The sequence below is a fragment of the Pongo abelii genome, chromosome 1 (assembly GCF_028885655.2).
Source record: "Pongo abelii isolate AG06213 chromosome 1, NHGRI_mPonAbe1-v2.0_pri, whole genome shotgun sequence".
NCBI lineage: Eukaryota > Metazoa > Chordata > Mammalia > Primates > Hominidae > Pongo > Pongo abelii.
This window is the reverse complement of record NC_071985.2, coordinates 126,855,746-126,927,834: the sequence shown is the minus strand read 5'-3', so window position 1 is coordinate 126,927,834 and position 72,089 is coordinate 126,855,746. Positions and strand designations below refer to the sequence as shown.

At 35.9% G+C, this 72,089-nt stretch overlaps 1 protein-coding gene, 1 long non-coding RNA gene and 1 pseudogene across 2 annotated transcripts; 1 reads left to right on the top strand and 2 right to left on the bottom strand.

The window, feature by feature from the left end:
* Positions 1 to 50,969: 50,969 nt before the first annotated feature.
* LOC100444169 (matrin-3-like) lies at positions 50,970 to 52,411 on the bottom strand (annotated as a pseudogene).
* Positions 52,412 to 52,481: 70 nt separating this feature from the next.
* Positions 52,482 to 54,481, top strand: LOC100443795 (matrin-3-like). Its single transcript, XM_054549002.2, is given in 2 exon segments — positions 52,482 to 53,193; positions 53,195 to 54,481. Coding segments are annotated over 2 exon segments (1,827 nt in total). The 5' UTR covers positions 52,482 to 52,653.
* Positions 54,482 to 59,248: 4,767 nt separating this feature from the next.
* Positions 59,249 to 65,269, bottom strand: LOC129049862 (uncharacterized). The gene is made up of 3 exons (XR_008513242.1): positions 65,144 to 65,269; positions 61,388 to 61,577; positions 59,249 to 59,380 (listed from the first exon to the last, which is right to left on the bottom strand). It is a non-coding gene; the product is annotated as an uncharacterized LOC129049862 (long non-coding RNA).
* Between the last annotated feature and the right edge of the window lie 6,820 nt (positions 65,270 to 72,089).

The following is a 72,089-nucleotide window of genomic DNA, read 5'->3' as shown; positions in this document are numbered from 1 at the left end:
ATCAGGGGTGGAGATCTCATGGAGAATTTCTGCTAGAACAGTGCAAAAGGGAAATGTGGGACTGGAGCCCCCACACATAGTACTCACTGGAGCACTGCCTATTGGAGCTGTGGGAAGTGGGCCACTGTCCTCCAGAACCCAGAATAGTAGATCTACTGACAGCTTTCCACCTGGAAAAGCCACAGACACTGAACACCAGCAGTGAAAGCAGCTGGGAGGGGCATTGTACCCTGCAAAGACACAGGGGTGGAGCTGCCCAAAGTCCTAAGGTGCTCATCTCTTACATCAGCATGATCTGGATGTGAGACACGGAGTCAAAGGAGATCATTTTGGATCTTTACAATTTTATGACTCCCCAGATGGATTTCAGAATTGCATGGGACCTGTAGCCCCTTTGTTTTGGCTAATTTCTCCCATTTGGAACAAGAACATTTACCCAATGTTTGTACCTGCATTGTGTCTTGGAAGTAACTAATTTGCTTTGGATTTTATAGGCTCCTAAGTGGAAGGGTCTTGTCTTGTCTCAGATGGGACTTTGGACTTGAACTTTGGGGTTAATGCTGGAATGAATTAAGACTTTGGGGGACAGTTGGGAAGGCAAGATTGTTTTTGAAATGTGAAAGAGACATGAGATTTGGGAGGGGCTGGGGCAGAATGGTATGAGGAGGTTTTGTGTCCCCATGAAAGTCAAATCTTGAATTATAATCCCCATAATCCCCAAGTACGAAGGAAGAGAATAAGTCGAGGTAATTGGATCATGGGGACATTTTCCCCTATTCTATTCTCATGATAGTGAGTGAATTCTCATGAGATCTGATGGTTTTATATGTTTTTTAGTTTCTCTTGCAGTCATTCTCCTTTCTGCCTTGTGAAGAAGGTGCCTTGCTTCCCCTTTGCCTTCTGCCATAATGGTAAATTTCCTGAGGCCTCCCCAGCCAGGCTAAAATATGAGTCAATTAATCTTTCCTTTATAAATTACCCAGACTCACACAGCCCTTTATAGCAGTGTGAAAATGGACTAATGCGCCATATTTGATAGTCTTTTTAAAGATTACTGTTATGTAAAACACATGTTAAGTGTTATGTGTCATCTTAACTAGACTGAGCTAAACTTTTGAGAAGTTCCTATCTTGTATGTTTCTAATTTGGACACATTGGAAGATTGTTGAGAGAAGGTTCTTGGGAGATTTGAAGGGTAAATGGAAGGTAGCAACCATTTTCTCTCTCTCTCTCTCTCTCACTCACTCTCCTTTCTCTCGTGTGTGTGTGTTCTCTGTGTAAGTCACACACATACACAGGCACACACATGCATGTTTGTTGATCTGATGATTCATTTCAATGCCATGAAGCAGTAGCTGTGTGTAAGTCACACACACACACAGACAAACACACGCATGTTTGTTAATCTGATGACTCATTTCAATGCCATGAAGCAGTAGCTGGATGTGCAGCTGCTCTACCTATTCTTGTGTTTTCGTTCAGCATTTTTGACTCCTTGGAAAGGTTCAGTTTTCTAACACAAGGCCCCTGCTTCTGCAAGATACTCTTAATACCAAAGTCAAAGGCAAGAAGAATAGCTGGTTTCAGTTTAAGGTTCCAGTTTATTCTGTCATTGCTGCCTGCCTTTGGTATTCCTCCTTCACATCTATCATCTGCTTACCCTGCAACTTCAAGATTACACATCAGATGTGGATACAAAAAGCACTATAAAGGGTTTTTAACAACCTCCTGTGATTGTATGAGGCTGATTTCCTGCAACAAAAACATGTAATATATAACCAAGTGGTTTTGCTCTTCTGGTTGAACAATGGCTGCTGGCTGATACAATAGGGAGGTTGTTTGGGCCACAATGCTTTATTATATAACAAAATATAATTTGAAACCTGGGACAAAATAGAAGACAGATGATTACTTATTATGTGTTTTTCAGGAAGAAAAAGCTGATATGCCTTTAATAATTTCCTGTTATATTTTAAGAATATTCTTTGCCATGTTTCATCCTTGTCTTTTGGTACCCAGGCCTAGGCCACATTTAGTAATAAACAATAACCCAGAACATTCACATTGCACTGGAACATCAAAATACCAAAGTGCATGACAAGATGAAGGCCACACTTTGTATAACACCCGTTATACTACTATTTTGTCATTCTTCACCTTTCTTTCAAAAATAAACTTGGTGGCCCTCTCCTAAAGACACACATATTCCCCCAGCTATCTATTCTTTTGTGCCTTCTAAAACATATCGGCAAAATATTTAAATCTGTTGAATTTAGGCAGAGAGGACATTTTTAAATTCACATCTTAAGGTCATTTTATAATACAAAGTAAGAGTAAAGAAAACACATCTAATTTTATTTCATACATCAAATACTTCAAGAATTGTGATGTTTTTCTATGAAGTGTCTTCTCAATAAAAATGATTCAACAAGTGACAAGTTACTTTTATTTTTAGAGATTCTTACAATTTATAACACATAATAAATTTATAAATGTATTAACTTTCATCTTCAAATCAGCTGGTTTGACTGTTCAAGGATAACGGAGGTACGTTTCATAGATATGTTTCCTTTGCTAGCTGACACTGTGTTAAGCCATGTTAGTACAGGGTGCTCAAGAAACACAAGAGGAGGAGGGAGATTTTTCTTCCTGAAGCCATTGTGTCTCACTTGCCATATTTCTAAGGAGTGTTCTTTTTCCAGCACTTGGCTCCTTAACCTACACAGTTTTCTCTACCTCTAGGCGCCTGCAATGCACACTTCCTACAAAACTTGGCTTATGCAAAGTGCATAGCTTCTTTTCTACTAGTTTCCTGAAGAGCACAGCTTTCTCTAGCATCTGACTTCAGCACAGTGTATTTTCTCAAGCATCCAGCCCCTGCAGATATGCCCCCACTGTCTGGTTTCTTCTGATAGCAGCAGAAAGAAACACTCATCAGCCTGCAAATTCTCCCTGTCATCTCTCTTGGAAGCTTTGCCATGGAATGCCACAGATGAGCCACCTTCACATGAACAGACTCCCCAGCATCCATACAAGGGACAGTAAAGTGAGGTTTTTTGTTTGTTTGTTTGTTTTGTTTTGTTTTGTTTTTTATACTTTAAGTTCTAGGGTACATGTGCACAACGTGCAGGTTTGTTACATATGTATACATGTGCCATGTTGGTGTGCTGCACCCATTAACTCATCATTTACATTAGGTATATCCCCCAGTGCTATCCCTCTCTCCTCCCCCCACCCCCCAACAGGCCCCAGTGTGCGATGTTCCACACCCTCTCTCCAAGTGTTCTCATTGCTCAATTCCCACCTATGAGTGAGAACATGTGGTGTTTGATTTTCTGTCCTTGCGATAGTTTACTCAGAATGATGGTTTCCAACTTCATCCATGTTCTAGTAAAGTGAGTTTTAAGGCACATCCCCTCTCCATGGATGAGTTTCTCTTACAACCTAGAAAAAAAATGTAGCAAGTTATACCACTGAGTCACCTCCGTATCTTATGTGGCATCTTGTGATTTGAGGATATGACTCCTCCAAAAAGATCTGAATTCCAGTCTTGACATAGTGAGGAAGTCTCTTTCTTAGGTCCTTTTATTCTAGCCTCATGAGCAGTAGCTAATTCCTACACCTGTTTTTTCTGTGTTTTTTAATGCTCCTTTTAACTCTTATTAGCCAATTCACCATTCTCCAATCTCCTGTCAATTATTCTTTATATTAAAGATTCTATATTCAAATTACCTCATAGATTCTCCCCACTACTTAACCTTAACAGATACAGAATTGATACCTAGATTAGTTTCAGTACATAGACTCACAAAGATGGAAATTCGTGATTGGCTTGTTTGCACCTGTAAGTGCAATGTTGGCCTTCATATCCATGGAAAATGGGATGTTAGTGATCATGTCATGTAATAACATCACAGTTCATGAAGTTATCATTTGTGGTTATATGCAATAAAATACAAACTGAAGCACACGCTTTGGATGCGCAATTGGATGCTTGCACTTGATGTTTATGGTGGTAGTATGGCTACAAACCATGTGATAATGGATGAGTTTTTTTGCATAAATTTGAGTAATTATGCAAATAGAATGACAAGAACGGGTCCATTAACTCTCAACTCTATTCACAGTCTGAGGACCAGAGAGTTTTCATGACCACCCGAAAACAATCTCTTATTTTTTGTTGGCCATAGAGCTAATACTGCTGAAAATTGAAAAGAAAAATTAATGTGCATGCTACTGATATATAAATACACAGCCTTGCCAAATTTTCACATTAAAGTTAGGCATTCCTTTCTTAATAATGTGATCCTGAAACTTGAAAGGAAGGTATGTATTTTAAAATACACATATACATGTTTGTATACCGAATCATAGATTTTAGTAATTTTCTTAGTGCAAATAGTTCTTTCAGAGCTGATTTCAAGCCACTAACGTGAAGTCACTAAAAACAGAGTTGGAATGAGTTGTGCAAAATCAGCACTCTCTGGCTGGTATGAACATCTCCTGTACATCAAGGATTCCACTCCAACAATGCGTGTTAAGAGACTCCCAGGGTTGATCTCAGTGGTACGGTTATCAAATATTTGCGTAAGTACTTGCTAAGCTCTAAGATTAAATATGTATAGCCACAAGATATTTTGTAAAATAGAAGAAAATGAAGAGAAATTCTCAATATAAAGAAAGAAAAATAGTATATATATATATCTCTTTGATAAAATACAAAAATTATAAACAAACAAATTGCTTGATAACTGACCAGAATTCTTAGATGTTTGGACCTGCTTTAATTTACATGTTGACCACAATGCTTGATATCATTTCAAGCCACAGATCAGACAGACATATAAATGAACACTGGCATATGTACAGACTGTTGGTATTGATATGAAATGTAGGATAATATAATTTGATGTAGAGATATAAAGATTTAGAGAGCTGAAATCACTCAACCCCCTAAAAGTATACCATATGTACTGAGATTTCTATTTTTAGTTCATACTCTGTGATTTGATTTAAGCAATCCATTTCTATTTTAATTACCACCAATTTTAATAACTTACAATTCAATCTAATTTCAATCTACATAGAACTATCATATATTTTACCTTAAATTAAAAGTATATTATAGCCCAAACCAAATCAATCTAAAATTCCCTTTGAAAATAGAAAGAAGTGTGCATTATTAAGAAAAAGCCAGGAAGCTTATGGTAGCAAATAAGTAAATATATCATTAAATAAAATATAATGTTCAACAGGCAATATAGGGGATATACAAAAGATGACAGCCATGCCACATCTTTGTGCAACTCCTGCTGTGAATAAATACAAATTATCCAACAGTCAGAAAATCAAACTTGTACTTGAATCATCCTTTACAAGAATATTTGTGCATTTCCAAGAAAGAAAGATTTTCTGGAAACATACAAACTAATGCCTGCAAATTAATGTTGTATGGAGTCCTGATCTCTCTCTCTGTCACAAGATTATAAAAGCTTGATTAAATAACAAATAAGGGGTTTTGCCGGGGATGAATTTAATCTGAGAACTACAAGAGAGACCACTGTCTCTTTTGAGTATATCTTTACCTCAAATAATTTCAAATTTCCTCAAAGAATTATGTTGTGTTGGCATATTTTGATGTACTAGAAGAGCTCCAAATTGAGTGTGCTTGGGAGTTTTAGGAAAAAGAAAAAAAAATCAGAAACACATGCAACAAAGGGAATTGTGAATGGAAAGCAAAGCATGACCTTTCACTGTGGCTGGTATGTCCCCTAATGCTGCACTTTGGATGGCATTCTTCAGGGCCATTTCAAGTGCTCCAGTTAAAGTAGAACAGGTCTAAATCACTGGCACATAAAGTTTCTTCTAAAAGTGAATTTTCTGGTCACTAAGCAGGCAACCTTTAAGACCAGAATAAGCAGGTTGTTTTCTTCAATATGCAGCGCACATTGAAAATGTGAAATACAAGGAAAGCAAAGCTAGGGTTTATTTATTCATGTGGAAAAGGAAAGAAGAATTCACAATAGAATTCTTATTATTTTATTTTCTTTTTATTATCTATGTTTCAAATACAGAAACCATCATTTTATTCCTAAAATCACCTTCTCTGATCTTTTTTCTCTATTCTATTATAGGGCTTTCTAATTTTTTTTGCTCTTAAACAATCATCATGGACACATACCCTAGTTCTGTCTGTTTTTTTATCTGATCTTTGGGTTTTACTGAATGCATTTTCAGATATATTTAAGAAAAGAAAAAATTAATTTGTCAACTAATTGATTTGATTAACTGTAAGCAAGATTGATGCCTGTGACCTGCTTAAATAATGAAAAACAGGCATAACCTGGAAGTCACCTTAGAGTTTAGAGTCTGGTGAAAAAGATTAATATTGCTCATATAGCTATTCAAGTTAATGTAACATTGAAAAATTAGCAAGTGCCATGAATAAGAGATAATTGGCATCATACAAGCATCTGTTAGGGTATTGATGCACTCAGGGAGGACAACAAAGTTATCCCTTTGGAAATGGGTTACTGGCCTTGGGTGTGGATATGAATATGTTAACTTGAAGAAGAAGGAAGGTAAGAAATGCAGAAGTAACCACAAGTACAAAATTTTCATAGTGAGAGGGAGCAGGAGCGAAAAGAGAAAGGAGGCTTGAGAACTTAGTGCACTCTTTTGCATAAATTTTTAAATTGTGTTTAAAGAAATATTTTTTTTCTTAAAAGAAAATGGGATACCATGAAGATCTTTTAATAAGTAAATACCAAATGATCATATGTTCATTTCAAAATTATTTATCTAGCTGCAATGAGGATGAAAAATTTAAAGAAGGGAAGAACTGATACCATTTCATCACTTAGAAATTGTCAGGTAGTCTCAAAAAAGAGTATGTCTGCATGGAGCCCATTAGATTATGGAGATGGAGGGACATGTGTGGATTTGAATAATTCCTTTCTTGTGAAACCACAAGTATTAACATTTTGTTGATGTGCAGTTAAAATGTATCTACTTATTTATTATCTGCCTACTTTAATATGTGGATATGTGTGTTCTTTTTATCTATATTATCTACACCCTCAATTAGACAACACATGACTTAATGAAAATTAAATATATATATATTTCATTTCATTCTGTTGTAAGTAAAGAAGGAGCTACAGAGCTCTGTGTGTCAGGAAGCAAGTCCATTTCCATAATATCCTCACCAATACCAACCCAATCTGCCTAAAATATCATCAGGAATATCCCCCCAGGATTACCAAATAAACTGCCTTCCCTAGACTTCCACGTATGCTAATATGTCTCCAATCCTAACATATTTCCAGACTCCCAAAGATTTCCACTATGCCCTCTGAAATTCACAGCCTGTTATCTCCTATATCCTCAACCTCTTCTATGAACTTCTTAAAACATGTCTAATTAAAACCTGGCTTTCCACTAAGCAACTCGTCCTTCAGCCATAAAGTCTTCTTTTTTTTTTTGAATTTGTAAATTGTTTTAATAACACAATTAATACAAGAATACATTCTCCTTGTCAGAAATTTAAAATAAAGTCTTCTAACTATTGGCCCTGACTTTGGAAAAGGTGTCCTCTTTGTTCCTCCAAATCATTGTTTTTCCCTTCTCTCTACAGTCCATAAGGTTTAAAGATCATGGATTCAAGTTCAATATTCAGTATTCAAACTATAAATCTTGTTATTTTAAGTATAAGTAAAATAACTTTTGAATAATCTGTCATTTTGGAAATCTGACCTCTTCTCTATTTTGGTCTTGCCCTTTATCTTACCTGTCTTTGCTTGTAACTTATGATTCCTCTTACAAATAAGAGCATTTTCTTTAATTATGATCTCTGACAAGTCCATTGAAAACTCTGTCCTTTTTCTCCCCTTTGCCCACTTGCAATTTTCAACTATTGACTTAGTTTCCAGCATTGTACAGCCCCCTTATATCCTCACTTATTTCCTCATCCAGCCTACATGAATTATCATTATATTCATCCTTATTCTCTGTTATTCTGGCCTGGAAAAACAGCAGCCTTTCTAAATCCCATTGTCTGTCTACTCTCAAACTTCTCTAGGACAGCTAAACACAGTTGGAAAAAAATGACAACCTTGATGACTGTTCTCACTTTATATTCATGACCACCAACATCAAATAGACACCAATTCCGTTTGATCCATCAATTCTAAGATATTTACAGAATATATATTTACTCTTATACAAACTCCTCTCTCTCTTTAAACTTTGATTATCTACCCTCCTTTCTTAAATCACAAGAAATAAAGGTGTTATCTATTTTCAAGGAGAAAATATATTTAATCAAGAGGCATTCCACCATCTCTCTCCAAAAATATATTACTATGTTTGCATCTGTAAACATGCCCTCTGATACCCATTTTCTTAGAAAAGATGGCAGCTGGGTTTGACTTTTTCATAAACCCCAACCCCATCTTCCTATTTTCTCCTTAAGGGTATCCCAAGAGCAATCCTTTCTTCTCTTTGTTTTATCATTAATGTTAATCTATCTACTGGATTATTTCTATCAGCATACACACAGTACATAATACCTTCCTTCTTTAGTTACAGTCTCTCTTATCTCAATATCCTTCTGTAGCTATTGCTTCAATCTATACTCCGTTATAGTTAATTGCTTTATAATTACGTTTTAAACCTATTACAACCAACTTTACTTGTCTCATTTCCTCTTGACCTCAGTTGAATCAAGGTTTTCTCATCATTCTATCAAATTGTTCTCATCAAGCTCAGCATAACTTGCCACAATAGCAAATTATTGCATAATAATGAAGAATTCCTTCACTGATTATTTTTTCTTAAATTCCCACCCACCTTAATAAAAATCAGCTTAGATATTTGATATTTGATATACATTCACAAAGAAAATCTACTGATCTCCCAAATTTTTACATCTAATTATATGGTTTCCTAATTCCTCCAGTTATATATGCAAAAACGTACAGTCATTGATATTTCCATCAGTCTCTTGTGTTTATTTTTACAACAAAATACTTAGGATTTTCTCTATGCATGTTGAGGTATACAGTGAGTAACGATTTCTTCATCATGGGGCTTATAATACTCTAATCAAGGCATATAAATTTCTATGATTTAAAGGGGAATTGCCAACTAGATTGGTCATACCTAAATATCTACCTGTTTTTCTAATTTTAAGACATATTTATTCATTAATATCTCTATATATCCTAAGTGCATAAAAGTGTTAACTGTAAATAAACCCATGAAGAACACAGGTTTATGGAAGTGCTATAAATATAAGTACACAAATTAGAGTGCACAGACAAATACATTATTAAGAATAAAAATACTAGGAGCAATTTTTTTTTTTTTTTTTTTTTTTAGACAGAGTCTCACTCTGTCACCCAGGCTGGAGTGCAGTGGCACAATCTCAACTCACTGCAACACCCCCTCCTGGGTTCAAGTGATTCTCATCCCTTAGCCTCCTAAGTAGCTGGGATTACAGGTGTGTGCCACCATGCCTGGCTACTTTTTAATTTTTAGTAGAAACGGAGTTTTGCCATGTTGCCCAGGTTGATCTTGAACTCCTGGCCTCAAGAGATCTGCCCTCCTCAACCTCCCAGAGTGCTGGGATTACAGGCATGAGCAACTTATTAATAGTTGTGTGACCGTGAGAAATTAGCTTTTAGAAAACTGAAGTATCCCATATTGAACATATAAATACTTATATTTGGTAGTCACTATCAGAATCACAAATGGTAATATTTTAAATAGTGAGCCATAGCTTTTATGCCTGCTAATATAGTTTGGATATTTGTCCCCACCCAAATCTCATGTTGAGATGTAATCCTCAATGTTGGAGGTGGGGCCTGATGGAAGGTGTTTGGGTCATGGGGGCATATCCCTCATGGCTTTGTTCTGTCCTTGGAAAAGTCTTTGTGAGATCTGATTAAGAGTGTGTGGCACCTCTCCATCCCCCTCTCTTCCTGCTGTTTTCACCATGTGAAGTGCCTGCTCCTGCTTTACCTTCAACCATGAGTAAAATCTTCCTGAGGCCTTCCTGGAAGATGCCAGCAATATGCTTCCTATACAGCCTGCCACTCAGACCTCTTTTCTTATAAATTACTGAGTATCAGGTATTTATAGCAACTGCAAGAACTATCTAATATAGAAGATTAGTACCGAACCCAGTGGGGCATTGCTATAAAGATACTTGAAAATACGGAATTAACTTTGGAACTAAGTAATGGACAGAGGTTGGAAGACTTTGGACGGCTCTGATGAAAAAAGAAAGTTGAGGGAAAGTTTGGAACTTTTAGAGACTGGTTAAATGGCTGTAACCAAAATAGTGACAGTGATATGGACAGTGAAGTCTAGGCTTCTGAGGTCTCAGATAAAAATGAGAAATTTATTAAGAATGGAGAAAAGGTCACATATGTGATGCCTTAGCAAGGAGCTTGGCTCCATTCCATTCGTGCCTTAGGGTTCTGTAAAAGTTTTTACTTGAGAGACATATTTTACAATATCTGGTGGAATAAATTTCTAAGCAGCAAAGCATTCAAATGTGTCTCACTGCTTCTAACAGCCTATGCTGAGATACAGGAGCAAATAAATGACTTAAAGTTGAAATATCTATTTAAAGAAAAGCAGAGGGTAAAAGTTTGGAAATTTCACAGACTGGGCATATGGCAGAGGAGGAAAAAGCTGTTTAGGGAGAGGAATTCAATCAGGTTGTGGAACAAACACTTGATAGAAAAATTTGCATAACTAAAAGAGAAAGTGTTAATACTCAGACAATGGGAAAAAGGCCTTGAAGGAATTTCAGCGCCCTTCACAGCAGTTCCTCCCATCACAGGTCCAGAGGCTTAAGAAGGAAGAAAGATTTCATGGGCCAGGCCCAGGGCCCTACTGCACTGTGCAACCTTGGGACACTGCTTTCCACACCCTGGCCACTCTGGCTCCAGCTTCAGCTCAAAGGGATCTAGGTACAGCTTGAGATGCTGCTCCAGCTCCAGAAAGTACAAAATGTAACCCTTGGCAGCTTCCACATTATGGTGTTAAGCCTTCAGGCACACATAATGCAAAAGTGAAGGAGGCTTGGAAGCCTTCACAAAGATTTCAGAGCATGTAAGGAAAAGCCTTTATGTTCAGGCCAAAACCTGCTGCAGAGGTGGAGCCCACACAGGGAACTTCTAACAGGACAGTGCAGAAGATAAATGTGGGGTTGGAGGTTCCATAGAGTCCCCAGTGGGTCACTACCTAGTGGAACTATGGAAAGGGGGCTGCTGTCTTCCATACCCCAGAATGGTAGATCCACTGGTATCTTGCACTCTGCACTTAGAAAAGCTGCAGGCATTCAAGTATCTTGCACTCTGCACTTAGAAAAGCTGCAGGCATTCAATAACCTGTGAGACCAACCACAGGGTCTGAACGCTGAAAAGCTTCAGGGGTGAAGCTGCCCAAGACCTTGGAAGTCCAGCCCTTGCACCAGTTTCCCTAAGATGTAGGACATGGAATCAAAGGAGATTATTTTGTAACTTTAAGATTTAATGATTGGCTTGATGTATTTCAAACTTGCATGGGGCCTACAGCACCTCTTGTTTGCCTTATTTCTCCCTTTTGGAATAAGAATTTTTTTTTCCAATGCCTGTACTCCTGTGAAAGGAAAATAAATCTCAGGACCCCCAAATCACTGAGTCAAGAGAAAAGTCGAGCTGGGAACTATGTCAGCCAAACCTGCCTCCCATTTTATTCCTAAATAAGATAGCTATGAAGATAAGAAGCTACATACCTCTCTCACATTTTGCCCACAGGAAATTCCTTGTGGACAAATGGCAGACAGAACTCAAAAGTCATCCCTCTAAGGTTCACCTGAGACAAATACATATCTGATTGCTTCCTCTGCCCGCCCTATTGTTTATGTAAAGATGCACATTTACTGAGCCAGACTAAATTTTGAATTCAGTCAAAGACTGAACAAGAACTCAAAATACTGCAACCTATTGTCTCTTACCTACTTCTAACCTGAAAGATCCCACTTCAAGTTGGCCCACTCTACTGGATCAAACTAAGGTACATCCTACACATATTGATGGATGTGTCATTTCTCCTTAAAATGTATAAAAGCACACTGTACCCATGACCACCTTGGGCACATATTGCCAGGACTTCCTGATGCTGTGCCAGGGTACATCTTTAGCCGTGGCAAAATAAACTTTCCAAATGGACTGAGACCTGTTGTAGATATTTTGGGTTAACAGTTTCATTGTATCTTGGAAGTAGATAACTTGTTTTTGATTTTACAAGCTCATTGGTGGAAATCTTGCATTGTTTTAGATGAAACTTTGGACCTTGGACTTTTGAGTTAATGCTGAAACAAGTTAAAAATTTGGGGAACTTTTGAAAAAGCATGATTGTATTTTGCAACCTAAGAAGGACATGAGATTTTGGGAAGGCCAGGGGCAGAATGATATAGTTTGGATATTTGTCCCTGCCTAAATCTTATGTTGCAATGTATCCTCAATGTTGGGGGTGTGGTCTGGTGGGAGGTGTTTGGGTCATGGGCAAAGATTGCTCATGGCTTGATGCGGTCCTTGTAATAGTGAGATCTGGTTAAGTGTGTAACACACTCCCACCCTCACCCCACTCTCTCTTAGTCCTGTTTTAGCCATGTGAAGTGCCTGCCCATGCTTTGCCTTGCACCGTGAATAAAAGTTTTTTGAGTCCTCCCCAGAAGCAGATGCTGACAGCAGGCTTTCTGTACAGCTGCAGAACCATGAGCCAATTAAACTTCTTCTCTTATAAATTACCCTGTCTCAGGTATTTCTTCGCAGCAATGCAAGAATGGCCTAATACACCCACCATGTAACAAAGACTAAATAAAAGTTAGTAATCATTATTATTGGTGAATTTTTTAGATAATTTGCCAGATTCTTTTCTGAACTGTGTATTATATGCATTTTCAAACTTTTATGTGTTTTTTGAAGTGTATGATATATATGCAGTATGGCCTTTGACTGAGATTGGGACTATTGCAGCTACACGCAAGAACTTAACTACAAACTCATAAGAAAACTTGGACTATAAACAATAGGTTAAGCCATTCCTGTGTAAGGAAATAAGTGCATATTGCTTTAAATTACTAACTTTTGTGTTAATTTCTCCTGCAGCAATAAATAACTAAAATATCAGATTTAAAAGGAAAAACGGAAGTTTGGTTTTGTACACTGTGGCAGAAGCCTGTAGTCCAACTCCACTTGGCCCAATTTATTTTAGCAAAGGTATGGTGAACAGTTCCATAGTTTACTGGTTTCCAACCAAGAATGTATCATAGTATTGCTTTGTGTTTTTTTGTTTGTTTGTTTGTTTTGTTTTGTTTTGTTTTTACCAGATGTAGGCACAACTCTGAAGTGCAAGGGAGACAAAGGATTTTGCTTCAGATCGTGTTTCTAAGGTATACAAATTAAAAATATTGTGTTTGAAATGCTGACTGGCTGTCTAAGTTGTAATGTTGAGTAGGCAATTTAATATAATGTCTGTAATTCAATATAGAGCTCTGGGCTAAAGACAAATTTGACAGTTGTCAGAAAATATATAATATTTAAAGCTAAAAGTCTGGATGATCTTCCAAAGGAGTAAAGGCAGAAAAACATATCAAGTACAAGAAGTATGTTATAAAGCACTTCAATAATTTTTGCTTCTAAGTAAAACAGAAACTCTGATACTCTTATCTATTCTGCATTGTCAGATATTTTTCTTATGCTAGTATATAATATATACATACATGTGTATTAGAGATCTCCAGAATATTAGGCCAATAGGATGTGCAGGTAAATACATAGGTAGGTAAGTAGATAGGTAGATAGATAGATATATAGGAAGATTACATAGATAGGTAGACATATATACAGATAGGTGATAGATATAGATAGATAAATAGATAGATAGATAATCATTATTGTAAAAAAAAAAAAGTTCACATAATTTTTTGGAGTCTGACAACTCTCAATATCTGCAGTATGTAAGCTCAAGGCTAAGGAGAGTTGACAGCATAATTCCAGTTTAAGTCCAAAGGCCCGAGAACAAGGAGAACCAATGATGTAGTTCCATTCCAAAAGCTGTCAGTCTCAAGACCCAGGAAGGGGTAATGTTTGAATTTGAGCCCAAAAACAAATGCCTGTCCCAACTGAAAAGCAGTCAAGCAGGAGGAATTCCCTCTTATTCTGGGGATGGTCAGCATTTTGTTCCACTGATGCCTTCCACAGTGTGAATGAGACGTACTCATATTAGGTGGAGAAATCTGCTTTATCCAGGCTATCAATGCAAAGGTTAAATTCATCCAAAAGCATCCTCACAAAAACAAAAAACATAATGTTTGACCAAATATCTAAGTACTCCATGGCCCAGTCAAATTCTCATACAAAATTAACCATCACAACCTACATGTATATGCCTTTACAAAGAGTTTACTTATGTATTTCTTCCATATTTCTTCAACCCCCCAAATTCTTAATCTTGAATGCTTAAAAAGTTTTTCATTTCAAAACTAAGTTGAACATTTGTAAATTTTACTTAAAAATAACTTCAAACATAAAAAGTTGTACAAATACAAATATTTTAAGAAATATCATTATATCTTTTATTCACACTCACCCATTGTTAATATTTTGCCCCATTTTCTCTATCACTTATTTGCTTGTACACACTCTCTCACACTCACTGTAAATAGACTTATATCTGCATATGTTTGAAATATCTGATGGTTAGTTGCATATATCATGGTGCTTTACCTATAAATATTTCTATGTGCATTTCCTAACAATCTGGATATTCTCTCATATAACCACAGTCCATTTAGAAAAGTTATAACAATATTTATATAATTACTCTTATATAAGTTGCTACTCATATTCCAAATTTGTTGACTGATTTCATGATTTTTTTATAGCATTTCTATCCCTTTAGTACAGGATCTAATTTAGGGTCAGGTGTTGCAATTCTTTCTCATGTCTTTTAGTCTTTTTAATTTGGAACACTTTCATGGCCAATTTTTGTCATTTTGACATTGACGTTTTTTATGAAAACAGCATGCTAACATTTATTTCTCAAATAGAGTATTTCTCAATTTCTGCTTTTCAGATGTTTCCTCATGATTAGGTTGAGGCTATGCATTACTGATCAAAATACTACAAAGATGATTGTGTCTTCTCAGGATATAACATCTAGAAGAAAATCATGTCCATCTGCCACTCACAGTTGATGCCAGTCAGACTATTGAATTATTTTTCAATTTTTAATTATGATTTTGTTTTGATAGTTCTTTTTCCTTCCAACTAAAAAGCAGTCTGTTGGGACACTGGAATATCCTCCTCCTTATTCAAACCTGCCTCTAAATTTATCATCCAGTCTTTACTGTGTTTGTTATAAAATGATACATTTCTTGGCCGGGCATGGTAGCTCATACCTGTTATCCCAGCACTTTGAAAGGCCGAGGCAGGTGGATCATCTGAGGTCAGGAGTTCGAGACCAGCTTGGCCAACATGGTGAAAAACCAACTCCACTAAAGTAAATATAAAAATTAGTCTGATTTGGTGGTGCACTCCTGTAATCCCAGCTACTCGGGAAGCTGAGGCAGGAGAATCGCTTGAACCCAAGAGGTGGAGGTTGCAGTGAGCTGAGATCACACCATTGCACTCCATTCTGGGTGACAAGAGCGAAACTGCATCTCGAAAAAAAAAAAGGAAAAAGAAAAAAAAGATACATTTTTCAATTTCAGCATTCCCTCCACGTTTACAACTCTGGTATTTTACTGTGCAAAAGAGCCCTCAGTTCTGATATGTGTTTGTGTGGGTATGTGTGTGTAATATAAAAATTGGCAATATATTTACATATATTTTAATATATATAACATTAAAAAGTATGTAAATAATTAAATTGAGGTAGATACATGAATTCCTATTTTCAATGTTTTATAATTAATTTAATTATCTGGGTCCTCAAGTGGCCCCTATTTGCATAGTGAATCCCCTTCAAGCAAGGTAGCTCCTGTTTCCTTGTGACTTGCCTCCATGCTTACTTTCTTGCATAAATGATGCTCTAGATTTATCTCATACCTAACCTGCCACAGACCTGTAATCATCCATGTGTTCAATAATCTCTTTTGATAGAGATCAAGATCTGAGTACTAAGTGTTCTCATGTCCAGTGGGGTATGTTTGCTTTGTTGCCCTTTCTTTGAAAAGGATTAGGAAATTAATGCACTCATATTCACATATACATATCCACACTTGCAAATATAAACAGACATGTACATATACAGGCATACTGTGAAAGAAAAATAAATCTGGGGGTCCCCAAATCACTAAGCTAAAAGAAAAAGCCAAGCTAGAAACTGCTTAGGGACAACCTGCCTTCCATTCTATTCAGCCACCCCTCTGCTCACTGAAATAAATGCATATCTGATTTCCTTCTTTGGACAAGCTAATAAGTAATTCAAAAGAATGCAAACATTTGTCTCTTATCAACCTATGAGCTGGAAGCCCCCGCCCCACTTTGAGTCTTCCCGCCTTTGCTTCGAGTTGTCCTGTCTTTCCAGACTGAACCAATGTTCATCTTGCATATGTTGATTAATGTCTCATGTCTCCCTAGAACATACAAAAGCAAACTATGCTCTGACCACCTTGGACACATGTCGTCAGAACCCCTTGATACTGTGTCATGGGCACGCATCCTCAACGCTGGCAAAATCAACTCTAAATAAACAGACATGTCTCAGATTTTTGGGGTTCACAATACACTCACATATAATATACGCATATGCTTATAAACATATGTATATGTACATTTATGTATTTTAATAATCATAAGTTCGCAAAGGTACTTGCAGTTCTAATCCATTCTCATGTGCTCTTTTATTGTTTTCCCCATTCATTTATTTTCTAAACTGAGAATGGAGAATCCCACCAAGAATCATCAGCATGTTTGATTCAATTAATTCTATATTTTATGGAAATTAATTTCAGAACTTAAACTTCACTTACTACTACATATCTACTAAAAATACATCAGAGTGTTTTGCACTTTATTCCTTAATCCTCACAGACCATCCTGCTCCAGACTCAGGGTACACAATCAGCTAGTATCTATGTGTTAATAAGTCAACTGGAGAAGTTTTATTTTTCATTATTTCTTTCTCTTCTTTCTTATTTCTTTCTTTTCTTCTTTGTCTTTCTTTCTTCCTTCCTTTCTTCCTACCTTCATTTTTTTCCTTTCTATTCCTTTCTTTTTTTTTTTCCTTTTTTCTCCCTCTCTCCTCCTTCCTTCCTTCTTTTCTTCCTTTATCTTTCCTTCCCTCGTTTTTCTTCTTTCATTTTTCCCTTTCTTTCTCTTCCTGCAGTGCGGTTAGTGTACTCACTTGAAATATAATTAAATTTATTTGTTGTCTTTTAAAGTGGGTTTCTTCCTCCTTTCCTATTCTTACTAATTTCTTTTTATAACAATGATATTAATATGTTTTTAAAAGTCAAAGTGGTTTAAAAAGATAAACTTCAGGAAGTGCCTTGTCACTCACTCCCTTCAACCCATCCTTTGTACTAGCTTTATTTATTTGTACTTCTAGTGCTTCTTTTTGTAATGAGAAAAAGACACGTCAATTTTCATTTCTTTCTTACAAGCAAGGTAGCATACTATGTATATTCCTTTACATTTTTCTCACTAAATAGTATATACTGAAAATCACTCCAACCAGTTTCGTGTAGCTCTTTCTCAATTTTTGTAAAGCTGCATTAAAAGCCACTGCAATCACCAATACACTTCCTTTTCATGTCATTTTCATTGGATATTCAGTAGTTACTTCAAACTCAGTATTGAAAACGGAGATCACCATTTTGTTCCACAAAATGACCTCCAAGGACAAATTCAGTTTTTGTTTGTGGTGTCTTTGTAACTTTTTAGGCTACTAAATAATTACTCTTTTTTAAATTCATTTACCTATCATTGTTATCATAGTTATACAATTATCATCCTTAAAATCGTTTTATTCTTACAGTACTTTCTTCCTCATCATTGCTGCTACTTCAGTTCACAACATTTCCATCTTGTAGATATTTCATTGCCTTTGAGATTCTCCTTCTATTTTAATCTTATTTACATTTACTTGTCAATCTAAGGTTTCTATAATATTATTTCCTGACATTCATCTGGGTTCAAAACCTACAACAGCCCCTCATTATTTACTTCTAGATGCTAAGAACCTTTCTATCAGTGCTTTTCTGCTTTATGCCAACTATTATTTATAATATCTCATATCTTGATCATATATTATGTGTTTACTTTGGCTTGTCTGCATTTGATTAAGCTGTTCATTTAAACTGGGATAAACTCCTCATTCAGCCATCTAAATTTGTCACATTTCATGATTCTCCTGCGACAACTCTGGACCACATTCCTTTGAAACTCAACCACCTTCCTCATAATTCCTGAGATATTTTATAATTACGTCAAAATCATTTATGTATCTATGTTCATCTTTATAACTTTATGAGATGTATAATGTAAAACAAAGCATAAATGTTAATATTTATTAAATATTTTCTGAATGTTTACAATAAAACATATTTTAAAATATTCTGTTATATTTTATCATAATATTTTATAATTTATTTTACTTGTATATTTTCTTGACTAATTTTAATTTTAATTAGTATTTTTATTAATAGTAAAGTCATTTTAGCTTACTCCAAGCCAAGAATCTTAGTATTTAAGGTATTATTTTACAGATTTACACTGAGCTAGTGTTGTTAATATGAAAATATTTTACAAGATTGATGGGCTTTTCATTTTAATTTAGTCAATGGTATGTTAAATATTATTATGACAGAAATAAATTAAGAGCAACATATCTATACATTAGCCTATTCTATTTCAGCTTCTTAAAATAGCTGATAGTCCTCTGCACATTGTATAGTGTGTATTTACATGAATTATTGAAGTAACAGGGACTGAAGTCTTTACTGGGGATATCAATTTAATATTCATGTGTAACTATCCATACACTCTTATTTAGTAAACACTGATGATTGTGTTTGAATTAAGACCTTCTAGCTTCAATAACCGTTGTCATTATGGACGGTGTTCTTGCGATAAAAATGAAAAATACATCAGTTTAAACTGGGATATTCTCCTCATTGGATCATCTAAATTTGTTATATTTCATGATTCTCCTGCAACAACTCTGGAACACATTCCATTGAAACTCGACTATCTTCTTCATAATTCCTAAGATATTTTGTAATTGCATGAAAATTTCTTATGTATATTATGTTATAATGTTATATAAAATTTCTTATATTTTATATATGTATATGTAATATTATTTATGTAGATTATATTATATTTTGTTAATCTTTATAAGCGCTTCTTTGCCTAATGGAGCCCCTTCAAGCAAGATGGATCCTCTTCCTTTGTGACTTTTAAAGAGTTGTAAGCACTAGCTAGACTATTGCACAGTGCATTTTTAAGGTCTTGGTTTATTTTCCCCATTGCTACCATTAACAACAGGTTTGGATTACTGACAAGTCGATGTAGTTTCTGTTGTAGCCTAAGAATGTAAGGATGTAAACAACGTATGCCAAATGTTTGATCAGGATAGTAAATACAACTGGAGTTCAGGAAAAGATATGGCATTTCCAGTGAACCAAGTGACAGGAGAGGTCACTTTCGGGAGACCAGAGGATAAAAGTTTAGAGAAGTCTCAAGAACAGATTTTCATCCATGAATTCCAGGCTCAGGAGTATGGGTTCCAATGTAAGCTTTCAAATCTGATCTTTCAGATGTAAAATATAATACTAACTTCAAATAATTAATATGTTTATGTGACTTACAATTCGTTTTAGTGGCAATAAACACGTTAAGAATCAGTTGAAACAGGCAGAAAATGTGAACTGCCTGGACGTAGGGTATGTATTAAATTCTCAACACAGTTGCAAATTCAGACTCCATCTTTGGTTTTTCATTTACAGTAAAAGCACACTTTTGCTGCATTTATAAAAGAGTATTAATCTGAAGTCTTTTTCCTTTCAGTGCAGTTATTTGTATCAGATGAACACTAAGACCTTACTTCTATTACTTTAAAAAGGTCTTGACCACCAGATAAAATCCATTAAGGAAAATTCCACTTACATTGATACCATGTTGCCTCTTCAAGACTGGTAAAGTGCAAAAAATCTAAAATTCTCAGTACGGTAATTACAACTTCAGAGAAATTCTCAGAATGGATAATGTAACAAAGTAACTTCTTATCATTTCTGGACTTCGAATAAAGGACAAAAAGTTAATTGACTAAAATGATAACATTTAGCTTTGGAATGAAAGCATATTAACCTGTAAAGTCAATTTATTTCATTGAAAATAAATGATTTTACCTCTCTACATTTTCGCTGTAGAAAGCAATTGTGGGAAAGAAACATCATTAAACCATAAGTTGTGAAGATTAACAAAAGTTATTAGTAATGGTTAAATAAATTCACTTTTATAGCATTCATATAAACGTGGCAGGCACACAAATGTGTGATTATTTTAGAACAGTTGAGACACCATTCGAAGCATGCACTTATATATTCTCTAGAATCTGCTTTAATCAGAGGAGCACATAAATATGAGATGATGCATGATAAGCAATAAAGAGACATGGGTTGAGAAACTATAAGTTAACAATGTTTGCAATATATTGAGAACTATATAAATAAATAGATATTTCAAACTGCATAATTAAGAATGTCTCTTTAAACAATGAGTGGTTTTATTTAAAAGTGTATTTTCATCCACAAAAAGCATATGGCAAGTGGAATAATTGCTCTATTATAAACCCCATGTAACTTTAACTTAAACAAAAAAAGGAATCATTAGCCACAGTACTGAGCTTTGCTACTCAAAGAATAGCCTTCATTCTAAGGCTGTAGTTGGCCAAAGGTTTGATGTAAATATCTTGTTTTAATGATCTGAAAATGATTGTTAATTCAAAGTAGTAGAATAAGAAAAATTTGTTTACTATAAACTTTGGATCAGTCCATTATTTCTATCATTGTTGAACTGTTGAGCAGAATAAGTACTGTATGAGTATCTGAGGCTCATACAAGTCATTTAACCTGTATGAGCCTCAGATAGTAGTATGATAATAGCAATAATCTACATTTTTATGGTTACTAGGATGGCTAGTAGGATGATTAAGTGTAATAATCTGGGTGTGAACATTTATACGTAATGAAACACAGAATTGATATTAACTAATTTGATCCATGTGTTAGGCCACCCTTTTTTCATTTCTGTAAAGTAATACCTGGGGCTAGGTAATTTGTAAAGAAAAATGGTTTAATTGGCTCACAGTTCTGCAGGCTGTATAGGAAGGGTGGGGCTGACATCTGCTTTGGGTGAGGTTTCAGGTAGCTCAGAATCATGGTGGAAGTCAAATGGGAGGCAGACTTGCAACATGGTAAGTGGGAGCAAGAGAGAAAGAGGTGGGAGGTGCCAAAACAACCAGATCTCACATGAGCTCAGAGCAAGAATTCACTTATCACCAAGAAGATGGTGCTAAGACATTTATGAGGATATGCCTCAATCACCTCCCACCAGGCCACATTTTCAACATAGGGAATCACATTTCAACACAAGATTTTGAGGGCACAAAGATCCAAAGCATAATGATCAATCACAGTCTCTGAACATTTTACTAAGGTCCTTAAGGCAGGATCAAGGAAAAGCAAAACAGCTCTTTGATTTGAATTAAAGGATTTTGTGCATTTTCCTTCATGAAACTTGATTTTAGGTTAAGGTATTGGAAACTTTTTTTTCAAAATAATGCATAAATAAGGAGAAGTCATTAACCCTTGAGTTTAAGTATATATTTTTAGATTTCTAAGAGCAAATGACAGTCTGAGATAAATAGGAAATAGATGGATTTTTCTGTGAAACAAGTAAAACGAATCTTGACAGTTCATTGCAGCCTTTGCACAGTACCCTGGTGATGTCCCTGAGGTAGCTGGGAGCAGGGGTGCAGAGAAACACATGGGGCTTGAATTTCTTGTTAAATATTTTTGACAAAAGATTTACTCAGGTAAAAATCATATGAAAAATAATAAATGTAGAGGACGAGCTATGAACAAATCATGAGTCATCAGGAAGTCAGTGGATCCACACAGAAACCGCAAGAGAGAAGGGGTTAGATACAAGTTTACTTATATCAAAATGTCCCTGGACCTAGGCTGATAGGACACCCATCTTCCATTCAGAGGAGGGACATAAATGCAGCTAAGAGGCTTATAAAAACTGAGAGTATGGAGTAACAGTTCTACCACCAGTTTACTCTTTTCTGTCATGTTTTCTTCACTACCTCCATCTATAGTTTGCATATTTTGTCTGCTAATTTGCCAGTCACCAAGTGGCAACCATCTTTAACATCATGACTCAAAAAAACTTGGTTACAATCCCTAACCTAGGACCACAAATCTCTGTTGTGCTTTTAATATGTTCTACGAAAGACCTTAACCAAGGAGAAAAATGGGAGATGAAATCCAGTTGGCATTAAACTCACTAATCCTTACTCCCTTGCTCTGGAATGTGTCCACTGAGGAAGAGATACCCTTTCTTAACTTATAAAAGGGCAAGCTACATTTACTTCTTTCATAGTATAACTTCCTATTCATTCGGGGTGTTATCTTTAGCCAAGTAATAACATAAGCACAATGGGTTGTAATATCTCCTGTGTCTTAGTACTATCCCTTTCACATAGTACACATTCCCTAATCACTTTTAGGATTATTATTGAATAATAAATCCCATGTGATAAAATTGATCCACATAATTGTTTACAAAGAACTTTAAGAAGCTGCTTGTGCCTATAGACTTTATGACTTTTTAAAAAATGTTAACCGCAAGATATTTTTTCCACTATATAAATTTCATGAATCATATTTAAAAATATTTAAGTCATTCTAAATTCCAACCTCAAATTAGGTTGTTTTCTACTTTGATTTGCCTGTCTGGATTCTTTAATTGCTGTGATAGTCTCCACTGGCATAGATAATAAAAGGTAAAAGCCACAGGAAGATGAGTCAATCAATGTTTCTAACTAACAAAACTAAAGGTTCCCTACTTTGGAAGGGAAGAGGGAGTTTATGTCATACGGCAGATTCCATGTCTACTTGCAATCATTCTATTCCACCTACAAGTGAGCTGAGTATGAGAGAACTTAAATGACTTGGTAAAAGTAACTCATCTTGTAAGTGCCAGAAATGAAAGTCCAGTATTCAGACGAACAACTAATTTGTCTGGATGGTATTTTAGTTACACTGACTGTGCTTTCACAATGATGAAGTATTTTGTTTACCTGGGAATTTCAGCTAATTATCTCAGTACTTTTTCAACATAATGAAAAATGACCAATTTGAGTGATTGTATTCTCCCCCAGCTAGGTGATATTTTTCTCATTTAACTGAATGTGTTGACACCATTATTGCAAAGACCAAAATTCCCAATTTCCTACTGAATACAGGTACATGAAGTAAAATACTAAGAAACATTCATATAGGCTAGGGAAAATTCACCACCAAGTACTTATATATGGCCTTTAATGAAAATAAGTGTTTGTTTGTTTTAAACTCTTTTTTAACTATTGCTATGTTTTGAGAACTTAAAAAAATCCCACGCCAGGCGTGGTGGCTCACGCCTGTAATCCCAGCACTTTGGGAAGCCGAGGTGAGTGGATCACAGGGTCAGGAGATTGAGACCATCCTGGCTAATATGGTGAAACCCCGTCTCTACTAAAAATACAAAAAAAAATTAGCCAGGCGTGGTGGTGGGCACCTGTAGTCCCAGCTACTCAGGAGGCTGAGGCAGAAGAATGTCAGGAACCCGGGAGGCGGAGCTTGCAGTGAGCCGAGATCTCACCACTGCACGCCAGCCTGGACAACAGAGCGAGACTCCGTCTCAAAAATAATAATAATAACAATAATAATAATAATTCCACTGGTAATTCTTGGCAATCTTACATAATATTCATTTTCTCAAAGAAAATAAACTATTCAGTATTAAATTATGCCTGGAATATACATTTCTTTAAAAATCAAAGATATTTAAGCATGCCAGATAATAAAATTTTGGAAATAAGTTACATATAGGTCTTTTATATATCTGTTAAAATATATGCAAAGAAAGAAAACAGTGAGAATTCAGCTCTCTGTCCAGAAATGTTTATGGAAAAATATTTATATATTTATGTGTGTGTGTGTGTGTGTGTGTTGGTTTAGATTTTGCTTCAATAAAGGCAGAGTCAAATCACAACCTTGCTTTAGAAATGAGACTTTTCTTCATAAACTGTAAACAGGATTTTAGATACATATCTAGGCAATATGCAAATGTAGGCTTCTTTAAATCAAAGGTGGTTCTGGGCAGGTATTTTAACAATGAGTTACATAGCTTGGCTCTGTGTCCCCACCCAAATCTATTCTCAAATTATAATCCCTATGTGTTGAGCGAGGAACCTGTAATCCCCACCTGTAGAGAGTAGAGGAAGGGAGGTGACTGGATCATCGGGGCGGTTTCTTCCATGCTTTTCTTGTGATAACTAGTGAGTGCTCAAAGTATCTGATGGTTTTATAAGTGTTTGACAGTTCCTCCTACAAGCTTGCTCTCTTTTGCCTGCCACCATGTAAGATGTGCCTGCTTCCCCTTCCCCTGTGATTGTTTCTTGAGGCCTCTGTAGCCATGTGGAACTGTGAGTCAATTAAACCTCTTTCCTTTATAAATCACCTAGTCTCAGGTCTTTATAGCAGTGTGAAAATGGACTAATACAGTAAGAAAATGCTTATTTCATGTAGAACTGGTAAAATAGGTTTAACTAATAATTAAATTAAATATCAAACCACCTCACTCATTTGTGCCATGTTCTTTGAACAAAAATTAGTTCTCCAATTACATAAGTAATTTTTAGTTATGCATTTCAATGTTTTTTGACATATTTCTGGTAAAAGAGTGCTATGTGCTGCTATTCTTTTTTAAAAGATGACAATTTGTAGATACATATTTAAATATAGGTATAAGTATACATATAGATAACAGGTATAGATGATATAGATAGTGATCACATGAGTATTTCAATTAACTGGAATCATTCATTATGACTTTATGATCTGAAGATGTTTTGATATATATATATATTCCATTTTAAAGAGCAATAGGAAAGATAAATGAATTGTATTCTTTGCAGTCGAGATTATAATCTTTTAGAAGAAAACTATAAATACAGAAATACCATAATTCAAGGAATAAATGTGTAACTACAATAACATAGGTGGGAAGCACTATGATGCAGCAAAATAAAATAAATCAGCACTTGAATACGTCTCCCTGTGATGAGGTAGGCTATCTGTTGTAGCTCCAGGTAAACGGTGACCTTGCCAAATCTTTGAAACATGTGGTACTCAGTTTTCGTTTTCAAAAAAATCAGTGAGTTTGTCCTAGGTTCCTTTAAGCTTCTATTTTTGATAACAAAATTGCCATGGCAACTGGATGGAACTTTCATTAAAAGAAAAAAAAAAAAAAAACCTGCCTTTTGATGAAAAAGAAAAGAAATTCCAGAGAAAGCAAAGTGTATAACACACACACACACACACAGAATTTCTTGAGATAAACAAAGCCGAAACCAAACTAAATAAAACTAAGCAACAACAAGCAACATGGGACAAAAGAAAAATGTTCTTTAGGAAAAGCATAGTTTCAATTCAGTTGGAGTACAGTTTTATGTCATTTTATGATAAGCAATAGGGTGAGGGTTGGAGATAGTTGCAGAAATCCTGAATGTCAGAATGTTATTACGTTTATAGTTAATTTGGTAGGGGAGAGAGATGGTCATTGAATTCATTTGAATATGACTGGTTCTGTTCTGGCAGATTAGTGAGAATAAGGAAGACCCTCGAAAGGCGTATAATTAGAAATCTATGCAACGAATTCAGAATCAAATTAATGAGGATCTAAACTGACATGACAAATATGAGAATAGAATGAAGGAGAAAGGAAAGGACATTAAAAAGAATGAATGCATAGGGATTTTTGTGTAAGACTGTGGATGGAGAAAATTGGAAAATTTAAATGTGAATACCTGAATAAATCATGGTGTTATTTAAAGAAGAAAATCATGAGGAGCGTGTCTTTGGGCAGAACAGACTAAAACCAAAATAAAACTACATATAACCTAAAAGCTAGGAAAAAGATTGAAAATCAGTCAAGATAATTTATTTATTCCATATAGTAGAAACTCAAGGGTCAAAGAAGTGATTTGTCTAAGCCAGATGACTAATACAGAAAAAATGTTGAAACATGCTTAGTCAGAAGGGCTAGTACAGAAGCAGGTGAAAATATCCAATAAGGCAGTAGGTTACAACTGAAGCCAGCAGTAAAATTACAGTTTATTGTAAGAGTTAAATGATTATCTCACTAAAGTAATAATTTGGAAGAACCCTACAAAAGACTGTCTTCTTTCTATGTCAGGGATCACATAACTATTGGATTAAAATTTTAGGACAACTGATATTCTTACAACATCTTCAGATTAACTACTGTAAAAATATTGGAAAAATAAAACATTATGAAAATATTTTCATACAGAATAAATTTTCTGCAACTGATACTGCTGGAAACAAAAAATTAAGTATTCTATCTTAAAAATATTCAGAAAAATATATATTTCCTATTTAATGACTCAGTTTTTATAAATTTCAACACAGTGATGGGGTTCAGTACATTCTACACCAAAATACGGCATCTTGTCATTTGAGAAAATAGCAGAAACAAGATCAGTCTTTCACTTTTCCCTGCCCTTCTTTCCTGAAGCAGGTCATAAAAACTACAAAGGATTATCTGACATTTTCCTGAAGTAGGTTATAAGACTTTCATTTAAGAGGTGCCCTCCCTATACCTAGAGGCAAAGAATATCCTTATCTCTGAACACACAGGGATACAAAGAAGAATCTGAACAAACGGGCCTTGCTAAGTTAGCCCTACTTCATTATCATTATATCATACCTTTTGTCGTCCAATCATATTCCCCCATAACTGTCCACTATTAATTAAATCTAAACATAAAAATACACATTTTTCTATTTCTTGAGGTCTTCATTTCTCAAAACCCCCATGTCATTTAAAAGTTATAATCAAGTAATTTGTATACTTTTCTTTTGTTAATTGGTCTTTTGGTATAGGAACATCATTCATAATCCTAGCAATTGATAAGAAAACATATCCCCCCCCTTACAATTTCAAGTAGATGATCAAACATAGAGGGATCTAGATATAAATATGTTCTGTGGAGACAACCAGTAGGCCATCCAGACATCTTTGAGTACTGAAGACCATTTCAAAAAGTCAAATAAAGTAAATAAACAAAAGGAGAGAGTGAGACAAGTGAAGAAGATGAAGAAGCAGGAGAATAAGGAGAAAGGAATAGGAGAAATGAAGGAAACAAGGAAACAAACTAGAAAAGAAGAGGGGAAGAGAGGGAATCAAGAAGAAGGAAGGAAGAAGTCACAATATCTGATCTCTTTCCTCACATAGCAGATCAAGTGAGGATGTTCAACTAATCTATATTCTCAAATATATGAGAGACTGGAAGGGGTTTCTTCACCTCTGCCTACATTCTGTGCCTAGATTTAGAAACATGGCTCTTCTAAAAATAAGGGACTCTGGAGAAGGAAAGCAGAGTTGGGAAATGAATGCTTGTATTGCCTCTGCCACGTAATTTTGATTCTTCAGGTTAATGCCTCCTTTGCACAAGGTATTGCCTTCGTCTTCCAAGTAACTAACCTATAGCAATCTCATTTGGGCTTCATCATGGCTAGCTCTGCAATAACATTATGTGCTAAGTGGATCATCTTTGAGAATATTTGCTTTTTATTAGACAAGAAAACATTTCTGATTTAAATAATAAATAATAAATTTATATGGAATGAGAGATGGTGAAATCTAGTAACCTCCTCCATATTATCATTAAATTAATAGCCACTCACTTTTTCTTCTGACAACACCAATTATGATAACAGAGAATGTATTAGACAATTGTTTCAATGTACTTTGAAAAGAATACAATATGCACACACATATAATCATAATACAAAATTAATAAAAATAATTTATTATATTTAGTGTTTTTATTTAGAAAAAGTATCATGAACAGGGTATAACATTTCTTTTTCTCCACATCCTTGCCAAAATAAGTTGTTTTTGAATTTTTAATAATAGACATTTTGACTGGTGTGAGATGTCATCTCATCTTGGTTTTAATTTGTGTATCTCTGATGATTAGTGATGATGAGCATTTTTACGTTTGTTGGATGCCTGTATGTTTTCTTTTGAAAAATGTCTGTTCATGGCATTTGCCCACTCTTTAATGGGGTTATTTATTTTTTTCTTGTTGAATCGAGTTTCTTATAGATTCTGGATATTAGTGCTTTGTCAAATACATAGTTTGCAAATATTTTCTCTCCCATTCTGTAGGCTGTTTACTCTGTTGATTATTTTTTTCACTGTGAAAATGCTCTTTAGTTTAATTAAACATTATTTGTCTATTTTTATTTTTGTTTCATTTGCTTTTGATCTCTTTCTCATATATTATTTGGCAAGGCCTACGTCAAGAAGAGTTTTTCCCAGATTTTATTATGGGATTCTTACAGTTTGAGGTCTTACAGTTAAGCCTTTAATCAATAGTAAGTTAATGTTTGTGTATGGTGAGAGATAAAGTCCAGTTTCATCCTTCAGCATATGACTATCCAATTTTTCTAGCACTATTTATTTAATAGAGTGTCCTTTCCCCATTGTCTGGAGTCAACCTAAGTGTCCATCAACAGATGATTAGGTAAAGAAAATGTGTATATACACACAGGCACACACACACACACACATACACACACACACCAAGGAATACTATGCAGCCATACAAATAGTATTGTGTCTTTTGCAGAAACAAGGATGGAGCTGGAGGCCATTATTATCAGTGAAATTATTCAGAAACCAAAAATCAAGTATTGCATGTTCTCACTTACAAGTGGACCTAAATAATGGGTACACAAGAAAATACAGAGGAAAATAATAGACACTGAGACTGAGGCTTCCAATAGAGGGCCTGGTAGGAGGGCGTGAGAGTTGAAAAATTACATAGTGAGTACAGTAGTCACTATTCAGATGATGGGTAAATGCAAAGCCTAAACATCACCATTATACAATATATTCATGTAACAAACATGCACATGCATGCACATGTTTGTTACATGAATATATATACATATATATTTTAATCTGTATATATATTTTTTAATTTAAAAAAGGAAAAAGCATCATGGGTGAACATCTCTGATTTTTCCCTTTAATTCTTTAGAATTGATGACAGCTCTGTATGCTTTATGTTAATTAGTTTGCTTAAATTAAAACTCATTTTTCCTAAAATTATTATTATTATTATTTTTTTTTCTGAGACGGAGTCTTGCTCTGTCACTCAGACTGGAGTGCAGGAGCGCAATCTCGGATCACTGCAGCCTCCGCCTCCTGGGTTCAAGTGATTCCCATGCCTCAGGCTCCCAAGTAGCTGGGACTACAGGTGTAAGCCACCATGGCTGGCTAATTTTTGTATTTTTAGCAGAGACGGGGTTTCGCTATGCTGGTCAGGTCAGTCTCGAACATCTGACCTCAAATGATCTGCACATCTCGGCATCCCAAAGTGCTAGGATTACAGTCCTGAGACACCGCGCCCTGCCTAAATTATGGTTTTTAACAGCTTTAATGAGATATGGTCAATAAACAAAATGCTGCACATATGAAATGTACAAAAGTTGATGAGTTTGGATATACGCTTAAACCTGTCAAAGATCACCATCATTAAAATAATAAACATATTCATTACCTCCAAAAATTTTCTTGTGCTCCATTGTTAAAATTGCCTTTAATTGTTGATAGCTCTTTTCTGTTCCTTATAACTTTTATTTAGCTAAATATAATTATAAAACTGGCTACTACTATTAGTACAACAGATTCATAAACAATTGTTATTAGAATAGATTAATCCTGAAGACAATTCTTCTAGGAAAATATTTTAAATCAAAATACTTTTGGGAAATTTAAAGTGAACTGTAACTGTCAAGTATGACCAGAGATACTTCTATTTATTATACATAAGTAACGCTAATTAATTTCGCATTGTGATTGTTTACATATTTTATAATATTATATGCCAAATAGGGCAAACTGTTTAGAATAAAATGTTTATTACTTAATAAATATTTATAATCTCATAAACAACTAGAAAAATTTCAAGTGAAATTAATAAGAAACAAATTGCTATGATCCTTTGTGCTCTGTTTGCGTCATTCTAAATTTAAAAGAATAATAATAACAAATGTCTCATTTCACAAAGCTAAGGCACAACTTTTAATTATTTATATTTTTAGGCATCTGAAATATAATATTAACAAATGGGTACTAAACAATATGAAAGTGCTTATAATCTAAAGAAAATAAAGGTATTTTCTTCAATCTTTATATGAAATTTAAGTTTGTTTAGACATTAAGACCATTCTGTCCACATTTTCCTGTCATATAGACAAGTTTATTATTAATCAAAAAAACTACTGGTTTCTGTATAACCAGTTGCTTATTGATTATATTATGTATACAGGGGTAATATTAAACAGCATTTAATGTCAACCACTCAAGAAAATTTAAGAGCATCTCTAATATCACATTAACAAATACTATAAGTTTTTGGAAGTCTATAGTTTAAATATTGACTTCTGGTTTGAAATCTTTTCCAGTTGCTAATGCCACTTCTACGACCCTGTAAACTGTCATATAAACATCTACAAAATACACTTATTACATACATTTGTTTGGCAATATGTGCCATAATGTGCTAAGAAACACATAAGTCAAACAGAAAAGTTTTAGCTAATTGATTCAATGATATCTTTTCCCTTTTACTTTCAACTCTTATTTTAGATTCAGGTGATACATGTGCAGGTTCGTTATATGGCATATTGCATGATGCTGAAGTTTGGGTATGATTGATCTTGTCACTGAGGGAATGAGCATAATACCCAAGCGTTAGTTTTCAGTTCATGTTCCCCTTCCATCCTACAGCCTCCGGGACTCCCCAGCATGTATTGTTGCCATCTTTTTTTTTTTCCATATTTACTCAAAGATTAGCTTCCACTTATATGTGAGAATGTGTGGTATTTAGTTTTCTGTTTCTGTGTCAACTAAATTAGGGCAATGGCCTCCAGCTGCATCCAAATTGCTGCAAAAGACACGACTTTGTTTGTTTTTATGATTTATGCATAGTATTCTGTCGTGTATATGCACCATATTTTTAAAATCTGGTCCACTGTTGATGGGAACCTAGGTTGCTTCCACATCTTTGCAATTGTAAATAGTACTGTAGAAAACATACAATTGCATGTGTCTTTTTGGTAGAACAATTTATTTTCTCCTGGCTACATACTTAAAAATGGGGTTGCTGAGTCAAATGGTCTCCCGTTTTAAGTTCTTTGAGAAATCTCCAAACTGCTTTCCACAGTGGCCGAACTAATTTACATTCCTACCAACAGTGTATAAGCATTCCTTTTTATCCACAGTCTCACCAGCATATTGTTGCTTTTGACTCTAATAATAGCCATTCTGACTGGTGTGAGATGGTATCTCTTTGCAGTCTTGATTTGCATTTCTCTGATGAGTGATGTTGATAATTCTTTCACATGTTTGTTAGCCACTTGTTTGTCTTCTTTTGAAATGTGTTTATTCATGTATTTTGCCCACCTCTTAATGGGGTTAATTGTTTCTTGGTTGTTGTGTTGTGTACGTTCTTATTGATTCTGATGTTAGACCTTTGTGATATGCGTAGTTTGCAAATATTTTCTCCTATTCTGTAGGTTGTCTATTTACTCTGATGATAATTTCTTTTGCTGCACAGGAGCTCTTTAATTAGGTCCCACTTCTCAATTTGTTGTTGTTGTTTTGGCAATTGCTTTTGAGGACTTAGTCATAAATTATTTCCCAAGCCCAACATCCACAATGGTATTTCTAGATTTTCCTCTAGATTCTTAGAGTTTTAGGTCTTAAATTTAAATATCTACTCCATCTTGAGTTAATTTTTGTGTATGGTAAAAAGTAGGGATCCAGTTTCATTTTTCTGCATATTGCTAGCCAGCTATCCTAGCACCATTTATTGAATAGGGAGTCCTTACCCCATTGCATATTTTTGTCAACTTTGTCAAAGATCAGATGGGCATAGGTGTTCTGGTTTATCTTCTGATTATTTATTTTGTTACATTGGTTTATGTGTCTGTTTTTGTATCAGTACCATGCTGTTTTGGTTACTGTAGCCATATAGCAAGTTTGAATTTGGGTAATGTGATGCCTCCAGTTTTGTTATTTTTACTTAAAATTGCTTTAACTATATGGACTCTTTTTTAGTTCCCTTTGAATTTTAGAGTTTTTTTAAATTATATACAAATGGCATTGGTATTTTGATAGGCATAGCATTGAATCTATAGATTGTTTCGTGAAGTATGGCCATTTGAAAGATATTGATTCTCCCAGTACATGACCATGGAATATTTTTTCATTTGTTTGTGTGATCAATGAGTTTTTCAGCAGTGTTTCTAGTTATATTTCCAGGGATCTTTCACTTTTTTTATTAGATGTATTTCTAGTTTGTGTGTGTGGAGGGGGGGAGTGGCGGGTGTGTGTGTGTGACAGAGAGAGAGAGAGAGACTATTGTAAATGGGATGTGTTCTTGATTTGGCTCTCAGCTTGAATTTAATTGATATATAGAAATGATATTAATTTTTATACATTGATTTTGTTTCCTGAAAGTTACTAAAATCATTTATCAGGTGCAGTAGCCTTTTGGGAGAGTCTTTAGGGTTTTCTAGATATAAAATCATATTGTCTGTGAAGAGAGATAGTTTAACTTCTTTTCCTCTTTTGATGCTTTTCAATTTTTTCTTTTGCTTGGTCCATTCTATTCATAAATCTATTAATTGTATTTTCAAATTTCTAAAGTGAGTTTTCAATTCCAGTAGCTCAGATTAATTTCTGTTTAATATGTTTATACTCTTTGTTTGTTTCCTGGATTGTTTTGGAAGTTTCTTTGTGTTGATTTTCAATGTTGTCTTGGATCTTGTTGAGCTTCTTTGCAATACATATTTGGAATTCTTTACTTGTCGATTCCGAGTTTTCATTTTTGTTAGGGAACATTACTGGAGAGCTGCTATAATCCTTTCATGGTGTTACTACATTCAGATTTTCTGTGGTGCTATGATTTTTATGTTGGTTTCTCCTCATCTTGATATAATGGCACTTCTAATTTTTGTACTTATTTTCATGTGGGTAGGATTTTTTCTATCTCTTTCTTTCCCTATACTATTATTGTGTTTTTCTTTCCCTTTCCCTTTCTCCCCTTCCCTAGTGGGTATGACTGTAAATAATATTGATTAGAATTTTTGGCTTCGTTTCTGTGGTCCAATGCACTTCTGTCAGCAGGTTTTATATTTGATTTTGTGGTCTGACTTACAAGCCAGTGAGCCGGCTGAGGCCAATGTGACTGGGTATATACTTGATCCTTGTTTCCTGAAAGAAGCTCTCCGTTGCCTCTATAAATAGGCTAATCTGTGGAGTGCACAGTTGTCTGAACTCCTTGGTCAGCCCAATGTCTGCACAGGATGGATGGGGTGGCTCAGGCTGTTAATCCAGGCAAATGGCAGCTCTGACTGCCTGGATATCTGCCTGTGTGTGGAGCAAAGAAGATCTGGCTGCACCACAGTGTCTGCGAAATAAGGATGAGACAGCTCATGCTGCCTATCTGGATGAGGAAATGCTCTGAAGACCTGGAGATCTGCCTTAGTGTGAAACAGACAGGGCCCCCTGCACCTAGGTCTCTGAACAGGAAGGGTTGGTGGGTCTGACTGCCAATCTGGGTGAGTGGGTGCTTTGAATGCCTGCCTAGGTGTGGAGCAGACAGTGGGCCTCTACACCACAATCACTGTCAAGAAAAGGTGGGGCCGCTCAGGCTGCCAAACAAGGCACGTCAGTGCTTCCAGAGCACGTGTTTCAGTCTCTGGCCCAAGACTAAAATGCTTGCATTGCCACATTGCCAGGTCACCAAAGAATGATTGACTTCGTGTGCACCTAGATTAAGAATGGCATCCTTCTCTTGGCCTTGGGTCTGGGAAAATGCCAGAAGCTTTTCCGAGTGTCTCTCCCTCCCAGAGTCTCCAAGCCTCTCCCCAAGTTATCTCCAGGGCTTGGGAAAATCAAAGTGCTCTCCTTTAGCCTGAGTTGCTTGGATCCCCAGTGGAAAGCTGAGTTACAGAAAGAGGCATTCTCCTCCCTCTCCTGATGTGTCTTGTTTGGCCGCCTGAGCGGCCTCACGTTTTCTTGACAGTGACTGTGGTGTAGAAGCCCACTCTCTGCTCCACACCGAGGCAGGCATTCAAAGCTCTCTCACATACTCAGACTTCACTCAGTTTTATTGGCTATACACTATCACAGGGGCTGTTTGCCCACGTTCTCCTCCTTGGCATCCAGTGTGACCATCATGATTTTGGTGGATTCCCATTTTCCTTTTGGAATTAAAGCTCAAAGAGTTGATTCTTGTGCACTATTTTGCTCTTTTGTGGCACTTGGAAATAGCAAAAGAGTCACAAAGATTTGATGAGAGGCTACAAACACCTAATCCACCATATTGAGGACAAAAAAAAAAAGAAACTCAGTTTACTTTCTAAGTTTTTCATTCCTAGCATATTCTTGATGTTATCTGAATAAATACAGATGATTCTTTGAATGCAGATTTCATAATTAAAATTGTTAATCAAATAATAATTAAAAGTGTTTTAATAAGAAAAGTCCACAATTAAAATTATTTTTATGCCATGTTTACTTATTATTTACTAAACATGCATTGAATAATTGCAATATATCAAAGAGTTTTCTATTAGTGTGAGATATAAAACTATAATGTTCCAGTCCTCAAAAGGGGAAGAAGGGAATAATCCCATAATGTGTGTATAGTAATGCTAACATCATCATAATTATATATTATGTTAATACATTAATATATTACTGTTACATGAATTAAGTGTATACATATATGTGTATGTATATATATATATATATATATCTTCATATCATAGGTGAAATACAGATTGATTAACTTCATCGGGGATACTTCAAGACAGGTTCCATAACAGTAATAAAAATTACAGCTTGGTCTTTTAGTTCAGACATGGATTATCCAGTCTTAAAGGTGGCAGGATACTTTAAAAAGGAAAGAAAAACATTTCAGTGTTTCAAAGCATCTCTCAAATGGGAGTAGAACATGGAAATGACTCTGATAAGTAGAGTGAAACCAAATCATGATGCACCATTTATGTTATGCTAATATTTTGGGCACTGAGGAGGGGGTTTTAAACAAATGATTAGCATAGTCAAGTTTAATTTTAGAAAGTTCTCTTAATATTTGAATGCAGAGGTTGAATAACAGGGAAGTGATGCTATTATGCTTCTTCCCCTTTTGAGAACTGGAACATTATAGTTTTATATCTCACACTAACACAACTCTTTGATATACTGCAATTATTCAATGCATGTTTAACCCCCATTTATCTGAAGCCAATTCTAAATTTTCTTTTCTGCTTGGGCATGGTGCCTCATGCCTATAATGCCCGCACTTTGGGAGGCTGAGATAGGTGGATTGTTTGAGCTCAGGAGTTTTGAGACCAGCCTGGGAAACATAACAAAACCCCGTCTCTACAAAAGAATATCGCAAGAACGAAAAACCAAACACCGCATATTCTCACTCATAGGTGGGAATTGAACAATGAGAACACATGGACACAGGAAGGGGAACATCACACTTCGGGGACTGTTGTGGGGTGGGGGGATGGGGGGAGGGATAGCACTGGGAGATATACCTAATGCTAGGTGATGAATTAGTGGGTGCAGCGCACCAGCATGGCACATGTATACATATGTAACTAACCTGCACATTGCGCACATGTACCCTAAAACCTAAAGTATAATAATAATAAATTAAAAAAAGAAGAATGAAGAAAAAGAAAAAAGATACAAAAATTAGCTTGGTGTGGTGGCACACATCTGTGGTCCCAGCTATTTGGGAGGCTGAGTCGTGGAAGGATTGCTCAAGCCTGGGAGTTCAAGGCTGCAGTGAGCTGTGATCACGCCGCTGCACTAGAGCCTGGGCTACAGAGTGAGACCCCTTCTCAATAATAATAAATAAATATTTTTTTCCCTGTGGCATGTGTCATTTTCTCAAATATGTTGTAATTTATCTGTTTATTATTTCTTTTGACTCTCTCCTCTCAAATGCTAAATTACAAGGGGGCTGGGATCTTCACTGATATTTTGGAAGTACCTAGAAAAGTACCTGGTTTAGTGTGGGCAATCTCTTAATATTTGCTCTAAAAATACGCATTGTGTTACTTTGGAATATTAGCTATTGATTTTTTAAGATTTATTTTATACCCAGTCCCTTGACAAATTCTCTTAATAATAATATACTTCTTTTTGGTCTGTTGTAAGATTTTCCAGATGTGCAAGTGTATGATCATTAAATGGACTTTTTTTTGGTATGTGCCAATATCTGTACAAATTTCTTGTTTTTGACTTATTGCATTTAGTTGTACATCCTAAACAGAGATACACAAAATAACAATAGTCAATATTCTTGTAATTTTCCTGGTTTGAAATAAAAAAAAGTAGATAGCACAGAAAAGTTTTAAATTATGTTGAGGGACCTGGTGATTTTCAAGAAAAACAAAATATTAGTGTGTCAGAAGCAGAAAAACTATGAATATGGTTAGATATTTTTCAATGTGTCATAATTGTCTCTCACATACTTTTCTGTATTTTCTCTATATTCTTTAGTTTGAATATCTTCTATTAATTGTTTATTTGTATCTGCATCTCGTTGGATCTCTAAATTTATCTCTTCATTTTCACATTACATCCTAAATCTCTGCTTGTATTTCTGTTTTCCAGAAATGATCCTCATCTTAAACATTTTGCTCATGCCCAGGACACAAAAATATTTCCTTCAAATAACTGGATGTAGCTTTTTGACAGAATTTCCCCTCTCTGGAATTTTAGATTTGGTAGCCTTCCTTACTTCCAGAGATTTTGATGCTCCTAAATAATGTTTGTGGTTTTTTTTCTTTTGTATATTCCCTGACTTTTTTCTAGTTGTTTATACAGGTGCATTGGTTTTCCCAAGGAGATAATTTTTAAAGCTATGAGCTTAGATGAAATCATTCAAGGAGTGAGTACAGGTAGAAAAAGATAGCATTACCTGGAACTAAAAAGAAAAGTACTTTACAGTGAGAATCATGTACTGTAATGGGAAAACAGAGAAGTACGTATTGTATAGTTACACATAATTGAAAGGTTGCTGGCAAAGGATGAGAAAGTTTTCTGCTAATATATTTTCTCCATGAAATACATAGCAAGGTTATTGATATTTGAAATGAGGGGAACTCTTGAAAGTTTTTGAAGACAGTACAAACTAAAAAATAGTTATATATGAGAGTAGAGAGTAAATGGTTTAGTAAAATATAGTAAGATATCTTCTGACACTAAGGGTTCATATGAGGTGCTCAGTCATGAATTCAACATCAAATTAGTCATTATGATATGTTGTTTTTACTAGTTACACTTTGAGGGTGTAATTAAACATTTAAATAAAATTTGAACCACCTTTGCATTCCTAGAATAAAATCCACTCAGTTTTTGTGACAAAAAATAATTTTCATTGTTATCTAGTCTCCATTTCTTTCTTTTTGGTAATGGAACCCATAGAGTTAAAACTGTGAAATTGGCCATCTGGCCAAACACTACATTTATTTAATCCTTCCTTCAGCTAACTGTGTTTTTAGGACAGAATACAGGCTAATGGACAATGAGTAGAATGGTATGTTCAATTTTTAGTTGATTTCATTAAAAAACAAGCTTCTTGTCCTAGTTTTCTCTTTTCTTGTCCCACTGGCTACAAATAATATCTGGTAAGCTCCACAAGCTATGTGTTATAGAGGGCATAGCTGTCCTGCTTGTCTATTTCACTAAAGGATCTACTTGAGCTGCACAATTTTATATAAGAAAAGTACACATTTATTGTTGTTGAGCTGCTATATTTGGGGTGTCCTCTTAAGAAGCGCATCTTCTTAGTAAAACAATAGAATATTATGATTATAAATTACTTGCTAATATTTAACTAAAATATTTGTATTTATAGGCATAAGCAAAATATAGCCATTTTTCTCATTTAGCATTATTATCAGTCATTCTACTAGCTATATATATTGGTTTTTCAAAATTGAAAATATTGAATGGAGAGTTATGCATATTTTGCTGTTCTGGATTATTGAAGTAATGTTGAATTATCTATTCTTTACCAGATCATATGAACTCAGCTATGTAAGTATCTATTCAAAATGCCTATTTTAAAATATTGACTTTGGCTATATACATTTCCAAATCTAATTACGAATTTAAGGATACTGGTTTGTCTTGGGTCAAATTTGGTTACTTATATTTTACTAAGGCATGAATTTCCTATAGTTTTTCAAATTTATTACCACAATATTTGATGACTTTCTTATTATAATTAATTGTCTTTATATTTCTCATTATATTTTTGGTCCTCTGTCTCTTTAAGCTTGTTGATCCAATCATTCAAAAGATCAAATTTTGAATATTTTCCCCGTTTTGATTTTATTCATACTAGATATTTACCTCTTATTTCCTTTTAAAATTTATCTCATTTTCTTTTCTGGTTTCTAAATAATTCTATCTTATATTTTTCTAAATTTTGAGCAAGATAAACTTTCTTACACATTTATCATGTGCCACTATTTCTTCTGTGTCTTGGGCTAATTTTTGTCTCTCTTTTACCTGGTAATCTTTATATGTTCTGTTATCAATATTACATATACTGGTAACAACTAAGTTATCAATTTAAAGACCAAATTTAATCTAGATCTAGGACCATAATAACCAATGCCTTTGAAATTGGTAAATCTAGACTTATTTTTGTAAGTGGATTTAGATATAAACTTGGTAGATTATAATCAAATATTTTTATTATTCAGTTAGATATTGTTTCCATTTGTAAGCAAGAAAACTAAAATTCAATAATATTTACATAGTTATATTGACGATACATGCAGATGTCTATTGATGTAATTTTACAGAAGAGAAGCATGTAAATATCCATTGAAGAAAACAAAAGGTTTATAGTGTATTAACACACAACCTAATTTGAATGTTTGCTTGTATCAAAGTAGCTCGCATGCCACATAAATATTTACATCTACTATGTACCCATAAAAATTAAAAATAACAGTTTTTTAAAGTATGGAAATACATTTTAAAAATTAGTCAGAGCAGGCCGGGCGTGGTGGCTCACGCCTGTAATCCCAGCACTTTGGGAGGCCGAGGCGGGCAGATCACGAGGTTAGGAGATCTAGACCATTCTGGCTAGCACGGTGAAAACCCATCTCTACTAAAAATACAAAAAAATTAGCCAGGCGTGGTGGAGGGCGCCTGTAGTCCCAGCTACTCCAGAGGCTGAGGCAGGAGAATGGTGTGAATCCGTCAGGCAGAGCTTACAGTGAACCCAGATTGCGCCACTGCACTCCAGCCTAGGCGACAGAGCAAGACTCCGTTTCAAAAAAAAAAAAAAAAGTATACAGCATACAAGCATTGGGTACATTAATATTATTATTATTATTATTATTTATACTTTAAGTTCTGGGGTACATGTGCAGAATGTGCAGGTTTGTTACGTAGGTATACACATGCCATGGTGGTTTGTTGCAACCATCAGCCCTTCATCTACATTAGGTATTCCTCCTAATACCATCCCTCTCCGAGCTCCCCACCTCTCAACAGGCCCCAGTGTGAGATGTTCCTCTCCCTGTGATCATGTGTTCTCATTTTTCAATTCCCACTTATGAGTAAGAACATGTGGTGTTTGGTCTTCTGTTCTTGTGTTAGTTTGCTGAGAATGATGGTTTCCAGCTTCATCCATGTCCCTGCAAAGGACATGAACTCATCCTTTTTCATGGCTACATAGTATTCCATGGTGTATATGGGCAACACTTTCTTTACTCAGTCTATCATTGATGGGCATTTGAGTTGATTCCAAGTCTTTGCTATTGTGAACAGTGCCACAACAAACATACGTTTGCATGTGTCTTTATAGTAGAATGATTTATAATCCTTCAGATATATACCCAGTAATGGGATTGCTGGGTCAAATGGTATTTTTAGTTTTAGATCCTTGAAGAATCACCACATTATCTTCCACAATAGTTGAACTAATTTACACTCCCAATAGTGTAAAAGCATCTATTTCTCCACATCCTCTCCATCATCTGTTGTTTCCTGACTTTTTAATGATCATCATTCTAACTGGCATGAGTTGGTATCTCATTGTGGTTTTGATTTGCATTTATCTAATGATCTATGATGATGGGCTTTTTTTTCAAATGTTTGTTGACTGCGTAGATGTCTTCTTTTGAGAAGTGTCTGTTCGTATCCTTTGCCTACTTTTTTGATGGGGTCATTTGATTTTGTCTTGTAAATTTAAGTTCTCTGTAGAGTCTGAATATTAACCCTTTGTCAGCTGGATAGATTGAAAAATTTTTCTTCCATTCTGTAGGTTGCCTGTTCACTCTGATAAGAGTTCCTTTTGCCGTGCAGAAGCTCCTTAGTTTAATTAGATCCCATTTGTCAATTTTGGCTTTTGTTGCCATTGCTTTGGTGTTTTAGTCATGAAGTCTTTGCCCACGACTATGTCCTGAATGGTATTGCCTAGGATTTCTTATAGAGTTTTTATGGTTTTAGGTCTTACTGGTCTTGTGTTAGTCATTAATCCATCTTGAGTAAATTTTTTGTGTAAGGTGTAAGGGAGGGGTCCAGTTTCAGCCTTTTGCATATGGCTAGCCAGTTTTCCCAACACCATTATTAAATAGGGAATCCTTTCCTCATTGCTTGTTTTTGTCAGGTTTGTCAAAGATCAGATGGTTATAGATGTGTGGTGTTATTTCTGAGGCCTCTGTTCTGTTCCATTGGTCTATATATCTGTTATGGTACCAGTAACATGCTGTTTTTGTTACTGTAGCCTTGTATTATAGTTTGAAGTTAGGTGGCATGATGCCTCCAGCTTTGTTCTTTGTGCTTAGGATTGTCTTGGCTATGCTGACTCTTTTTTGGTTCCATATGAAATTTAGAGTAGATTTTTTTCCAATTCTGTGAAGAAAGTCAATGGTAGCTTGATGGGGATAGCAATGAATCTATACATTACTTTGGGAAGTATGGTCATTTTCACGATATTGATTTTTCCTATCCATGAGCATGCAATGTTCTTCAATTTGTTTGTGTCCACTCTTATTTCCTTGAGCAGTGGTTTGTAGTTCTCTTTTGAGAAGTCCTTCACATCTCTTATAAATTGTATTCCTAGGTATTTTATTGTCTTTGCAGCAGTTGCAAATGGGAGTTCACTTCTGATTTGACTCTCTGTTTGTCTGTTATTGGTATATAGGAATGCTTGTGATTTTGTCACATTGATGTTGTATTCTGAGATGGCTGAAGTTGCTTATCAGCTTAAGGAGATTCGGGGCTGAGACGATGGGGTTTCTAAATATGCAGTCATGTCATCTGCAAACAGAGACAATTTGACTTCCTCTTTTCCTAGTTTAATACCCTTTATTCCCTTCTCCTGCCTGATTGCCCTGGCCAGAACTTCCAACACTATGTTGAATAAGAGTGGTGAGAGAGGGCATCCTTGTCTTGTGCTGGTTTTCCAAGTGAATGCTTCCAGTTTTTGCCCTTTCACTGTGATATTGGCTGTGGGTTTGTCATAAATAACTTATTATTTTGAGATATGTTCCATCAATACCTAATTTATTGAGAGTTTTTAGCATGATGGGCTGTTGTATTTTGTCAAAGGCCTTTTCTGCATCTATTGAGATTATCATGTGGTTTTTGTCTTTGTTTCTGTTTATATGATGGATTACATTTATTGATTTGCGTATGTTGAACCAGCCTTGCATGCCTGGGATGAAGCCAACTTGATCATGGTGAACAAGATTTTTGATGTGCTGCTGGATTCAGTTTGTCAGTATTTTATTGAGGATTTTAACATCGGTGTTCATCAGAGATATTGACCTGAAATTTTCTTTTTTTTTGTTGTGTTTCTGCCAGGTTTTGGTATTAGGATGATGCTGGCCTCATAAAATGAGTTAGGGAGGATTCCCTCTTTTTCTATTGTTTGGAATAGTTTCAGAAGGAATGGTACCAGCTCCTCTTTGTATCTCTGGTAGAATTTGGCTGTGAATCCATCTGGTTCTGGACTTTTTTTAGTCAGTAGGCTATTAATTGCTGCCTCAGTTTCAGAGCTTGTTATTGGTCTATTAAGGGATTCGGCTTCTTCCTGGTTTAGTCTTGGGAGGGTGTATGTGTTGAGGAATTTATCCATTTCTTCTAGATTTTCTAGTTTATTTGCATAGAGGTGTTTATAGTATTCTCTGATGGTAGTTTGTATTTCTGTGGGATCAGTGGTGATATCCCCTTTATCATTTTTTATTGCATCTATTTGATTCTTCTCAATTTCCTGTTTTATTTGTCTGGATAGTGGTCTATTTTGTTGATCTTTTCAAAAAACCAGCTCCGGGATTCATTGATTTTTTTGAAGAGTTTTTCGTGTCTCTATCTCCTTCAGTTCTCCTCTGATCTTAGTTATTTCTTGCCTCGGCTAGCTTTTGAATTTGTTTGCTCCTGCTTCCCTAGTTCTTTTAAATGTCATGTTAGCGTGTTGATTTTAGATCTTTCCTGTTTTCTATTCTGGGCATTTAGTGCTATACATTTCCATCTACACACTGCTTTAAACGTGTTCCAGAGATTCTGCTTTGTTGTGTCTTTGTTCTCATTGGTTTCAAAGAACATCTTTATTTCTATCTTAATTTTGTTATCTACCCAGTAGTCATGCAGGATCAGGTTGCTCAGTTTCCATATAGTTGTGTGGTTTTGGGTGAGTTTCTTAATCCTGAGTTCTAATTTGATTGTGCTGTGGGCTGAGAGATGGTTTGTCATGATTTCCATTATTTTACATTTGCTGAGGAGTGTTTTACTTCCAATTATGTGGTCAATTTTAGAGTAAGTGTGATGTGGTGCTGAGAAGAATGTATATTCTCTCAATTTGGGGTGTAGAGTTCTGTAGATGTCTATTAGGTCCACTTGGTCAAGAGCTAAGTTCAAGTCCTGGATATCCTTGTTAATTTTCTGTCTCATTGATCTGTCTAATAGAACTTGCTTTATGAATCTGGGATTCATAAGTATTTCTCTATCCCTTTATTGGTAAATATTTCTCCATCCCTTTATTTTGAGGCTATGTGTGTCTTTGCATTTGAGATGGGTTTTGTGACTACAGCACACCCATGGGTCTTGACTCTTTATCAAATTTGCCAGTCTGTGTCTTTCAACTGGGGCATTTAGCCAGTTTACATTTAAGGTTAATATTGTTATGTGTGAATTTGATCCTATCATTATGATGCTAGCTGGTTATTTTGCCCATTAGTTGATGCAGTTTTTTCATAGTGTCGATGGTCTTTACAATTTGGTATGTTTTTGCAGTGGCTGGTACCAGTTGTTCCTTTCCATGTTTAGTGCTCCCTTCAGGAGCTCTTATAAGGCAGGCTTGGTGGAGACAAGTCTCTCAGCATTTGCTTTTCTATAAAGGATTTTATTTCTCCTTCGCTTATGAAGCTTAGTTTGGTTAGATATGAAATTCTGGTTTCAAAATTCTTTTCTTTATGAATGTTAAATATTGGCCCCCACTCTCTTCTGGCTTTTAGAGTTTCTGCCGAGAGATCCACTGTTAGTCTGATGGGCTTCCCTTTGTGGGTAACCCGACCTTTCTCTCTGGCTGCCCTTAAGATTTTTTCCTTCATTTCAACCTTGGTGAATCTGATGATTATCTGTCTTGTGGTTGCTCTTCTCAAGGAGTATCTTTGTGGTGTTCTCTGTATTTCCTGAATTTGGCTGTTGGCCTGCCTTGCTAGGTTTGGGAAGTTCTCCTGGATAATATTGTGAAGAGTGTTTTCCAACTTGGTTCCATTCTCTGCATCACTCTCAGGTACACCAATCAAACATATATTTGGTCTTTTCACATAGTCCCATATTTCTTGGGAGGCTTTGTTCATTTCTTTTCACTCTTTTCTCTAATCTTGTTTTCTCACTTTATTTCATTGAGTGATCTTCAATCTCTGATATCCTTTCTTCTGCTTGATCAATTTGGCTATTGATACTTGTGTATGCTTCACGAAGTTCTCATGCTGTGTTTTTCAGCTCAGTCAGGTCATTTATGTTCTTCTCTAAATTGGTTATTCTAGTTAGCAATTCAGCTAACCTATTCTCAAGGCTTTTAGCTTCTTTGCATTGGGTTAGAACATGCTCCTTTAGCTCAGAGAAGTTTGTTATTACCCACTTTCTGAAGCCTACTTCTGTCAATTCGTCAAACTCATTCTCCGTTCAGTTTTGTCCCCTTGCTGGTGAGGAGTTGTGATCCTTTGGAGGAGAAAAGGCATTCTGGCTTTTAGAATTTTCAGCCTTTTTGCACTGGTTTCACCCCATCTTTGTGGATTTATCTACCTTTGTCTTCGATGTTGGTGGCCTTTGGATGGGGTCTCTGAGTGGACATCCTTTTTGTTTATGTTGATATTCCTTTCTGTTTGTTAGTTTTCCTTCTAATAGTCAGGGCCCTCTGCTGCAGGTCTGCTGGATTTTGCTGGAGGTCCACTCCAGACCCTGTTTGCCTGGGTATCACCAGCAGAAGCTGCAGAACAGCAAAGAATGTTGCCTGTTTCTTCCAATGGAAGCTTCGTTCCAGAGGGCCACCCGCCAGATGCCAATCAGAGCTCTCCTGTATGAGATGTCTGTCGGCCCTTACTGGGAGATGTCTCTTAATCGGAATACAAGGGGGGCATTGACCCATTTGAGGAGGCAGTCTGTCCCTTATCAGAGCTGTGCTAAGAGATCTGCTGCTCTCTTCAGAGCTGTCAGGCAGGGACGTTTAAGTCTGCTGAAGCTGGGCTGCAGCCACCCCTTCCCCCAAGTGCTCTGTCCCAGGGAGATGGGGTTTGATCTATACTTAACGTGACTGAGGCTGCTTCCTTTTTTTTTCAGAGATGCACTGTCCGGAGAGGAGGAATCTAGAGAGGCTGTCTGGCCACAGCGTCCTTGCTGAGCTGCAGTGGGCTCCAGCCAGTTCGAACTTCCTGACAGCTTTATTTGTACTGTGAAGGTAAAATCACCTACTCAAGCCTCAACAATGGGGAATCCCCCGTCTCCCTACCAAGCTTTAGCGTCCCAGGTTGACCTCAGACTGATGTGCTGGCAGCGAGAATTTCAAACCATTGGATCTTAGCTTGCTGGGCTCCATAGGGGTGGGACCTGCTGAGTCAGACCACTTGGCTCCCTGGCTTCAGTCCCCTTTCCAGGGAGTGAATGGTTCTGTCTTGCTGGCATTCCAGGTGCCACTGGGGTATGAAAACAAACAAACAAACAAACTCCTGCAGCTAGCTCAGTGTCTGACCAAACGTCTGCTCAGTTTTGTGCTTGAAACCCAGGGCCCTGGTAGTGTAGGCACTGGAGGGAATCTCCTGGACTGCTGGTTGTGAAGACCATGGGAAAAGTGCAGTATCTGTGTCGGAGTGCACCGTTCCTCCCAATACAGTCTCTCACGGCTTCCCTTGTCTGGGGGAGGGAAATCTCCTGACCCCTTGTGATTCCTGGGTGAGGCAACACCCCACCCTGCTTTGACTCCCCCTCCATAGGCTGCATCCGTTATCCAGCCAGTCCCAATGAGATGATTTGGGTACCTCAGCTGTAAATGCAGAAATCACCTGCTTTCTGCATCAATCTCGCTGGGAGCTGCAGACCTGAGCTATTCCTATTAGGCCAGCCCATTGGGTACATTGTTGAAGTATAACTTTTCTGATCAAACACAATCATTTGTAAATACAAGTCCTATATCATAAAACTGAATAAATAGGAGATTTAAAAATTATGGATTTCAAAAAATAATAATGAGTCTTTTAGATAGATCAAATCAAAGAGAGGAAAACAATTTGGGAAAAATCATGATAGAAGTATAGTAATTGAAATAATTTCAAAAAATCAATTCATGATAAAAATTTTAAACTATTAATTGGATATGAATATAAATACATATAATTAAATTAATATTTTAATAAGTATGAAGATTAACTTCTATAAGTTGAGTTAAAAGCTGGCTTGCCCCTTCTTCAAAGTGAGGACCTAGTGAGAAGATACTCATGTGGGAACCAGGAAGCACACCCTCACCAAACACCAAACCTGCTGAAACCTTGTTCTTGGACTCCCTAGCCTCAAGAACTATGAGATATAAGTTTCTGTTTATGAGCCACCCAGTCTATGGTATTTTTGCTACAGCAGTCCACATGGACAAAGACACTCTACCCAGATACAGGGTACCAAGAATGCCTAGGAAATAGGTACGAAATTTTATTATCACAGGGGTTTATGCTAATCAGCTTCAAAACGACTCCCAGTAATACTTGCTTGCTTTTTGGTATCCAATATATTCACACATTCCACTCTGCTCATGTGTGGGCCAGACCTAGTGACTTGCTTTTAAAAATAAAATATGACAAAAGTGTCACTTCACTTCTGAAACATGTCTATAAAAATCTGTACCTCTGTTTGCTCACACTTTCTATATCACACTGTTTGTATGGTGAGATCCACATCACAAGGAACTTAGGGTGGCCTCTGGCCAACAGCCAGTGAGGAATTGTGTCCTTAATTACAATAACCCTTGAGGAATAACAACCATATGAGCAAGCTTACTGTGCCTTTTAATGAGATCATAGCCCAGCCAACGTTATATTTGTATCCTTGTCAGAAACCTTAAAACAGAGTACCCAGCTAAATCATGTCTGGATTCCCAACCATTGAAATTGGGAGATAATAAATGGAATTTTTAAGCCTCTATGTTTTGGGTACATTTGTTATGCCAAAGTAGATAACAAAAACAATGCTCCTTTAACTTTGGTTTCTCCATTAAACCCAGTAAAATCTATAACAAAAGCATAGATCTGAAGTTGAGACTGAGTTTAAAATCTGGAGGAACATATTTCAGTAGATCCCATTCTTTTCTTTTGCTATAATTCAGTATATATTTTTTCTTAGCCTGAAGCTTTGTACAAAATTAAGTTATGTTATTTACCAGTGTCTGGTGGTCTTAGATACAGAACTAGTGAATGTCAAAGAGACTCATTCAGTACATGCTTTCTCTAAATTCTAAAGAGGCTATTAGCTTTTGTCATACCATGATGATTCATTTGCTCTCTGGTTAAAACAAACAGGTTATTTCTAAAGAACCATTAACTCTTTACTATATATGGAATACAGACAGCTCTAATTGTTTCTATTTTTAAAATAATAATTTGATGGAATAAATCATGTGTTTGAATTTCTAATATTGAGAGGCTATCCCTTCTAGAAAATCTCAGTTTGCCCATGAAATACTCATCTACTTAACTCAATTAAACTCAAAAATATACAATTGTTTATAAGGAGATCTGTTCTCACTATGATGAAAAGCATTTGACATGCAAAAATAGTCCAAACAACTTCCGTAAAGTAAAATATTTTTAAATTAAGTACTTGTATATCTTATACTAACCATAATCCTTAAATTGTTAAGAACTTTTAAGTAAAGTGGGAGTGGTGACTTACACCTTAATCCCAGCACTTTGGGAGGCCAAGGCCAGTGGATTGCTTGAGCCCAGGAGTCTCAATCTGGCTGAGATCAGATCTAGCTCAATCTCAGTCTGAGATCAGTCTGAGCTATATGGCCAAACCACATCTCCACCAAAAATCCACAAATTTAGGTGGGCATGTTATCATGTGCTTGGGAGTTGGAGGCTGCAGTGAGCCCTGATCTTGCTACCCCACTCCAGCCTGAGTTACAGAGCAAGAACCCGACTTAAAAGAAGTAAATAAAATAAAGAAGATATAAGTGGATTTGAGACTTACATTTTTATTGAGATTTTTGTGTACTTTTTAATACCTATTAGACTATTTATGTAGTTGAAAGTAATTCAGCAGCTGGAGGATCTGCTGAAGATTTCGCCAATGAGTAAGGAAAGATACGAAACTGTATTTTTGAAGGTAGTCATAGGAGAAAAATACAGCATTATTGAAAGTACTCTATTGGGTTCAATATGGTGATATAGATGGAAAGGTGGATGGATGAGTGGACAGATGGCTAGAGACAGATAAATGAAAAGATATAAAAAACAGAGGGGCGTATTTTACATAATCTCATGTATCATTTATTCTTCCTTCCCACAGGATTTCTCTTCTGACTGAATTTTCATTTCATGCATGTACATCTTTAATGATTTTTCTTAGAGAAAGTATGTAAATAGTTATATTCTGGGTCCTGGTATGTTCAAATTGTTTTCCTTTTATTTGGATGTTTTCATTTTTATATATCTTGATTGAGGTATAATTTACATACCATAAAATTCAATCATTGAAAATCAATGACTTTTAGCAAATTTATAGATTTACAAAATAATCTCCATAATCCAGTTTTAGAAGATTTCCATCACACAAAAAAGTTCATTTCTGTGCCTTTGTAGTCAGCTCCTGTTTCTATCCTCAACCAGATGCAACCCCTAATCTGCTTTTTGTTTATATAAATCTGCCTTTCTGGACATTTTATAGAAATGTATCATATGAGAGTCCTTTGCAGCTGGCCTCTTCCACTTAATGTTTCTGAGATTCATTCATAGAACACAATGTATGCATAATTTATTCTTTTTATTGCCTAATAGTACACCATCATTAAGTTACGCCATGTTTTGTTCATCCACTTACCAGTTAATGAAAATTTGGATAATGTCCTGTTTGGAACTGTAAGAAACAGTACTATTTTGGTTACTGTGATGATTAATACTGAGTGTCAAGTTGATTGGATCGAAAGATGCAAAGTACTGTTCCTAGGTGTGTCTGTGAGATATTTCCAAAGAGATTAACATTTGAGTCAGTGGACTGAGAGAGGCAGACTCACCCTGAATTTGGATGGGCACCATCTAATCAGCTGTCAGCATGGCTAGAATAAAGCAAGCAGGAGAAGATGGAATAGCAGACTTGCTGAGTCTTCTGGCTTTCATATTTCTACCATCAAATGCCTCCTGCCCTCGAACATCAGACCCCAAGTTCTCCAGCTTTTGGGCTCTTGTACTTACACCAACAGGGGCTCTCGGTCCTTTGGCCACAGACTGAAGGCTGCACTGTTGGCTTCAGTACTTATGAGGTTTTGGGATTCAGTCTGAGCCACCACAGCCTTCCTTGCTCCTCAACTTAGAAGCAGCCTATCATGGGACTTTACCTTGTGGTCGTGTGAGTCAATCCTCCTTAATAAACTCCCTTTCATATACATATACATCTTATTAGTTCTGTCCCTCTAGAGAACCCTAACTAATACAAACACTGACATGCAAGAATGTTCTATAGACATATATTTTTATTTCTCTTGTGGAAATGTCAAAAATAGAATAAAGGGGCACTTACTAAGGGTTATATGGTAAATTTATGTTCAATTTTTTTGGACCAATGTGAAACTCTTTTTTAGATGATTGAATCACTGAACATTCCCAAAAGCAGAGTGAAGGTTGTAGTTTCTCCACATTATTCACACTTATTATATTTGTCTTTTGTATTAAACATACGAGAACAGATATCTTGTGTCTCATTCTCATGGGTATATAATGCGAGCTCATTATAGTTGGAATTTGCATTTTCTTAATGATTAATTATTTTGAGCATCTTCTCATGTACTTATTAAAACGTAGATGTCTTCTCTAGTGAACCGTTCATATCCTTTGCCTTTTTATTTATTTATTTCTTCATTCATTCATTCATTTTTTTTGAGACAGAGTCTTGCTCTTTTGCCCAGGCTGGAGTGCTGTGGCGTGATCTCGGCTCACTGCAAGCTCCACCTTGCCAGTTCATGCCATTCTCCTGCCTCAGCCTCCCGAGTAGCTGGGACTACAGGCACCCGCCACCGCATCCAGCTAATTTTTTGTATTTTTAGTAGAGACGGGTTTCACCGTGTTAGCCAGGATGGCCTCGATCTCCTGACCTCATGATCCACCCGCCTGGGCCTCCCAAAGTGCTGGGATTACAGGCGTGAGCCACCGCTCCCGGCCATCCTTTGCCCCTTTTTAAAATTGGATTCTTTGTCTCACAGGTTTCTGAAATACTGTCAATTTTTCTTAATATATATTATCTTCTTCTTTTTTTTTGGTTAACATTCCAAACATGTATAACCAATGAAGATGGCCTAAGGTTTTCTTTTGACTGGTATTCACTTCAGTAACTTGAATCCACATATGTAAGCAGTATATAACCAGAAATTTACAAGCAAACACAAATTATACATGCAAATTTCTGTTCACAAAGGTCACATGTGCAGGTACATGAATTAGAAGTGTGCATCTAGGATTATGGCCAAACTGTTTTTAAAATACAGAAATGTAAAATTACATCTTGAAAATATGAAGAGATGGTCTACACACTTCAAAAATCAAATGTTGCTTATACCAGAGATGTGTGACAATTACGGGATTCAAGTAACAAGCAATAAGATCTAAAAATTAATACTGGTCGAAGAGAATGGGAATATTTTTACATTTCACTGAAAATACATTGACTACTAGAATACCAAATCTAGCAGGAACTCAGGGGAAAGATTACAAATTCTGAAGCCAAATACTTAATATTTCTTATTACCTAAACAACAGAATAACATTAACAGAAAACTGCACCTGCATTTGAATTGCCAATCTCACATTAATGAAGTTCCTCAAAAATGAAATGCAACCAAAACAGGTTCAAACTCCAAATGAAAGTCTGCAAGGCTTAGATTAAAACATGGAATGTTTCAGATGAAAGTAATGAAAATACTATTGGTTTTGTTATTTATTGAATGGAATAAAATGTTGACATTTCTTTGAAACTTGGAACTACTACATTTCATTTTTCCAAATGGTTCTACATTTTTTTCTTAATGGTGCAAGTTGTCTTAAGTAGCTTTGGAAGTCAATCTCTATGAAGAACTTATGTCTGTTGCCATTCTGATAAAACAAAAACTATTCATTAACCATATGTGTATTTTCTTTTTGCTATAACACTTAACACATGAACAGACATCTATTATTTCTCCACTAAAACAAAAGAGTACAATAGTTTTCTTCTAACTATCAGTATTGTATTTAAGAAAGGTTAACATTAAAAACAGAGAAACATTATTTTCTTTGAAATCATTAAATCTTCTTGCACATCTTAAGTTTCCTTCTGTCTGCGTTTGTCTGCCAATATATTCAGAAATTTCTTTAATTTCTGATAATGAGGAAGGCTGATACAAGGAGTATTCTTTGCAACTTCTTCATTTGTATAAAAGAGTGATCACAGCTTACAGTAAAACCCTGTTTTAGGTATCACGTAGTCTATACCAACAGGAACATTGGGCTGATATGGTCCAATTCTATACTCATCTGGGATTGTATAGTCCTCCTTGTTATCATCACTTTGACCATTTGCGTTTTCAGTTGTATCTTTGTTGGGATCATCAGCATTCTCAGATTCAGCACCTGGTTCTGTGTTTTCCTCATTTTTAATTCCATTTTCCAATGCTGCTTCGTTTTCTTGATCAAGTTCTTCGATTTTGTCCACTTTAATTTCAACCAAACCATCATCATTTCTGTCACCAGATTTAAATGCCGTGCCCAATTTACGAAGTTCCTGAAGTTCCAAATCTTTCTCATCACCAACCTCATCTAGAGTGACAAAACCTTCCATACTCCCTGGGAAACGATGCTTTTTAAGCTTTTTCTTTGCTGCTGCTGAAGCACTTGCATCGTTTTTCACAGTATCTGAAGGTTCCTTTTCTCCATCAGAAGTCACATCACCTAAATTAGCAAGACCAGTCTCGTCTCCCACTGAACTGCCACTTTCTAGCAGTGCTGCTGCTGCTGCTTCTTCATCTACAAGTATCTCATCTTCAGATTCAAGAAGCATATTCGGTTCCTGCTCTGTCTGGTCATCCTTTGTGTCTTTCTCACCATCTTCACCGGACTTCTCTTCTTGTTCTTTATCTTCGGTTGAACTTTCAGGCTTCTGGGAACCATCTTGGATTTCTTGTCACTTGGAGATTCTTTGCTGTCTGGAGTGTTCTTGGGCTGCAGCCGCTGCTGCCACCTCTCACCAGCGCCGTTGCTGGGGGGGATTGTGGGAGCTTCCGTGATCTGCTCGCTGGGAGAGAGAATTGTCTGCTGGTTCTCAGCTTGAAGAAGATTCTGCAGTCCTTATTGATCCTTTCTCTTGGCGTTAACATTTTTTGAAGCAAAGTTTACCTAGCTTTCTAGTTTGAACTTTCTTTTTGGCCGTCTTTAAAAAACATTTTTTTTAATCTATAAAATAGACAAGAGCTAGTTCTACAATGTCCAAGTCATTCCAGCAGTCATCTCTCAGTAGGGACTCACAGGGTCATGGGTGTGACCTGTTTGCGGCAGGCATAGGCCTTCTTGCTGCTGTTACCCAGTCTTTAAGTATGCCAGCATCTCTTGGAAGGATGAACCAGGGTACTGCATGCCTTGCTAGTTTAATGAATCTTGGAACGAGTTCTTCATTGAATCAACAAGGAGCTCATAGTGCACGGTCTTCTGCTAGTACTTCTTCCCATAATTTACAGTCTATATTTAACATTGGAAGTAGAGGTCCATGCCCTTTATCTTCTCAACACCGTAGCGATGCAGACCAGGCCAGTAACATTTTGGCCAGCTTTGGTCTGTCTGCTGGAGACTTAGATGAACTGAGTCGTTATCCAGAGGACAAGATGACTCCTGAGAATTTGCCCCAAATCCTTCTACAGCTTAAAAGGAGGAGAACTGAAGAAGGCCCTACCTTGAGTTATGGTAGAGATGACAGATCTGCTGCATGGGAACCACCATACAGAGTACCTAGGGATGATTGGGAAGAAAAAAAGGCACTTTAGAAGAGATAGTTTTGATGATCGTGGTCCTAGTCTCAACCTGGTGCTTGATTATGATCATGGAAGTCATTCTCAAGAATCTGGATATTATGACAGAATGGATTATGAAGATGACAGATTACGAGATGGAGAAAGGTGTAGGGATGAGTCTTTTTTTGGTGAGACCTCGCATAACTATCATAAATTTGACAGTGAGTATGAGAGAATGGGACGTGGTCATGGTCCTGACCCCTTACAAGAGAGATCTCTCTTTGAGAAAAAGAAGGGCGCTCCTCCAAGTAGCAATATTGAAGACTTTCATGGACTCTTACTGAAAGGTTATACCCATCTGTGCTCTATATGTGATTTGCCGGTTCATTCTAATGAGGTGTTGAGTCAACATATCAATGGAGCAAGCCACAATCGTCGATGCCAGCTTCTTCTTGAAATCTACCCAGAATGGAATCCTGACAATGATACAGAACACACAGTGGGCGATCCATTCATGTTGCAGCATTCTACAAACCCAGCACCAGGAATTCTGGGATCTCCACCTCCCTCGTTTCATCTTGGAGGACCAGCAATTGGACCAAGAGGAAATCTGGATCCTGGAAATGGAAATCTGCAAAGAACTAGACACATAAAAAATGGCAGAGTGGAAACTAGCAGAGTTGTTCACATCATGGATTTTCAGCGAGGGAAAAACTTGAGATACCAGCTATTACAGCTGGTAGAACCATTTGGAGTCATTTCAAGTCATCTGCTTCTAAATAAAATTAATGAGGCATTTATTGAAAGGGCAACCACAGAGGATGCTCAGGCTGCAGTGGATTATTATACAACCACAACAGCGTTAGTATTAGGCAAGCCAGTGAGAGTTCATTTAGCCCAGAAGTATAAAAGAATAAAGAAACCTGAAGGAAAGCCAGATCAGAAGTTTGATCAAAGGCAAGAGCTCGGATGTATGATACATCTCAGCAATTTGCCCCATTCTGCCTATTCTGATAGTGCTGTTCTCAAGCTTGCTGAGCCTTATGGGAAAATAAAGAATTACATATTGATGAGTATGAAAAGTCAGGCTTTTATTGAGATGGAGACAAGAGAAGATGCAATGGCAATGGTTGACCATTGTTTGAAAAAAGCCCTTTAGTTTCAGGAGAGATGTGTGAAGGCAGACCTGTCTGAGAAATATAAAAAACTGGTACTGAGGATTCCAAACAGAGGCATTGATTTACTGAAAAAAGATAATATATATTATATTCTCTATGTCCTTCATAGTTCTATCTCTGTATCTTAAAGTATATGGATGCCTTCTTCTGCCATTTCAAATATTCTATTGAAAACCTCTAGAAAATCTTTGTTTTAGTCTCTTTACTTTTCAACTCCAGAATTTCCATTTGTTTCTCTTAGTGTTTATTTTCTTTATGGGCATTCTGTCTATGTTGAATCATTGTGATCATTTTTTTTTAATTCTTTGAAGATAGTTTTCATTATTTTTTGAACGTATTTATAATAGCTGCTTTAAAAGCTTTGTCTGCTAGTTTTAATATCAAACACTTTCTATCGGCTGCATTTTACTGGTGTGTGTGTCATATATTCTGTTGTCTCTTAACTTTTCATTGAAAAATTGTCATTTTAGATACTATATTTTTAGTGAATTCTAAGTTTTCTTCCAAAGGTTGTTTTGTTGTTCTTTTGTGTTGTTGTTATTGTTTAGCACCTTGCCTGGATTAAATCTGAGCAATCTCATGACATTTGTTCACAGATATTTCTAAGCAATTTTTGGAATTTAAATCTAAATTTTTAAGTCTGAGTCCCTAGGGATTGCTTCTGTGTTTATATAGCTTAATGTTCATGTCATCATTAGGCAAAAGTTGTGCTTATACATCTTGAGTCTAAAGGCTACCACCCTTGATGGTGGTCATGTGTGTGTGTGTGTGTTGAAATAATACATTCAAGGTGTTTCACAAGTATATCTCACTCTCACTTTAGGGGGCCATCTTGTATCTTTTCTGAAGTTGGGCACATTCCCAGTTAGCCAGGAATGTATGGATAGATGAGGCCCACTGTAGTTTCTCCCACAAACGCACAGCCTTCCAGCCAAAAATAGGAATGTGTGGTGTGTTTATTGTAACCTCTTACTGTTATTCATTTCCTGGATCTTTCTTTTAAATTTTTGGCTAATCTGTCAAAATTTAAATCTGGTCCATTGTTTCTCATACATAATCACAAGCTCTGGCTAATGGATCTGCTGGCCTTTGTCATTCACTCTCTCTAAACTCGCTTATGTTACTGTCAATCTCACAAAATATATTCCTCTCTGAATCTGGAGATCCCGGGTCACAATGGGCTCTCTTTAGTGATGGGGTGTTTTGTTCTTTATGACTGGTCTCTGGTAGAATAACTGAGTCACTGAGGCTGAGTTAAGGGAATGAAGGAAGACTCAGATAAGAATGCCATAGTCTCACATTATTTTGGACAAAGGTTTAGTAGTTTTCATGTATAAACCTTTTTAAATTTGTTGTATGTCTTTGTATATCTTTACCGGAGCTCTGATATATATATTTATATATATATTATATATATAAAAAAACATATATATAAAGTATATACATATATTATAAGCTGATATATATATATATATATTTAATGTATCTAGTTTGATCATTGCTTTTAGGGAAAGTTTGATGATATCCTCATCCCATCCTGCCATAAAACCCATTGAAATGTCTTTCTTTGCTCCTTTCAACAGACGCATGTTATTTCTGATGAGTGCAAGATTCCGACATTACAGTTTTGTTTTCTTCCCCTCAAGTATCTACCGATTGTATTTTACAGTTTTTTACATTGTGTCATTAGTGATAGATTCAATGATTGTATGATTCTTCTTTTTTCTTTTAAAAATCTCTAAATTTCCCCTCTGAAACTTTGTAGTATATATTCATTGTCCCTGGAGTTTAGCAGCTTCACTAACGTTTAACTCATGGAATCTGTTTTTATATATATTTGAAACTCAAGAGAATTTGCCTCTCCCTCTAATGATTACATTCAGCAAATGTTCTATTTGGGTTTCTTTTGAAGAGATCCAATGATATCTGCCTGGATTCCGTTTCAAGAAAAGAAAGACAGGTTATATATTTTGTATGGCCATTTATTTTAGCCTGCTGCTAAGAGATACAAGGGCACCCACTCTCTGACAAAAATATCTTAGAAAACTTGCTGTTTCAGAATTGCAATTGTGATTCCCTCAATATGCTGAAATTTACTTTCTCTAAGGAGAAAGTTGGAAAAAAAGAGGAGTTTACATTATATACCGAGGCCATATTTTTTGTTCATCCATAAAATGTAAAGAATCTGATCATTTTTAATATTTGATATAGTATTGTCAAAAGTACAAATAATTTGAGACATTAGAGTTGAAAGACAGTGATAGCGTATCATACTGCAAACTATACACCGTATAGGAAATACATTTAAAATATTAACTTTTGAGCCCAGAATTTTCTTTGAACCTCTCTCTTTTGTGTATCATAACATTTGCAAGTTATTCTATATGCTGACTTTTTTCAAAAACCTTTTATCAGAAGCAACCATATTCTGACCTAGGTGATTTATTCATTGTTTCTTATGTCCCTCTCCCACCTCCAATTAGATTTGCTATCAAATTGTTGCCCACATATTTACAGAATCCTATACACACATATATCTACTAAGAATTCAAGATTATATGCCAAACACAGTGTTTTAAAGTTATTGATCAAAATATTGAATTATTTGCTTTCTGTTCCTGAAAAAGAAATTATGGCGGGCTTGTTAGTGTCTCTACTTGCAGGAGGATTTTATTTCCCTATGCTCTTGGACCTAGGAGTGGTCAGATAACTTTTTGGCCACTTCAGAGCTGATGTTTTAAGAACTCATTGGTTTTCTGTGTTTCTTTTTCCTCAACACCAACAATATTCTAGATATGAGCTTCTCTGCCTATTACAGATATGGAATTAAGGCAATGTGGTATAGAGCAAAAGCTGACCCACAATGAACATTTAACTTAAATGACACACATTAGTTTTTATAAGCAGATGAGAATTGGGAGCAATTTATGATCAAAGCGAAATTTAGCTTATTCTGATCAACGTAACTTTAATAAATACGGTTTTCTCATACTTCTTTTGAAAGGTCAAATAAAAATTCACATAAAATGTTTTCATTTTTTATTTTATTCTCTGCAAAACTAATGATAAGAGAAGGCAACTATGGTAAAGAAAACAATCTGCCTTTCTTATGTATATTGCCATTACTATTGAAATATTTCACCTCTGTGTTATTGAATTTTCTTCAGTTCTCATGAACTGCATTCCCAGACAAACTACAAATCACACACCAAGGATTTTATCTGTTTCTGCTTATTTAGTAGACTTACCATTACTCAGCTTTAATGAGACCTAGTCAGGCCCATAACCCTGCTGATTTTCACAGATATAAGTAAATCCAAAGTCCCAGACACTGGGCTACCCAATTACAAACTATGAAACCCAGATATTAGAGGCACAGTGAGAATTGGTTGAGCAAATGAAAGAAAATGAAATCAATATTAACAACTTGGGAGCTGCCAAGTAAATTATTTGGCCAAGCATTGCTCTAGGCCAGAACCAAAGAAAAATTTCTGTAAAGAGCCAAACAGAAAATATTTTAAGCTTTGCAAGCAATATGATAACTGCTGTTGTAGTGTGAAATCAGCTGTAGACCTACAATTGATATGAGTGAGACTGTGTTCAAATAAAATTTTATTTACAAAATTAATTTAATATTTCTTAAATTGAATATTAACATTTTACTATATGAGGTATATTCCAAACTATACCATTTTTGGAACCTGTATATTTGTTGATATGAAGAAGCTTACATTTTGACTTAAGTTTAATTTGGCTAAAATAATTTATTTTATGATTATTCACAAAAATACTATAATAAATATTTTATTTATTCAGAATTAAATTAGCAATTTTCTGATAGGCAATTTGAGTTCAACAGTGAAAATTAAAGTCAACCTCAAATATATCTGTCACTACTAAAGGTAAACTATTAATCCGAGAAGTAGTTTTTATTTTAACAATATAAATATGCATAGACATGGAAATCTGAATAATACCCAAAAATGTTTCCATTATAGAATAAGTTATTAGCCATGAGAAGTAATATTTGTTGGGTGTAATAGCATACTTTCATTACAATTATAATCTAAGTAAAGTTGTATTATAATGAAAAGCATAGCAATATAAAATAAATACAATGTTAATTATTGATTACATTTAAATAGTTAATCTCTTCAGTTACATATTTTATGCTTATTATTAACTACAAACTACTTTAAATTGCATGTGATTAATATGCATTGAAGGTCTACTTAATTACTCTTCATTTTTCTTATATACCACAATTGTATATTTTAGGCCCTTATTTATCTTCTGATGTTTTATTTTCAATTTTTAAAAGCCAATAATAATTTATAATAATAATTATAGTAAGAAATTATGTGCCTGTAATTCCAGCACTTTGGGAGGCCAAGGCTGGTGGATTGTTTGAGGGATTCAAGACCCACCTGACCAACATGGTGAAAACACATTTCTACTAAAAATACAACAAAATTAGCCAGGCATGGTGGCAGGTGCCTGTAATCCCAGCTACCTGGGAGGCTGAGGTAGAAGAATCAACCCAGGAGGCGGAGGCTGCAGTGAGCCGAGATCATACCACTGCACTTCAGCCTGGGTGACAGAGGGAGATCTTAGTCTCAAAAAAAAATAAAATAAAATAAAATAAAGAAAGAAAAAAATTATATATTAACTTGAAAGCAATATTAAATGTTCCTTTATCTTTTTTGTCTAAGTTTGGTTTTAACTTCCAGGGTACATGTGCAGGATGTGCAGGTTTGTTACGTAGGTAAACATGTTCCATGGTGGTTTTCTGCACAGATCAACTCATTTCCTATGTATTAAGCCCAGCATCCATTAGCTATTCTTCCTGATGGTCTCCCTCCCTCCTCCAGCTTCCTCTAACAGGCCCCAGTGTATGCTGCTCCCCACCATGTATCCATATGTTTTAATCGTTCAGCTCACATTTATAAGTGAGAACATGCAGTGCTTGGTTTTCTGTTCCTGCATTAGTTTGCTGAGGATAAGGACTTCCAGCTCCATTCATGTCCCTGCAAAATATATGAAGGCATTCTTTTTTATGGCTGTATAGCATTCCATGGTGTATATATACCACATTTTCTTTTTCCACTCTTCTGAGTTGTTACAGAAACACCAGAGATCAATTTCTATGTTTATGCAAAAACAACTGTTTATGGGACTCTTGGGCTGGTTTCAGTCCCCCCCTTTCTATTTTTCAATTCTTCAATCATGAGGAATCCAGTTGTCAATCCTTCTGGCTACTTCATGTTGAGGAGGGGTGTTGTCAGAAGCTGCATACCATGGTTGACCATGTAGCCACCCAGGAATCAAAGGTTAATCTAATATAGAGTTTTCTTCTGACATACAATATTTCTCTCTTCAGTCCACCACTTCCACCAAAGACAAATCAAAGAAGGACCAATCTACTTGAAAAATTAGCTTTTGTCCCGTATACTTGGCTTGATTACCCACAAAATATGTGACAAGAATCATTGTCCATATAGAGTCTCCCTAATTGGCTTTACTGAAACATCTCAAAGGTCATTTTGGTCAGAGCCCCGAGATAATAATCAGTTCCTTCAAATGTGTCCCATTACAAAAGAAATCTTGTGGTTATTAACTGTATCCAAACAAACACAATACCATGAATTAAGAAGTTTCACAAATAGTTTATAAATTCTGGAGAAATTAGGCAAAGAAAGAGAAACATGACTCAAATTATGTTTACGAAACTATACACAATACACTTAAAGTATGTTCCAAGGCTATAAATAGCCTAAACGAAAAAGATTCTCCAGATTTTGAAAAACAAAACAAAAAGAATCAGCAATGTTTCAAATAAAAAAAGCCATAAAAAATTATTTCTGTCCTCCATTAGCTTAGCCCATGCAATCAACTCTTGTTCTGCTTCATATTGGGTTAGCAATCTTCACAAATACATCAGCCTTTCGATTAGTGACCTGAAAGTTTTCTCTCTAATCCAATGGAAAAGTCTCCAAAGTTATCAGAAACCTGCATTCAAGAATAATTTTCATGAACTCTTCCAAGGAAGCAGGCCTTGGACTGTAGCTGATTATAAGTCACTTTTTTTGAGAAAGATCAAAGCAAATCATCAATTGTGGATGACAAAAGTCTTAGGACAGCCATAGTTAAAGACACAGTTGATAAGAAAATGTGTTTTTTATGCTGCATACAACAATTTAATATAATCGTAATTATTACTGACAACATAAATATCAAAACATATCAAAATTTTAGTAATCTCATACAATCCTGGAACACATATTAACAACACATCTATAAGGAAGCTAAGCACCACCTCAGGTTTGACAATGCATCCTGCCCAATACTAACATAACAAATAAGTCTAATAAGACTAATATGTCTCTCTCTGGCTTCAGAGAAACTAATATCCAAAAAAGTTATTTAAAGGACAAAAAGACTGAAATTAGGCTTTAAAATTTTGCTGTTGGAAAGTGTCAAGTTTTAAGATATTTGATGACACAAAGTAGGATCACAAGTCATTATAAAATAGTCATTCATTAGCCAAAATGATAAAACAAAAATGTTTACTCCTTAATAGAGAGCAAACACAGTTTCACAAACCATATGACCTAATACTTAAGCAGCTTGAGGCCAACTAAATCTCTCTTCCCCCTCCATTTTCTCCCTGCAGTTTACTCAAAGGTAAACACATAATTTTATCTGTTAATATTATACTTTGTTAAAAAGAGAAAACTAAAGCTTACCTTTGTATGATATATTGCTAGTATTAAAGCAATTTCAATATAACCTTATAAACAAATCTAATTTTAATCGGTTTGACCACAAAGTAAGATTTCCATAAATTTTTAGAAACTTTTCCAATTTTTTATTAAAAAGTGGATTAATGCTCCAAGAAAGCCTCGTTATCCCAACATCTGCACCCAGAGGTTGGCCTTGCATCAGTGTGTTTTTTATTTTAATGTTTAATTTATGGAAAAACTCTGAACTAATCTTAACTCTCAAAATCAACCCTTAAAATATCACTCACCCACCTCTTTGCCAACAGTCCCTGGTCCTAGAGGAATTGAATAGTTTTAATTTATGGCCCTGTGTCTCACAAAAGCAGTTCATTTTGATTGTTTCTTTCTCTCAGATCCAATGATGATGCTTCAACTGATGTCAATGCTCAAAATTTAGCAGGAATCAGTGACTTTTTCAGATCCAGAAGTCAAAGCTCTGTAACTTAACAGCACAAAATTAGTTAATAAGATATTTTAACTACTGAAAGTCCTATCATTTCCTCTGACATGTTACAAATCAAAACACTGCTATTTGGTGTTTAGGAGTTCGCACCTGCAGAACTTCAAACTACTGTATAAAAGTAGTTAGGTTATTCACTGCATACATCTAATTACTAGCATTCTAGTAACAGAACTGTGACCAAAAGCATAAAAAATGTCATAGATCCCATGCCAAGCATATCAAAGTAAGACAACTCACTTTTCTCTCCATCATTAAAACCTGATCAGTGAAATAAGAATAAATTATCTCCTTTCACTTAAATACTATATAACAAAACAATAAAAAAGTAAGAAAAAAAACAAAGTAATTTCTTTTCAGCTATTTAAAAAGAGCATTATTGCATATTTCCAAGATTGGTTTATAGATACAGTACTGACAATGGATTTGCTAACTTTTACCACTAAAATCTTCAAACCAGTGCAATACTTGCACATTTTTTGTTTTTGAGTACACACATGAAGGCTCATAAGTAATAAAATGATTGGGATCAAAATTCATTGGAAAGTCTCACATTTTTATTACTACTTAATTCAAGTGAATGTTACTTAATTTTAATAATGGTCAACACAACTAAATAAGTTTGAGAGAAACTCCATCAATATAATTTTTTAAATGACAAGGCCAGTCTCCTGAACAATAAAACTTTGCACCCATATCACAGATTTTCTTCATTATCTACAGGAAAATATCTGAAATTTACTCAAGCTATTAATTGAATTGAATTGCCTAGGAAATAAACATCATTTAAACATTTTTGTTCTCATCTACTTTTTCAAATAATAAATAATGTACTATTTCTGTTCAGAACTTATTTTAAAAGTCTTTTATGTATTTGTAGTTGTTGCTATTGTTGTTGCTGGCCAGTAAGCTTAAAGCTCTCATAGCTCTCTAGATAATCAGAAGCAAACAAAACCAGCCAAATTCCAAATGGCTGGTGTGCTCCATCAATTCCTGCAGGCCCAACAAACGTAGCCTAGGAATTTTAGATGAATAGAATAAATGGGCTGGGCTTGGCGGCTCATGCCTGTAATCCCAGTACTTTGGTAGGCTGAGGCAGGTAGATCACCTGAGGTCAGGAGTTTGAGACCAGCCTGGCCAACATGGTGAAAACCCATCTGTACTAAAAATACAAAAATTAGCTGGATGTTGTGGCAGGCACCTGTAACCCCAGCTACTCAGGAAGCTCTGGCAGGCGAATCACTTCAACCCAGGAGACAGAGGTTGCAGTCACCCAAGATCAGGCTATTGTATTCCAGCCTTGGTGACACAGTGAGATTGTGTCAAAAAATAAATGAATAAATAAATAAAGCAAATGATGACTTGCTAGAAATCCACAGGAAACAAAATAACTATTCAGAGAACCAAATAAAATTATTCCACTAGAAAATAAAAATCATCAATAGTTTTATATTTATGCACACACAAGCCATAAACCCAAAGAAGAAAAAACAGCAACCAAATGAAAATCAGAAGCAAAAACAAATAAACAGGAAACTAACCCTAAATGTTTCCAACTCAGCCTACCTTGGAGGCTGAAGTGTTTCTTAGAGCCTAAAAGTCACATGATTAATATTTTATTCCTGATACACAATTCAGTGTCCTTAAGTCCACCAATATTACCACACATCCTATGCAATCAAGAAATTCACTTTAGGCACATGACCAGTAATTACTCCAGGGCTAGAAATATCCATGAAAAACAGCAAACATAATATGTAGTAATGCAAGCATGTATGTGAGATTTGGCTCCACACTAAATCTGGCTTCATGCTTAGTTATATTAAAGAATAATTGCTAAACTGCCAGTACATTTCCTTACAATATTTCTTACTTTAACTTAATCAAGACTAAGAGCTTTAACTATGAAAAGTTTAATTAAACAAATTTCTCCAATTGTCTATCAGATTTTAAACAATATTTTGTTATCTAAACTTTTTCAACTTTCTATTTTCTCCATATGTGCATAAAGATAGGTACACAGAGAAACAGGAAAAACTACATATGACTTACACAGACTATCCACAACATGTGTGGGCTCTCCGTTCAGTCCCAGATTTTTTCCTTCTTCTTTAAATAACTAGTCATTTTATCCTAGGTCAAAAAATTAACCATACAACTTCTTTTATCATACAAAATTATCTTTTTTTATAAATTTTCTCACCAAAAATGCATTTTCATATACATTACTTTCTTCACATCTCTCTCCCTTACCAGTTCCTTACTACTGTTTCATAAATAACCTTTTAAAGTCTATAATTTAAATTAACTTTAATATAACTTCTGAATTAGATAACATTATTCTTTGTCCCACTAATAACACATCTTTAGGTATATTTTATATATATAATTATATATTAACTATAATTCTTATCCTTGGTAACCTTAAATTTTAGTGAAAACCAAGGAAGTAAGTTTTAGTGAAAACCAAGAAAGCAAGAAATCCTAAGCTGCCTATCAGGTATTAGCATTTTATGAATGAGAAGAATTCCACATTTTTTAGAACATGTTTCTAACCTTTTCTGAATTAGAAATGACCTAACCATTTAATAAGAATATTTTAATTTACACAAAAACTTCACCTACAGCACTTATACATTCATATTTTAAGAGTTTATCTAGAATATTTACGTGCTTTCTTGTTATCCAGTTTATATTCTGTGAAAATTAAGGTTTACTACCTGGACATTTTCACCAATGAAATTCTTTCACCAGAATATTCAGCTGTTTTCATTATACCAACAATATTAAATCAGTCTTACTTATCAAAAAATTCACACAAAAAATTGTTTTGTTGTGGCTAGATTTATGATTCCATAACTTTCTGTGACAAACCCTGATATCTCAAAATATCTAGCAAAGACAAATAGAAAACCCAGACAAAAATGTATGCTGACAATTCTGAGGGTATTTCATTTTTATTTTATCAATAATTTTAAAGCCAGGTTGCTTACTAAAGGTTTACTTAAGTCATGTGAACATGAAAAATGCTTGGAGTTTTTTACTTAATTTATGAGTGCTCTTTTATTTGTAAGCCAATTTGGTAGACATAACACGTGTGTTAACTAACATTGATTGGTTAAAAACCCCAACCGATATCCAAAATATATATAGATGCGAAAATATGTAACATAAATTTAGAAAATTGAATACCATAATAAAGAAATGCAAAATGCATTATAACCAAGTGAGGTTAACACCAGATATTAAGATCAGTTTAATATTAAAGAATCAATGTAATTTATTATATGTATAAATATATGACCAATCCAGAGATAGTAACCATGCAGTATTTGAGCAGTTTACTGTAAGAAAAAAAGTGTTAACCACAACAGGAGTCGAAATTATAATAAGTTGGTTAGTAAGAAGTAAGCATATCTCCAAAAATTATTGAAGTAACAGACATCATAGTAATTTCCCATAGGATTGAGGTATAGGAGAGCCTTTGCCTGCAGTTCAAAGATATAAGACTGAAGATATATCTTGGAGATGGCAAGACTATTGCTTACTGAATGACAGAGCAGTCACTGTGGAGATGCACTGCTGAAATTTCCTGAAAATCATTCCTCTAGAATTTGCCATATGTTGTTGAGAAAAGCCCTTCATGTGGAGGTTTCTAATGCAGACACTCTGCTGCAGTCTAAAAAATGAAAATGTAAAGAATAAAGAAAATAATGATTAATATATACAAATAAATACATATACATAATGAGAAACATAGAAAACATCCAAAGTTACCAGTCTTGATTTCTGTAATTGTTCTCAAGGCCTTAGTTGATATCTACAGCTTCATTCAAACTACCATTTCAGTATTTCCCTGCCCTTGAGTTCACCTCCTTTGGTCAAGATTCTTTTCTGTATTGACCTAAATCTTCATATCTTCATTCTCAGAAAGTCTGAAACCCTCAGTATGTTTTTTTTTTTATTTTTTTATTTTTTTTATTTTTTTCTGATTTCTGAGATTTTCTATCAATGTTTACAATTGGGCATGGATATACTTGGAAAGTGCCCCAGAGAATCTGCTGGGATGTACATATAGTCTACTTTGACTTCATTATGTAGAAGCAATACTTTTTCACTTAAAAGTTAAGGTGAATCACTCCATCCAGTAGATTAATCCTCCTTTTTTTCCATTAGTTTAATGGCATAGGTAGTCCTAAAAGTCCAGGAGGTAGTCTCCTCTTTCAATTTAGTGAAACCATTAATTGAGTTTTCTTTCTAGATTCATATCACTTTTAGAATCAATGTCTCCAAAGAAACTGAGCTCAAACATACCATGTAGGAAACAATTATTCTGCAATTGGGTAGGTTTTTAGGCATATTATGATTCCTATCATAGAGCCACTCCCATTTCCACATTTATTTTTTTCAGACTCAAAGATTCTGGCTGTGTGGAAAAGCATACTATATAAAGAATTTTGATTTAAAACATATTGTATCCTGAAGTACATTTTATCCTTTTAGGCATCTCTCTCTCAACTGGTGTCAAAATGAGTCTTCAGTATGCCAGTGTATCTTTCAATTAGGCCAGCTTCTTCAGGTGATGAAATGTGTGGTAAAACAAATGCATTACATGAGTATAAGTTTATTTCTGTACTTTACTTTCTCTGAAATGAATCCCTGATCATGCCTAATGTGAGAAATGACACAAAGCTAAGGTATGTTGATCATCTAAGGTTCCATGGTTGGGCTTTCATTCTCTACCAAGACCCAGTAGCAAGTCAGAGTCTGTTTCTCAGAAGGAGAATAGTATCATCTGCTAAACATGGCACAGATTTTATTCAAAATCCTGGAGATTTTCTCTGCATTTTTTTCTGTTTCTGCTCACCAGAGACTCATATAGCATTCCTATATGCTGCAAACATTATAAATATTAATAAATCTGTTGAATTACAAAGCCCAGGTATTAGAATGCCTTATACTACAGACTGAATCTGAATTTGCTGTGGAGTCGTCTTCTTTTGCTCTCGTACCCACTTATAAATGGCTATCTTGTGTACAATTCTGTAGATGAGCCAAAGTAGCACACTAAAAGGTAGTATACAATACTTGAAAAATCCAAAATAGACTACTAAGTATTGTGCACTTTGCTCATAATAGATAATGAGAGGTATGACAACTTGCCTTTTTCTTTGGAGAAGCTATCTTGACATGCTCCAGAGCATTGAAATAAGAAAATCTACACTGGGAAGGCAGGTTTATGAAATTGTGTTGGGTACATTTTCCACCTACTTTTTCATAAAATGTACTTGTGGCTTCCTCCTTATCAGGTTTAATCAGTAGAATGTCATTAGCTTAGTAGACCACTTAGATGTCTTTTGAATTGTCAAGATGATCAGTCTCCCTATTGACTATATTATGACACGGAAAAGAACTGGCAAAGCCCTGAAACAACATTCTAGAACTACACTGTTGGACCTGCCAGGTAAAAGCAAACCACTTGCAGATTAGTATGGAGAATAAGGAATTAGTCAGATCTATAGCTTCATACCAAGTGACAGAGGTTGTGATAAACTAAATACAGTCTCCCTAAGATGAGCATGTCTTAATGTCAGAACCTATGAATATGTTACCTTACATGGCAAAAGAGACATTGTACATTCATTAAATTAAGGATCTTCACAATGGAAGATTACCCTGAATTATCCAGAGACTCCCAATATAAACACAAAGATATTTGTATGAGGGAGGAAGAAGGGTCAGAATCATAAAGAAAAGATGTGCTGTCAGATGTAGAGTTCAATTAGGAGAGAAGCTTCAACACTGCTGGCTTTGAAGATGGAAAGAGACCACAAACCAAGAAGTATAGGTGACCACTAAAAGCTGAAAAACTAATGAAACAAATTCTCCACTAATATTTACAGAAAAGACCTGAGCAGTTCAAATGCCTTGATTTTAGCTTATTAAGGCTTATTTTGGATTTCTGATTGCCAGAACTATAAGATGATACATGAGGTTTTCAGTCACTAAATTTTTGGTAATTTTAAAGCACAAGAAACTTAAACAGTGGTTATGGTGATTTGTCCCAATAAAAATATCAAAACTACAAATGAAAATTGAGTAATAAATTCAGTTCAATTGCCCTACCTACCTAAGCGTTTATATCTCCTACTCTAAATTATGCTACAGATGATCTGGCAATTCAGTCTCATTAACTATAGTCTACTGCTGAGTCCAAGTTTCAGTCAACCAAACAATTCATGAATGGAGATACATCTACCTGCATAAGCTAACATACCTCAGAATCTCTAGTAAATTCACTGACTATAGAAAAAAAAGATCAAAATAAGAATTATTACTCCATGGCTGAGATAGAACATCCAAGAAATAGCACCCCCTTCCCCAAAGACACGTATGGGCCTTACAAAATATCCTTGGAGAGTACACAGCTGTGACTCGCTGAAGGGCAGAGAAATGGCTATGGTGGACTTGCCAGAAAAATGTTCTCCAAGGTGTGGTGAAAGTAATTCATGAGGGTGTGTCTCACCAGGGGCAGTTTTCTACAAAACCAGCCAAATGTGGTACCAGAAGAGAGCAGCTGGTTGCTAAATGCTGGTGGCCTCCCTGCATAGCAGAAGGCAGGCCGTGGTGAAGCTGTGGGCACTACAGGAGCCTAGTGCCAGGAAAAGCCAGGTACAGTGCAGGAACATACCAAATGAACGCAAAAACAGCAGAAAACAAAGCTTTATATTCTGCAGTGTTTCTTCACCACTCCTTATTGACAAAGCTTCAGTGTAAAATGTTAACAGAAAAATATTTAGAAGGGTTGATTTATTTTCACAGAGCAGATAAAAAGGGGAAATTTATACATCAGAGATAATAAATCAATAAGTGGCACAGCATTGAAAACATCTAAAAATGAAAGACCATGGGACCATCTCAATATGTGCAGTTTATCCAAATTCAGTTTTAAAATGTTTTTTAAATATGAACTATTGTGTGCTGAGTGAAAAGCCTTTAAAATGATATATTCTAGATTTATGTCAGTTTCATTTATTAAACACGTTCTGTCCACTCCTACTATGATCTTAAAATAAAAATATTGCCAAAGGATTGTCATTCATTTTCTTAGCCATGCTATTGAACTCACGCATTTAAAAATTCATAATGATATTTCTTTCATTGGTTCTGCTATTTCTAGCTGTAAACTCAATTTTAAATTGGAAAATATGCTTACAATAAGTGTTACAAAATTGCACTTGCAGATATTCTGGCACATTTTTCATAAATACAAATAAGCATATTTCAAGCAGAATTCCAAAATATAGAAAGATGATTGAATTTGATCATGAGGGAAATCTCCCTTGACTAGAAAGAAACTAATCACGTATTCAGAGAAAAAATTTACATATTTTAGATACTTATGTATAAAACAGGATGGTACATACTAAAGTAACTCAGAAGACAACAGCTGTAGAAGACATAGCATATATGTTGGCCCACAAAATATACATAGATTTTTTGCCATATTTTATTTATTTGGGAAATAACCACACTTTGAAAAATGCAGAGTTAAGTTTTTCCTAGTGGTAGGTGGAATTTTTACAATAAATAATTTAATCAGTGTAATTTGATTATGTTAAATTTCAACAAAAAGACTTTCTGAGAAATGTATTCATGGCCCAGAGTATCATTTAAGTATCATTCTATTATTTCATATACAAGTAATAAATATGAACAACTACTGAAATGGCTACAAAAAAGGACTTTCAGAAGACTAGTTTAAGGGATGGTCTGATGTTTAAACAGACACTATGGGATTATAGTGTAAAAAACACTGAATTATTACTTTGTAAAACTATATGGTCTTTGTAACCAATTTACCAAAAAAAAACATGGGTGACTCAGATTATTAACATTATTTTATTAGGCTTTTCTTGCATTGCTATAAAGAAATACCTGACAATGAGTAATTTATTTTAAAAGAGAGATTTAATTGGCTGATGGTTCTGGCATCAGGTTGTAGGGAGGCCTCAGGAAGCTTACAATCAAGTTGGAAGACAAAGCAGGAGCAGGCACTTCGTATAGAGGAAGCATGGGCAAGCAAAAGAGAGAAAAAGAGAGAGAGTGGGTGGGGAGGTGCCACACATTTTTAAACCACCAAATCTTGTGTGAGCTTGGAGTAAGAACTCACTTATCACCAAGGGGATGGCCCAAGCCATTCCTGAGAGATTCACCCCCATGATCCAATCACCTCAAAGTGATAAGTTAGGGGGCAAAGAAATTCTGGGCAGAAAAGAATGGGTCCCTGACAAAACCCTACCCTCAAGACAAAAGACCTGATACCATGGTCCAAAGTGAAAAACTCTGTCCTTGTTTTTATGTATGAATGTTGCCTTTTCCTAAACTACCCATGGCCCACCCCATCCCCCAGCCTGTGCCTATAAAGACCCTACCCTCAGCCAGAAGAAAGGAGAGAATCAGCAGGATGTCAGAGACTACGGCTGGATGTTGAAGAGAAGCAGCTTGACTTTAGAGGGACAGTTTGACAGTGTAACTTTGGAGAAGAGTCTGGCTGGAGATGGCTGAACTCCAAAGGAAAATTACCTACCCACCCAAGCCCCTTTTTTGATCCTCTTCCTGCTGAGAGCCACTTTCATCGGCAATAACATCCTCTGCATTTACCATCCTTCAATTTGTTCATGTGACCTCATTATTCCTGGATGCTTGAGAACCACAAGTGTGGATACAAGTTGCTGTCACACTGGCCCTTTGCTTTCACTGGCCAAGGGCAGCTGCCTCATGTGAAAGGGTGAAGGGCCCACTGAGCTGTTAACACTTAAGCCCTCCGCAGACGGCGGAGCTAAAAGAGCACTGTAACATGTGCCCTGGGGCTTCAGAAGTCTCCGGCACCCTGCCTGGATGCTACCATGCGGCCTGCAGGGAGTTCATTCCTGCCAGTGCCAGAAAGCACTCGCTCCAGCTACTGCCCCCACTCACCTGTGTGCTCCCTCCTGTGAAGAGTGTAATGCAGCAGGTCTGAGTGAGTGGAGTTTGATCCCACCAGCACTGAAGTGTCTGGGTGATTCCGGAGCTCATGCACTCCAGTTTCCAGCTCATTCACTCATGTACTCACTCCCATGAGGCGTTGAGAGCACAGCAGGCTGAGTAACTGAGGCACCCTTGTTGCAAGTCCCATGAAGGGGTCAGGGAAATATCCTGCTTCATAAGGGAGCTCATCTGGAATTTGTAAGAAGGGTGAGTAAATGCGGATCTGCTGGATCAGTCTCTTCACTTTTTTTTCAAGACTTCTTGTCCTCAGACTTTCCCCTGAGCTGTGCCATTTGCAAAGGACAGGTTGCAACCCTGCCACCTATCTCTTTCTTTGGGTAGAAGGAATTTTGGCTCTGTTTCCCTACATAGAGGTCTAGCCATTGTGTGGGACCAGAATAAAGTCTTGGAGCAACTAAAAGCATCTGGATGTGACCAGTCCTTGGTGTTGATAGAAGGCCCCTAGACTGGCCCGGCCCCTAGACTGGCCCAGTCCCTGACTGCCCATTAGAGTGTCAGCCACTATCCCCAGACTTTTCTATGATATCTTTCTCTTTCTTCTTTCACAGTTTGAAATGGCTTCTGTTTCTTCTCTTATAACAATAAGGGGTTTGCTACAAACTGAAGAAATGTTACTAATTAGAATGGGTGTTTGGCGCAGCCACCAGATACGCAATTCAGAACAATAAGATTTCCATTTGTCCTTAGAGGTAGGACCACCACTCCAACCCCGACAGCTGCAAGTATGTGTGGTGCACAGCAGCTTTCCTCCTCACCCCCTCCCATCCCAGCTGGGGTGCTTGGAATAGTCTGCGGCATGCAAGTGCCACACCCAACAGCTACATGGGGCAGGAGAGAACTGCAGCTGCCACCAGGGCCCCAGGGAAATACTGGGGGCCAGGGGCTTCATGCAGTTAGCCAGTGTTTCTTGCTCACTGTCCCCTCCTGCTATGGGCCCATATAGTCTTTTCTCCCCTGACCAAGGGATCCAGCTTGGTTAGAGCCAGAGGAACAATACGGTAATTAAAGGAACTCATTTTCATAGAGCAAGAGGTTTTTCCCCCCCACTTAAGCTGTTTTTTTTAAATTTATTTATTTTTTATTCTACGTTTTTTATGCAAAGGGGCTTTTCTTCCCTACTTATAACAGGGAAGCAGTGGAGGAATGACTCCACTGGCTAATAGCTGCAAATTTGGCAAGGCCCCTCTGGGACTTAATCTAAATGAATCTACGCACTTCCTGAGAAATCTTTTTTGGCCCAAACTCAATTCTAAACTTTGGGTTGAAGCCCTAAAGAGGAAAACCAGATCTGAGGGATCCAAAGCCAGGCAACAGGCACGATGTAAATGGGCAGGACTAATTCCTGGCAATGAAGGTCCCATTTCATGGAAGGAGGCCATGCTCCATGGCATAGATAAGGGCCAGGGAACCCAAACATTGTCAACAGTAGGGAACATGGAGGCA